Source organism: Triticum dicoccoides, chromosome 4A, assembly GCF_002162155.2.
Source record: "Triticum dicoccoides isolate Atlit2015 ecotype Zavitan chromosome 4A, WEW_v2.0, whole genome shotgun sequence".
NCBI lineage: Eukaryota > Viridiplantae > Streptophyta > Magnoliopsida > Poales > Poaceae > Triticum > Triticum dicoccoides.
In genome coordinates, this window is record NC_041386.1 from 96,622,954 (window position 1) to 96,695,042 (window position 72,089).

Genomic DNA, 72,089 nt, shown 5'->3' on the forward strand with positions numbered 1-72,089 from the left:
AATCATGACAGAAAATGGGCTTTTCGTCCTGGCGGGCCAGAGACGCAGCTGCATGACATTCTTTGGGCCGTCCATGACAGAAAAAACCATGGTAGAAGCGAGGGCGAGGAAAATATCGGGGTGTTCCCGGTTAGGGTGGGTGGTCGGGGCCGAGCGATGCATGGAGGTTTGCGCGTTTCTCTCGTACACGCACGCGCGTGGGTGCGAGGAGTTGGGCTCTAACTAAACCCGAGCGAGGCGTTCGCCTACTGAACCCGAGCGATTGCACTGCAAGCTACGCGTTACTGAACCCGAGCGATCGATCGATGGCTGTTAACTGAACCCGATCGAGCGATTCCTTCGCTACTGCTTCTAATTGAAGTCGATCGATGCTGCCTTGGATGAACAGTGAGCGTTGCTGGAGGGTTTGGATGAACAGTTCCTGGTGGGGGTGGATGAACATGACCCCGTGGTGTTGCCTCTGGATGAATAGGACCCCGGTCGATCGAGTCGGTTGGGGCTGGATGAACAGGACCCCGTGGAGGGCTGGATGAATAGGACAACCCCGTGGAGGGCTGGATGGATAGTAGACAGTGGAGGGCTGGATGAACAATAGCCCGTGGAGGGGTGGTTGAACAGGAGCCCGTGGAGAGGGTTGGTTGAACAGTAGCCGGTGGAGTAGCACGCGATGGAGGCTGGATGAATAGGAGCCCATGGATGAACAGTCGCAGGTGGAGGCTGGAGGAGGTCGACGGTGGATGAACAGTAGTCCGTGGAGGCTGGAGGGGATCGATAGTGGAGATGAACAGTATCCCGTGGAGTCCCGTTTTGTGGTATGCCACACCCCTCCCGATGAAGAAGACCCCCGTTTCGACCGTAGTGCTCCAACACAAGTCTGTTTCCTCCGTTTTGCGGTACGCCACACCCTTGTTGATGAACATGACCCCCGTTTTGATCGTAGGAGGTCCGTTTCCTCCGTTTTGCGGTACGCCAGACCCCTCCCGATGAACAGGATCCCGTTTCGAACGTGGCTGGTCGAACACAAGGCCGTTTCCTCCGTTGTGCGGTATGCCAGGCTTCGTTTCCATCGGCTGTTCCATCCAAGCCAGTTGGCTCCCACACATTCTGTTGCCTCTCGATGAACACGACGCATTCTGTTGCCTCCCCATGAACACGACGACAACGCAGTTTCTCCATTCCGAACCAGCCATGTACACGAGCCCTGGCCATATGTATGCGCGAGTAGGCGTTCGAGACCCCGCCCGTATGTATGTACGTGGCCGTATTTTCTTTCTTGCACACTGGCCGCTGTATGTACGTGTACATGCTACATGCACGCCTCTACTACGACACGTGCGCACTCTACATCGACCTGTATGTACGTACACGTTCGTGACCAGAATGACAACGCTACGTACGCTTCGACCAAGTGGGTCCCGACCGTCAGGCACTTCCTTGCGTGCGAAGATATAGCTGGTGGGTCCCAGCAGTTAGGGGGTGAATCATTTTTTGGCCCGGACCCACTTCTTTGCGTGCGAAGATGTAGCTGGTGGGTCCTGGCAGTCTGGGGGAACGTTTTTTCGTGAAATACGGTGGCCTGTCCGGTGCAGGAATAATTATTTTCCGCGTAATAAGGAGGCACTCAGCTGCAACCGTGGACCCAGCTGTCAGCCTCTCCACATACAGTACTCTTCCAATGGAAGCCGGTCATTGACCACATTGACCACGCCGCGCCGAGAGCACCAAGGCGGTGGACGACGGCGAGGCCTAGGAAGGGGACGATGCGGAGCCAGGGAAGACGCGATAGTGGATGCCCACGTGGAGAGGACTACGAGGGTTCACTGGTTCGGCTACGGTGTGAGGCTGCCGTTGCCGCATAATAGCAGGGGGTGTGGGTGAGTAGAGGATGGCCTGGCCAGCGGTGGGAGTAGTAGGGGGAGGTGAGGCCTCCACGGCATCACAGCCGGCCACAGGGAGGCAAGAGCACGCGGCACGACCGACGCTGGTTTGGGCGGCTGGAGCAAGAAGACCAGAGGTTGAAGGAGCACTACAGCCGTTGGATGGACATTGTACGGTCACTTGAGCTAGAATCATTCATATATTGACTAAGTTCACAAAGCCCTCCATCCCTGTTGAGGGAGTCCTGGACTAAGGGGTCCTCGAGCGTCCGGCCTGTTATCCATGGGCCGGACTGATGGGCTGTGAAGACATGAAGGCTGAAGACTGTACCTATGTCCAGATTGGACTCTCCTTGGCGTGGAAGGCAAGCTTGGCAACCGACTATGAAGATTCCTTCTTGTGTAACCGACTCTATGTAAACCCTAGATCCCCTCGATGTCTATATAAACCAGAGTGGTTAGTTCGAAAAGGAGATACTCATTACCATAGTCATATAGGTTAGACTTCTAGGGTTTAGCCATTACGATCTCATGGTAGATCAACTCTTGTAACACTCATATTCATCAATATAAATCAAGCAGGATGTAGGGTATTACCTCCATAGAGAGGGCCCGAACCTGGGTAAACATCGTGTCCCCTGTCTCTTGTTACCATCGATCCTAGACGCACAGTTCGGGACCCCCTACCCGAGATCCGCCGGTTTTGACACCGGCATTGGTGCTTTCATTGAGAGTTCCACTGTGCCGTCAACGAAAGGTTCGATGGCCCCTTCAATCGTCTATAGTGACACTGTCCAAGGAGAAACCTTCCTCCCCGGACAGATTTTCGTGTTCGGCGGCTTCGTACTGCGGGCCGACTCGCTTGGCCATCTGGAGCAGATCGATAGCTACGCCCCTGTCCACCAGGTCAGATTTGGAAGCTTGAACTATGTCGCAGATATCCGTGGAGACTTGATCTTAAATGGATTTGAGACCGCAGCGATCGCTCCCTCTCGCCCCGATGAACATGACTTAAATCTGTCATCGGGTCACATCCAGGAGATGGTCCCTCTTGCTGCAACAGCCTTCGAACCGGAGCAGATCATGCCATCCGAGGCCACATTGTCCGGGGTGTTGGAGCCGCACACGGACTCGGCACCCCGCAATATTTGCGTCAATGGAACTCCAGACTCGTCTCCGGCTATAAGTCCTGGACCGGGTATGCCTGTGGGCACCAAGCTAGATCGGTTATCGATTTTCGAATTCAGCACCGCAGACATCTTCCAACACTCACCTTTGGGTGATGTGCTGAACTCTTTAAAGAACTTTTCCTTAGAGAAGGACTCACGGCCGAACTATGTCTGGTTCGAGCTGGAGGCTGACAATGGAGAATTTCGTTTCCCACCCGCCATCCACATCATAGCCACTGTCGAGGACTTAACCGACATGCCCGCTTCTAGCTCCGAAGACATTGACGGCATAGACGACGATGCCGATAAGGAGCAAGGCCAAGACCTGCCAGTCATCAGGCGTGGGACGGCCACCTCTTCATATGACGTGTACATGATCGATACACTTAAAAAGCCCCGCGGCAAGGGCAAGGGAGATCCAGCTAAAACTCCTGAGACATAGTCTAAGTTCCGGCGCCCCAAGTCACGCCGCAGCAACAATGGAGCGGGAGAAAATAGTGTTGGAAATATGCCCTAGAGGCAATAATAAATTAGTTATTATTATTATATTTCATTGTTCATGATAATCGTTTATTATCCATGCTAGAATTGTATTGATAGGAAACTCAGATACATGTGTGGATACATAGACAACACCATGTCCCTAGTAAGCCTCTAGTTGACTAGTTGGTTGATCAATAGATGGTTACGGTTTCCTGACCATGGACATTGGATGTCATTGATAACGGGATCACATCATTAGGAGAATGATGTGATGGACAAGACCCAATCCTAAGCCTAGCACAAGATCGTGTAGTTCGTTTGCTAAAGCTTTTCTAATGTCAAGTATCATTTCCTTAGACCATGAGATTGTGCAACTCCTGGATACCGTAGGAGTGCTTTGGGTGTGCCAAACGTCAAAACGTAACTGGGTGGCTATAAAGGTACACTACAGGTATCTCTGGAAGTGTTTGTTGGGTTGGCACAAATGGAGACTGGGATTTGTCACTCCGTGTAAACGGAGAGGTATCTCTAGGCCCACTCGGTAGGACATCATCATAATGTGCACAATGTGATCAAGGAGTTGATCACGGGATGATGTGTTACGGAACGAGTAAAGAGACTTGCCGGTAACGAGATTGAACAAGGTATCGGGATACCGACGATCGAATCTCGGGCAAGTATCGTACCGCTAGACAAAGGGAATTGTATACGGGATTGATTAAGTCCTTGACATCGTGGTTCATCCGATCATATCATCGTGGAGCATGTGGGAGCCAACATGGGTATCCAGATCCCGCTGTTGGTTATTGACCGGAGAGTTGTCTCGGCCATGTCTGCATGACTCCCGAACCCGTAGGGTCTACACACTTAAGGTTCGATGATGCTAGGGTTATAGGGAAAGTATGTATGCGGTTACCGAATGTTTTTCGAAGTCCCGGATGAGATCCCGGACGTCACGAGGAGTTCCGGAATGGTCCGGAGGTAAAGATTGATATATAGGAAGTATGGTTTTGGCCACCGGAAGTGTTCCGGGCATCACCGGTAGTGTACCAGGACCACCGGAGGGGTCCGGGGGTCCACCGGGAGGGGCCACGGGCCCCGGAGGCATACATGGGCCAAGTGTGAGAAGGGACCAGCCCCTAGGTGGGCTGGGGATCCTCCCCACCAAGGCCCATGCGCCTAGAGAGAAGAGGGGGCAAACCCTAAGGGCAGATGGGCCCTAAGGCCCATGCCCGGTGCGCCTCCCTCTCCCCCCCCCCCACTTGGCTGCCACCCCAGATGGGGATTGGGGCTGCCGCCACCCCTAGGGTGGAAACCCTAGGTGGGGGCGCAGCCCTCCCTCTCCCCCTATATATAGTGGAGGCAAAGGGGCAGCCCAACACATGAAGTTCCTCCCCTGTTGGCGCAGCCCTACCCCTCTCCCTCCTCGTCTCTCGTAGTTCTTGGCGAAGCCCTGCTGGAGTCCCGCGCTCCTCCACTACCACCACGCCGTTGTGCTGCTGCTGGATGGAGTCTTCCCCAACCTCTCCTTCTCCCCTTGCTGGATCAAGGCGTAGGAGACGTCACCGGGTTGTATGTGTGTTGAACGCGGAGGTGCCGTCCGTTCGGCACTAGGATCGGTGATTTGGTTCACGACGAGTACGACTCCATCAACCCCGTTCACTTGAACGCTTCCGCTTAGCAATCTACAAGGGTATGTAGATGCTCTCTCCTTCCCCTCGTTGCTAGATTACTCCATAGATTGATCTTGGTGATGCGTAGAAAATTTTAAAATTCTGCTACGATCCCCAACAGTGGCATCATGAGCTAGGTCTATGCGTAGTTTCTATGCACGAGTAGAACACAAAGCAGTTGTGGGCGTCGATTTTGTCAATTTACTTGCCGTTACTAGTCTTATCTTGATTCGGCGGCATCGTGGGATGAAGCGGCCCGGACCGACCTTACACGTATTCTTACGTGAGACTGGTTCCACCGACTGACATGCACTAGTTGCATAAGGTGGCTAGCGGGTGTCTGTCTCTCCCACTCTAGTCGAATCAGATTCGATGAAAAGGGTCCTTATGAAGGGTAAATATAAATTGGCATATCACATTGTGGTTTTCGCGTAGGTAAGAAACGTTCTTGCTAGAAACCTATAGCAGCCACGTAAAAACTTGCAACAACAATTAGAGGACGTCTAACTTATTTTTGCAGCATATGCCTTGTGATGTGATATGGCCAAAAGGATGTGATGAATGATATATGTGATGTATGAGATTGATCATGTTCTTGTAATAGGAATCACGACTTGCATGTCGATGAGTATGACAACCGGCAGGAGCCATAGGAGTTGTCTTAATTTATTTATGACCTGCGTGTCAACATAAATGTCATGTAATTACTTTACTTTATTGCTAAAGCGTTAGCTATAGTAGTAGAAGTAACAGATGACGAGACAACTTCAAGAAGACATGATGATGGAGATCATGGTGTCATGCCGGTGACAACGATGATCATGGAGCCCCGAAGATGGAGATCAAAAGGAGCAAAATGATATTGGCCATATCATGTCACTATTTGATTGCATGTGATGTTTATCATGTTTTACATCTTATTTGCTTAGAACGACGGTAGCTTAAATAAGATGATCCCTCACTAAAATTTCAAGAAAAGTGTTCCCCCTAACTGTGCACCGTTGCGAAGGTTCGTCGTTTCGAAGCACCACGTGATGATCAGGTGTGATAGATTCTAACGTTCGAATACAACGGGTGTTGACGAGCCTAGCATGTACAGACATGGCCTCGGGACACATGCGAAACACTTAGGTTGACTTGACGAGCCTAGCATGTACAGACATGGCCTCGGAACACGGAAGACCGAAAGGTCGAACATGAGTCGTATAGAAGATACGATCAACATGAGATGTTCACCGTTGATGACTAGTCTGTCTCACGTGATGATCGGACACGGCCTAGTCGATTCAGATCATGTTTCACTTAGATGACTAGAGGGATGTCTATCTGAGTGGGAGTTCATTAAATAATTTGATTAGATGAACTCAATTATCATGAACATAGTCTAAATTGTCTTTGCAAATATGTTGTAGATAAATAGCTCACGTTGTAGCTCCCTGTTTCAATACGTTCCTAGAGGAAGATTAAGTTGAAAGATATTGTAAGCAATGATGCGGACTAGGTCCGTAGTCCGAGGAGTGTCCTCACTGCTACACAGAAGGCTTACATCTTTGATGCACCGCTCGATGTGCAAACCCCTACAACATCGTCTGTGGATGTTGTGAACACCTGATAGACACATCCTGATGACTACTTGATAGTTTAGTGCACCATACTTTACGGCTTAGAATCGGGATTCCAATGAAGTTTTGAACACCATAGAACATATGAGATGTTCCAAGAGCTGAAATTGGGATTTCAGGCTCATGCCCGTGTTGAGAGGTGTGAGACCTCTGACAAGTTCTTTTGCCAACAAGATGGAGGAGAATAGCTCAGCTAATGAGCATGTGCTCAGAATGTCTGGGTGCTACAATCACTTGAATCAAGTGGGAGTTAAACTTCTAGATAAGATAGTGATTGATAGAGTTCTCTAGTCACTATCACTAAGCCACTGGATCTTCGTGATGAACTACGACATGCAAGGGATGTAGTTGATCCCGGAGCTGTTCGCGGTACTTAAGACCGCAAAAGGTAGAAATCAAAGAAGGAGCATCAAGTGTTGATGGTTTAACAAGACCACTGGTTTCAAGAAGGGCAAGGGTTAGAAGGGAAACTTCATGGATGGCAAACCAGTTGCCGCTCCAGTGAAGGAACCCAAGGTTGAACCCAAACCCGAGACTAAGTGCTTCTATTGTAAAGGGAACGGTCACTGGTAGCGGAATTACCCCAAATGCATGGTAGATAAGAAGGCTGGCAACTTCAACAAAATTTATACGTGTTATTAATGTGTACCCCACTAGTACTCCTGGTAGCACCTGGGTATTGGATACCGGTTCAGTTACTATTATTGGTGACTTGAAGCAAAAGCTACGGAATAAACGGAGTCTGGCTGAGGGCGAGGTGACGATGTGTGTTGGAAGTGTTTCCAAAGTTGATGAGATCACCATCGCACGCTCCATCTGCCTTCGGGATTAGTATTGAACCTAGATAAATGTTATCAGGTGTCTACGTTGAGCATGAATATGATTAGATCATGTTCATTGCAATACGGTCATTCATTTAAGTTAGAGAATAATGGTTATTCTGTTTACATGAATGATACCTTTCATGGTCATGCACCCTATGTGAATGGTTCATTGAATCTCGGTCGTGGTAATACACATGTTCATGCCAAAAGATGTAGAGTTAATAATGATAGTACCACTTTCTCGTGGCACTACCGCTTAGGTCATATTGGCGTAAGATGCATGAAGAAACTCCATGTCGATGGATGTTTGGAGTCACTTGATTTTGAATCGCTTGACACATGCGAGCCATGCCTCATGGGCAGGATGACTAAGACCCCGCTTTCAGGTACAATGAAACGGGCAAGTGACTTGTTGGAAATCATACATCCTGATGCGTGTGATCCAATGAGAATTGAAGCGTGCGGTGGATATCGCTATTTTCTCATCTTCACTAACGATTTGAGTAGATATAGGTATATTTACTTAATAAAGCACAAGTCTGAAACGTTTGAAAAGTTCATGCGATTTCAGAGTGAAGTTAAGAATCATCATAACAATAAGATCATGTTCCTACGATCTGATCAAAAGGGGATTTCTTGAGTTATGAGTTTGGCAATCACTTAAGATATTGTGGAATTGTTTCACAGTTGAAGCCACCTGGAACACCACAAGGTAATGGTGTGTCCGGACGTCGTAATCAAACCCTATGAGATATGGTGCGATCTATGATGTCTCTTACCAATCTATCATTTTCATTTTGAGGTTATGCGTTAGAGACAGCTGCATTCACTTTAGATAGGACACCATCTAAGTCCGTTGAGACGACGTCGTATGAACATTGGTTTGGCAAGAAACCAAAGTTGTCGTTTCTTAATGTTTGGGGCTGCGATGCTTAAGGCTTCAGCCGAAGAAGCTCGAACCCAAAGCGGACAAACACATCTTCATAGGATACCCAAAGGTGACAGTAGGGTATACCTTCTATCTCAGATCCAAGGGCAAATTGTTTGTCGCTAAGAACGGGTCCTTTCTCGAGAAGGAGTTTCTCTCAAAAGAATTGAGTGGGAGGAAGATAGAACTTGATGAGGTTGTTGAACCTTTATTTCAACTAGAGAGTGATGCAACATAGAGAGATGTTTTCTGTGGAGCCTACATCTATCGAATAGGAAGTTAATGATAGTGATCATGAAGCTTCAGATCAAGTTGCTAACGAACCCCGTAGGTCGACAAGGATATGTACTACTCCTCACTGGTACGGTAATCCTGTCTTGGATATCATGTTGTTAGACAACAATGAACCTACGAGCTATGGAGAAACGATGGTGGGCCTGTATTCTGACAAATGGTTAGAAGCCATGAAATCCGAGATAGGATCCATGTATCAGAACAAAGTATGGACTTTGGTGGACTTGCCCGATGATCGGCAAGCCATTGAGATAAATGGATCTCTAAGAAGAAGACGGGCGTGGGCGGTAATGTTACCGTCTATGAAGCTAGACTTGTGGGAAAGAGTCTTTTCACAAGTTCAAGGAGTTGACTACGATGAGAATTTCTCACCCGTAGCGATGCTTAAGTCCGTCGGAATCATATTAGCGTTAGCTGTATTTTTCGATTATGAAATCTAATAGATGGATGTCAAAGCAAGTTTTCTTACCAGTTTTCGTAAGAAAAAAGTTGTATGGGATACAATAAAAGGTTTTGTCGATCCTAAGGATGCTAAAAGGTATGCTGGCTCCAGCGATCCTTCTATGGACTAGAGCAAGCATCTCGGAATCAGAATATATGCTTTGATGGAGTGATCAAAGCTTTTTGGTTTATACAATGTTTGCTAGAAATTTGTATTTACAAGAAAGTGAGTGGGAGCACTACAACATTTCTGATTAGTATATGTGGATGACATATTGTTGATCCGAAATAATGTAGAATTTCTGGAAAGCATAAATGGTTGTTTGAAGAGTATTTTTTCAAAGGAAGACCTGGATAAAGCTGCTTACATACTGGGCATCAAGATCTATAGAGATAGATCAAGACGCCTGATGATACTTTCAAAGAACGCACACCTTGACATGTTTTTGAAGGAGTTCAAAACAGATCAGTCAAAGAAGGGGTTCTTACCTGAGTTGTAAGGTGTGAAGTTGAGCAAGACTCAAAGCTTGACCACGGCAGAAGAAAGAGGAAGGACGAAGGTCGTCCCCTATGCTCTTGTCATAGGCTCTATACGGTATGCCACGCTGAGTACCGCACCTGATGTGTGCCTTGCCACATGTCTGGCAAGAGGGTACAAAGGTGATCTAGGACTGGATCACCAGATAGCGGTCAAAATTGTCCTTAGAGGAATAAGGAAATGTTTCTCGGTTATGGAGGTGATAAAGAGTTCGACGTAAAGAGTTATGTCGATGCAAGCTTAACACCTATCCGGATAGCTCTGAGTAGAGATACCGGATACGTATAATGGAGCAATAATTTGGAATAGCTCCAAGTGGAACGTGGTAGCAGCATCTACGATATGACATAAAGTTTTGCGAAATACATAGGGATCTGAATATGGCAAGACCCGTTGACTACAACCTCTCGCATAAGCATAACATCATCAAACCCGAAACTCTTTGAGTGTTTATCACATAGTGATGTGAACTAGATCATTGAGTCTAGTAGACTCTTGGATGTTGGTCACATGGCGATGTGACCTGTGAGTGTTAATCACATGGCGATGTGAACTAGATTGTTGACTCTAGTGCAAGTGGGAGACTGTTGGAAATATGCCCTAGAGGCAATAATAAATTAGTTATTATTATTATATTTCATTGTTCATGATAATCGTTTATTATCCATGCTAGAATTGTATTGATAGGAAACTCAGATACATGTGTGGATACATAGACAACACCATGTCCCTAGTAAGCCTCTAGTTGACTAGCTGGTTGATCAATAGATGGTTACGGTTTCCTGACCATGGACATTGGATGTCGTTGATAACAGGATCACATCATTAGGAGAATGATGTGATGGACAAGACCCAATCCTAAGCCTAGCACAAGATCGTGTAGTTCGTTTGCTAAAGCTTTTCTAATGTCAAGTATCATTTCCTTAGACCATGAGATTGTGCAACTCTCGGATACCGTGGGAGTGCTTTGGGTGTACCAAACGTCACAACATAACTGGGTGGCTATAAAGGTACACTACAGGTATCTCCGAAAGTGTCTGTTGGGTTGGCATGAAGCGAGACTGGGATTTGTCACTCTGTGTAAACGGAGAGGTATCTCTGGGCCCACTCTGTAGGACATCATCATAATGTGCACAATGTGATCAAGGAGTTGATCACGGGATGATGTGTTACGGAACGAGTAAAGAGACTTCCCAGTAACGAGATTGAACGAGGTATCGGGATACCGACGATCGAATCTGGGGCAAGTATAATACCGCTAGACAAAGGGAATTGTATATGGGATTGATTAAGTCCTTGACATCGTGGTTCATCCAATGAGATCATCGTGGAGCATGTGGGAGCCAACATGGGTATCCAGATCCCGCTGTTGGTTATTGACTGGAGAGTTGTCTCGGCCATGTCTGCATGACTCCCGAACCTGTAGGGTCTACACACTTAAGGTTCGATGATGCTAGGGTTATAGGGAAAGTATGTATGCGGTTACCGAATGTTGTTCGAAGTCCCGGATGAGATCCCGGACGTCACGAGGAGTTCCGGAATGGTCCGGAGGTAAAGATTGATATATAGACAGTATGGTTTTGGCCACCGGAAGTGTTCCGGGCATCACCGGTAGTGTACCGGGACCACCGGAGGGGTCCGAGGGTCCACCGGGAGGGGCCACGGGCCCCGGAGGCATACATGGGCCAAGTGTGAGAAGGGACCAGCCCCTAGGTGGGCTGGGGCGCCTCCCCACCAAGACCCATGCGCCTAGAGAGAAGAGGGGGCAAACCCTAAGGGCAGATGGGCCCTAAGGCCCATGCCTGGAGCGCCTCCCTCTCCCCCCCACTTGGCCGCCACCCCAGATGGGGATTGGGGCTGCCGCCACCCCTAGGGTGGAAACCCTAGGTGGGGCGCAGCCCTCCCTCTCCCCGTATATATAGTGGAGGCAAAGGGGCAGCCCAACACATGAAGTTCCTCCCCTGTTGGCGCAGCCCTACCCCTCTCCCTCCTCGTCTCTCGTAGTGCTTGGCGAAGCCCTGCTGGAGTCCCGCGCTCCTCCACTTCCACCACGCCGTCGTGCTGCTGCTGGATGGAGTCTTCCCCAACCTCTCCTTCTCCCCTTGCTGGATCAAGGCGTAGGAGATGTCACCGGGTTGTACGTGTGTTGAACGCGGAGGTGCCATCCGTTCGGCACTAGGATCATCGGTGATTTGGATCACGACGAGTACGACTCCATCAACCCCGTTCACTTGAACGCTTCCGCTTAGCGATCTACAAGGGTATGTAGATGCTCTCTCCTTCCCCTCATTGCTAGATTACTCCATAGATTGATCTTCGTGATGCGTAGAAAATTTTAAAATTCTGCTACGATCCCCAACAAATAGTACTCTGGACGGCGCCGAAAGCAATGAAGACCCTGTGGGAATAATATCCGAACAAGAGGAACAGGAAAATGGGCAAGCCAGCCCCAATGAACAGGCCCCGCCCAGCGACGGCTTGGAGGAAGACAACTACCTTCGGCTCTCCGAAGATGAGGTAAGCCTCGGCGACGAAGACTTCATGGTACCCGAAGAGCCCCTCGAGCAGGAGCGCTTTAAGCGCAGGCTGATAGCTACGGCAAGGAACCTAAAAAAGAAGCAGCAGCAGCTTCAAGCTGAACAAAACCTACTCAACGACAGATGGACCGAAGTCCTGGTTGCCGAAGAATACAGCCTTAGTGGCCTAGCCAAAAGCTACCCAAAGCACAGATTGCTATACAAGTCCGACGACGGGGCGTTGGAGCCCATACCATAATCACACAATGCGGCAGGTTTGTCGACAACTCTGTCTGGATAAAGAGGCAACTCAAGCCGAACACCAGACAACCCCACCTTGCCGTAAAGGCAAGAACAACGCAGGTCACGATTACCCAGACAACCAGCAGAGGGACTTGGACAATAGATTAGGACACGCAAGAACGATCTACGGATCGCGAAAGCATGCTTCGACACGCGACGACGGCTACCTATTCAGACGTGTCACACCTCGCCACGACCGAGCCGAAAACCGCAGGGGAACTCCTTCGTAGTTACGTCGTAGTGTGGCCCAACATAGAGGTACCGCACACCCGCTCTGCTTCACTAATGAAGTAATGTATCATGAATTCCCTGAAGGATTCAAACCCGTCAGTATTAAATCATACGACGGGACAACCGATCCCGTGGTATGGATAGAGGATTTCATCCTCCACATCCATATGGCCCGTGGGGACGATCTCCACGCCATAAAATACCTCCCAGTAAAACTAAAAGGACCAGCTCAGTACTGGTTAAACAACCTGCCTGAAAACTCCATAGGCAGTTGGGAGGACTTGGAAGAGGCCTTCCTCGATAACTTCCAAGGAGCACATGTCCGGCCACCGGATGCCGATGACCTAAGTCACATTGTCCAACAGCCCAGAGAATCAGCCAGGGAGCTCTGAACTCGATTCTTAGTAAAAAAGAACCAAATCATCGACTGTCCGGACGCGGAAGCCCTTGCGGCTTTTAGACACATCATCCGAGATGAATGGCTTGCACGCCACCTCGGCCAAGGACCTAAATCCATGACAGCCCTCACTGCTCTGATGACCCGCTTTTGCGCAGGAGAAGATAGCTGGCTCACTCGTAGAAGCAATAGCGCCAGCAACCAGGGGACCTCCGAAATCCAAGACGGCAACGGCAAGCCACGAGGAAGCAAAAACAACAGTCGCAATGACAATGAAAGATCAGGCGACCCAGCGGTCAACGCCGGATTCATCAACCCCAAGCCCGGTCAGCGGAAAAAGCCATTCAAGGTGAATCGAGACGAACCATCCAACTTGGACAGGATATTGGACCGACCCTGCCAGATTGATGGCCACCCCGATAAAACCAGCTAATCATACCAACAGAAACTGCTGGGTCTTCAAACAGGCCGGCAAGCTCCACGCCGAACACAGGGGGAAGAGGCCACCAAGCGACAGGGATGACAGAAGGGTTCACCAACGAAACACCAGGGGTCAGAAGCAGTCTCCACCCGAGGATCAACTACTCCTAGAACGGAAATAGCAACCCGGCTTCCGCCGCCCACTCCGTACACCTACAAAGTTTGTACCACGCATACATCATTACGCACTCAAGATACCATGGGCATTGGCGGAAGCACAATATGGACAAGCCTGCAAGCACTCCAGCAACTTTTTTATATAATTATTTATTTTCTTTTTATTTCTTCCTTCGATATCCTTTAAAAACAGGTGACAAACAGGATAAACATCGGAAACCGGCTCTATCGGATTCCGGATCCGTACACTCACCCAAGGGGTCATTTCCATCAAGGATTCCCCCACCGAGGACTAGCGGCGCAGACGTGCGACAGGAGGTCCAAAATAACTTTTTATAGACCGCACTCTCTATTTCTCGAGCGTGTACTATGCCTGTTCCTCTGCCTCCAACCTTGAGCATGTCAAATAGCCGGGAGGATGGCTTATATATATATACATCATAAGTAATCATTGGCATATCACTCGGTTCCCATTAAACAAATATCCAAACTAATCACCAGCATTGTTTCCCCAACAAATATGGCTCCCACGGTTGTTTCACAGAAACACCTTGGCATAACCTGCCAGGGGATTGGTGTGGGAACAAATGAGTTGTCAGTAAAAGTCTGAACAGCTCTATAGCATACTTCGGCATCGCAAGTTTGGCCTTATATGCATCAGCTCCGAATCATTGTCTTGGGTCAATAGTTGGGTTGCCAGGCTCCTGTGCTTGCTACCTTACGTTCCGCTCTATCGGCTAGGGTGGTAAAGGGAGAACTACTGCGATTGTTCCCTGGTCTAAACCGAATGAGCACCTCAGTAGAGAAAGCCGAAAACTGACTGTCATGATGCAGCGTGACCTGGTCAACCACTTGATGACTTCTTGGAATCTTTAGCGATTCTCCGTCTCACAGGAGGGATCTTTTTCAGATCAAATATGTAAGGCACCATATGCCGCATACATACCAGGGGCTATGTTGTAGCCCCACCATAAAACTCCTATGGCTAAGTGAAAGTGTTAACGCCTTATAGTCCGATTGCCTAGTTCGCCGCATTATCACCTCCTTCATGGACCAAGACGTTGGATAAAGAGTGATTAAATGCCTTTCCAAACACCCCCGTACTTCCTACGAGGGGGCCGAAGCCGACGACTGGAAAACTTTTAGATTATATCAAAACGGCCGCATAGGAAGAATTCAAGATTTCAAGCAAAACATATATAGATTAACTATAAAATTGTCTCTTACAATTTTCAGACACCTCACTCGGACACTATGTCTTTTGAGCACTGACCCTCTATAAAGCGGGCGGCCTCTAGGACGTCTTCAAAATAATGCTCCGGTTCCGGACGGTCCTTGCCTCTGGGTGGACCCTTCGTTGCATCATCGATGGCCTTCATCTTCCCCCAGAACGTCTTGACTCGGGCAAAAGCCATCCGTGCACCCTCAATGCACGTTGACCGCTTCACAGCGTCGATACGCGACACCGCGTCAACAAGCCTTTGCACCAAACCGAAATAGCTATTTGGAACAGGCTCGGTTGGCCACAACTGGATTACGACATCCTTCATGGCAGCGTCGGATATCCTATGAAGTTCGGCCCATTGGGACATCTGTTCATTGAGTAATAGAGGGCGCTTTGATGCGCCAAACTACGGCGAAAAAAGCTTCCCAGTTGCATATCCATCTCGCGCTTGGTAATACTGCGCTGCATCGGCAGAACTCTTCGGCAAGTCCAAGAACGCGTCCGGAGAACTCCATACTTGGTTAAGCTGGGCATAGTCCGGGTCACCGAACTTAGTTTGCAGCAGAAAGGGCTTTCCAGCCGCAATCTCCCTCGCCTGTCGAACCTCCTCACGGGCTACTCTGCATTCCGACCGCGCTTCTCTCGCCTCTTGTAAGGCCTTGTCCAGATCAGTCGTTAAGGATTTACTCTCTTTCTCCAGAAATTCACAGCGGCCGGTAGCATTCTCCAGTTCGAGCGTCATCGTGATATCTTCTCCTCATCTTGGCGCCGTGCAGCTTGTTCGGCTTTTAATTCAGCCGATGTCTTTTCGGCAACAGCATTGCTACGCCGGGCCTGCTCCTTGGCCCGGGCCAGCTCCGCTCGAAGAACTTCAACGGCGGCAGCACCATCTGCAGCCAAATATCAGCATCATGCTTATACCACAAAAATGTATGAGGATTGCCCCGAATACATACCTTGCGACTCGTCTAGACGCATATTGATTAAAGCAAGATCATCCCCTGCCACATCAAGCTTTCATTGCAAATCGGCAATCTCCATAGTCCGGGAAATGGCGAAGGGGGAAGCAGCCTGTGTTCAAAATTCATCAGGTTAGTCCTTAAACGATCCTTTTCGACCCTCCATTTGCTTCCCAGTGGAAGGCAACCCTAGTATCCGGGGCTACTACCTATACACAAGCGCATCTTTGCAAATGAAACATAGATGAAAACATTATGTCACAAACCTCGAAGCCCTTCAATAGGCTCATGAAGGCTTCATTTAATCCGCTCTTCGCGGACGAAATCTTCTCAATCACTCTACCCATCAAGGTACGTTGTTCCCCTGAGGCATATGCTTTCCGCAACATGTCCCGCAATATATCTGGAGTCTCCGGGTTTCCCGAAGCTGCTCCAGGAGCACAATCATCCTTTGAAGGAAGCTGTTCACCCGTCTCCAGAATCACTGTCGGCTGCGAACCAGTCAGTCGGGACCTTTGTTATCATCAGCCCCGGAATCCCGGATGGTCGGTGCTCCGCCTTCGGGTACTGCCTCTTCTGTCCCCTGCGTAACTTGTTGGTCAAAAGGGACCCTCTGTGATGACACTTCAGAGTCATCCGCCTTGTTGGGCGAGGAGGTTGGAGGAGGCGTTTCGCTCTCCATCACCTCTGGGAGGAGACTCCTCGAAGAAGAGGATTGCCTAGAAAAACTTTGTGCCGACCTGTAAAAATGCATGAATGTGTTACGTATATCTTCGGTAGTAGCAACGGAGCGGGACGCTATCAAAGTACTCCGGATTCTCTTACTGTTTGGCCGAGGGCTTGTCCCCTTGTTGGGGATGCTCAATGGCGTCACTTTCCAAACCCAAGCCGGTCGACGGCGGCATCTTGCCCTTCTTGAAAGACCGCCCCTCCCAATCTTCGGAGGCGGCCCTTTCCCTCCTATTTGGAGAAGGGATATTGGGTCCTTTTCCGCCTCCATCTTTGGGCAAGGAAAGGTCGATTTCTCCGGACTCAGTGTCCGACTTACCTCCAGAACCAAGGTCATCTTGGGTCTTTTCGCCCTCCCCTGCTGATGCCTGGTATGGCGCCGAGGCCAGCATCCTTGTTAACATAGGAGTAGCTGAGTCTTCGGGAAGGGGAGCCGGACACCTAATCAATTCCACCTTCTTTATCTAGCCCTGAAAAAGGATGATACTATCGGTATCTTGCAACTGGGTATCTGATTATGAGGTATTTGGTAATGGGTACTTACCGGGGTGTCCGGATGGTTACAGTCTAGGCCGACATCTTCGGTGGTGTCTGGCCATTGCCTTCGTTTCCCGAAGAATAATCTCCACATTTTTTCGTGCGTTGTGCCAAAGAAGTTCTGAAGAGTCTGAGACCCTTCTGGATTGAAGTCCCATAGGCAGAGAGGCCGTCGCTGGCATGGCAGGGTCCGACGAACTAGCATTACATGAACGATGCTGGCTATGTCGATGTCCCTCTCAATGAGGCTTCGGATGCGACTTTGCAGAGTTCGCACATCATTCGTTGATCCCCAATCTAGCCCCTTGTTAATCCACGATGCAAGCTAAGTTGGGGGGCTGGATCGGAATGCGAGCGCGGTTGCCCACTTGGAGCTGCGGGGCTCGGTGATATAGAACCACCCATGCTGCCATAGATCAGAAGATTTGGCGATGGATCCTTTCAGCCAAACGGCGCTAGCAAGCTTGCTCACTGTAGTGCCGCCGCACTCGGCCTGCTCCCCCTCTACCACTCGCGGCTTCGCATCGAAGGTCTTGAGCCACAAGCCGAAGTGCGGAGGAGTTTGGAGGAGGGCTTCGCATGTGATGATAAATGACGAGATAAGACGAATAGAGTCCGGGGCCAAATTGTGAAAGTCTAGCCAACAATAGAACATGAGCCCTCGGACGAAGGGGTTAAGTGCAAACCCCAACCCAAGGAGGAAGTGGGACACGAACATGACCCTCTCGCCGGATCTGGGGGTGGGAATAACCTGCCCCTCGGCAGGAAGCCGATGATGGATTTCAGTGGTCAGGTACCTCGCCGCCCGAAGCTTTGCAATGTCTTCCTCCGTAACAGAAGAGGCTACCCACCGGCCTTGACGGCTAGATCCGGACATGATTGGGGCTGGTGGCAACCGAAACCTGGGTGTTGGAACTCGGGGTGGCAGGAGTTGAGGAAGAGGCAAGTGTGGAAGAAAAAGACAGGTCTGTACCTCTATATAAAGGCTGCAAATATCAAATGTCTCCTCTCGGGCCTCAAAAACTTGCTTGTTTCAAAGGAGTTGTACCCAAGCGACGGTTGGGTTACCCACGTTCGGGTCGACAGGAATCCCTTAAAAAAGGGAGGCACGATGTCTGCTTGGATAAGACGTGCCAATAAGGCCATGTCCTGGGACGTGGGGCGACAGGCCGTCTAAAATGGTTCGTAAGTAGTGGTAGGGCAGGCGTGGTATCATATTACGAAAAAGTGGTCGGTGGGTTGAACCCATGAAATATTATGTCCTCTGCGGTTGTGCATACAAGTCCGGATACAATCATTACATCTTAAGATCAACTAGGAGTTCGGAGGGGGGGAACCTGCCTTGCAATGCCGAAGACACTCTGCGCGCCAGACTCCTCATCATTGAAGCCAGGTTCAGGGGCTACTGAGGGAGTCCTGGACTAAGGGGTCCCCGGGCGTCCGGCCTGTTATCCATGGGCCGGATTGATGGGCTATGAAGACATGAAGGCCGAAGACTGTACATGTGTCCTGATTTTAATAATTTGCTGCCCATTTGCTAATTCTTAAGTAATTTATTACAACCCATTTTCTGCCCAGGACCACGGTCAAAAAGTTCAACCTTATTTTACATATTTCGGTGGAGTCCGAACTTTTGTAATCCCGAAATGATAAACATTTTTTAAGAACTTATTGATTTTCCAAAAAAACGTTTTGTTTCTGTAAGCAAATAGGACGTGGGACAATTGAGTTTGTTTAAGGGAAAACCAATGGTACAAAAATCAGCTTGGGAGGGAAAACAACAACAAAAATAAGGATGTAAATATCAAAAGGGAATTTTATGTATTTTCAATATAATGATACGTGTATATGAACTAGTAAACTATAGGTAGAGATCAGAAAACAGATGTAGGACATGCATTTCAAGAGGAAAATATAACTGGGCTGTGTGTTTGATTCAGTAAAAAAATTGCCTGCGGATGTTGTAAGACAAAATATAACTAACTGGCGGGCCAGAGGCCAGTAGATACCTGCTAGATCTTTGTGCCCCGTTGCCATCATGGGATGGGCCTATTAAAAAAACCAAGCCTGGGCAGTCTACAGCCCAGTTGAAACTTGCTCGACCTGAAAAAACAAATTATGTGCTCAATAAACGAGAGAATTCTGCAAGTACAGACTAATAACTGGGATGCAACAGGGATATTGTTTTTTCATCATGATAATAAGTGCATGCACTTGTTTCGAAAAATTTGGAGAATTGGGAATTCGAACGGCAGGTGCTTATGCTACCTATCAAATAAAAATCAGGTGACTGAAAATTCGTTTCGAAACAAATGATTCAGCTTTATATAAACGTCGACCCTCGGCATGATGGTTGGAAGCAAATGCCAAGTTCATACCAAAAGATCATTAACAACAATACCAACTTGCGGACGACAAGGTAGTACAAGTACCAATACCAAACTAACTTATAATATCTTCACTCCTGGCCCTAGTGTTCGTCTGGTAGAAAATCTTGCAAAGGACCAGCTCCCGCTCCTTCTCTTGCTCCAGGTCCCCGAGGTGGTACTGGTGCATCACCTAGTTGGTCCTCTGCTGGTCGAAGTTCTTGCTGGTGTGCAGCACTAGAAACTTTTTGCTGCCCGTCTGTCGGCCATTGACCATCATCGGCAAGGTATTGCCGATGTTGTGCCACATCGCGTGCATGTCGCACTCCGACCGTATCTTGTGACGCGTCCATGTGCCCCTTTTGAACGCCCTGGAATTGCGCTGGAAGAAATGCTTGCTTAGGCCACTCAGTGTGATACCTCCAGTATTGTCGAATACATGTTTTAGTGTACGTAGTTGGCATTTTCATAACATCTTTGGCATGTTACAGTCACTTGTTTCACTTTTTATTAACTGTCAAATTGTAATTGCTTCACTAGGTCTGCGTCTAAAAAGAAAAATAGAGCTATAAACAAAGGAATATGTTTGTGCAAGTAGACGGCCGATCGGTGTCTTACCTGGAAGTTTATCAGGATGTGTGTAGCATATGCCGTGCTCGCTGTCGATGGTTGGTATGAACAAATCGATGAGAGGGTGAGATCTCGCGCTGTTAGCACTCACTTTGGCCTCAAGGTGCTCGATCAGCTCCTGATCAGTGGGATCGAACTTGACGCCAGCCGGCAGCACCGGCCAATCCTTCTTCGACTTGCATCGGTTAATTCCAGTTATATGGTACTCAATGTATGATCAATCAACTGTTTTAAGTGAATGATGAAAGATTTCGACAGATAGGTTGTACTCCAAATCAGAAGTCCAGAATACCCAAACATGCCACCGGGATTCTTGTGTCACCTCACGCGTAGCGTGGTGTCACGTCAATTCAATGTGTGGACACGATGAATAATTTGACCGATGTATACTAGTACTGCTACTGTACTACTTACTAATTGTATTTAGTGTCACATTTTAACCATAGGTTTAACTAACAAGTACGCACTTGAAGCCTGATTATATATATATACCGCACAACATCTCCATCATCATTATTAGTACATCCTGCATAGGTGAGTTAGGATGAACTTGATCCCAGAAAGGTATCTATCCTTCAAACCAGAGGAGTGCTTCAAACTAACAACAGTACATAATATCCAACAAAAGAGGGTCGTGCTACAGCAGCAGAATACATGGCTCAGTCTAGATATCAGTACGAATCAAGTTGTGCATATTTGCTGTTGGCATGAACCACATCGCCGCATGTCGGGTTTGCAAAAGCCATCCATCGCATGGAAGCTTGATGCCTTTCACACACTGAAGATTATCTGGCAACAAGTTGTGTCGACAAATCTCTGGACATGGTGATTCATGAAACCCATGGTATGATGTGTAAACACAGTCCCCCCTGGCGAATGGAAGTTTCATAGCACGGTAGTCATCACCGGTGATATGATCGATGATTGGTTGGATGATCGGATAATTGAGCCCGAGGAACATGGAGTGGTTGCCGAGGCTGTAAACCCGCCTCCAGTTGAATACGCCTGGCCCAACGGAGCTGGGATCTTTCTCGAACACGGAGCAGCCATAGCCATCAATGTCATGAACGCCCCAGGCATTGTACTGCATGTGGTTTGATGTAATGGTTTGGTCAATTTTCTACGTGCGAATGAACATCAAATGATCGCCGTCAGCTGAACGAGCGATGAACCACCACCCATCGGCTAGTATGATTCCAGGTCCTGGAATCATGAAGGCCAGCGCATTTGCGTCTGCTGCAACAATTCAAATTGGAGACCAAAAGGACAAAAATAAACAATCATGTTCAGAGTATGTGTGGAATTAAGATTATTATAACAGTGACACATATCATAGACAGAGAATTGCAATACCACGGTCGTAATCATACCCCAAGTTAAAAAAATAAGCCAATGGCTTTCATATTCACTACAAAAAAATACACTTCCGTGATGATACGTGTTTGCCACGGCAGGTCGCGTTTTTTTGTCATGCATGTACATCCATGACAAATTTGTGACAGGATCAAGATAGTCATACATGTGCTGTCGTAGAAGTGTTCCATGACATTACCCAAATTATCATCACGGAAGTGTCCACTTCTATGACGATAAATCGCGCGTCACAGAAGTGCTTTCGTCAAGGGTGACCGACACATGGCATCCACCATAATGGAACGCCATTAAGCTATCGGGTCGGGTTTTGGATCCGATAACCCGTTAACAGCCCCGACCAATGGGGATTTTCCACGTGTAAAATCATCATTGGCTAGAGGAAATATGTGCCGGCTGATCGTTGGGACAGATGTCATCCACTCACTGGACAGAAGGTGCCTATGATACATCGACATGTGGCACGGCCTAACAGTGGCCCATTCCTGTGAAAAGGCCGGCCCATTTGACTTGGTCAAAAGCTGGTGGGCCGGCCCATGGAAAGCTTGTTAACGGCCTATTCGCATATAGCCCATTTACAGCTGGCTAACCCAAGGTCTGTTACGCCCTATACGAATTAGGCCCAGTAGCGTCATCTGGGCCATCCAATATGATTCCAGCCTGTTTTCACTTTTGGCCCATGTATAGCCCATGACGTCTTTCGGCCCATATGAGGCCCTTTGTAACTCTTGGCCCATTAGCGGCCCGTGCTGAAACTGGCCCGTAATGAACAGTGTATTACTTTACACCCATTAACGGCCCGTGGTGAAACTGGCCCGTAATGAACAGTGTATCACTTTATACCCATTAATAGCCCGTTATTCCGTTGGGCCGTTTCCAGCCCAAGTTAACTTTCGGCCTTCTGAGGGCCCATTTATTCTTGGGCTCATTTGCAGCATTCGGTTACTTACGGCCCGTTACTGTCATTTTCTGCTTGTGGGCCAAATTTATCCCATTGTTACAGTCGGCCCGTTTGTGGACCATTAGTCTGTTGGGCCATTTTCATAGCATCACCAAATACGGCCTATTAACGGCTCGTTATGGTCAGCCCATAAAACGTATGATTTCCATTAAAGGCCCGTCTACGACCCATTAAAGGCCCATACAAGACCCATAAATGAGTCGGCGACCCATGGATCCTACGAGACGTAGAAGGCCCATGGATCCTACGAGACGTATAGGGCCCATGGATCCTACGAGACGTACAAGGCCCATGGATCCTACGAGACGTAGAAGGCCCATGGATCCTACAAGACGTAGAAGGCCCATGGATTCTACGAGACGTAGAAGGCCCATGGATCCGACGGGCCGTGAAGGGCCATGGTCGGGCGAGTTGGCCCCCGTTTGAACGATATAGAATATTCAAAGAATTATCCTACTCAATACTATCACCTCTAAAAAGCATACATTATACAACAAAGAGATCAAGGCATAGAAAGGTAGAATAATCCTACACTATACAATAAAGAAATTACAGCCGATTATACCCACTGGGCATTATCGTTCGGCACAGGTGATAATAAAGCATACACAAATAGAAAATTACATACACTGGGCAAATACAGCTCATACATCATGGACGCGCATCAACTTAACTCCATTTGAACTATAATCTCTTTAGAAAATAGGATTGGCCGGATTCAGATAGCAGAAATTTCAGTCTGCAAAATCTCCAATTCCTTCATGGTTACCTCAGTGTCTTGTTTCATTTTTTGACTCCTGCATCTAATACTTTCATGTCCAGTCTCAACTTGTTGATTATATGTTGACAATCATGTACACGTTGTCTTGCCACCTCTAGTTGATGCTCGAGAACATCAACACATTCCAATTCCAATCCATAATCATTCAGTAACGGCCATGTCGCACTGCTCCCAGATCTTTGTGTTGATGTCACTTCATCCTGAAATGTTTCTGTAAGTACACATGACTGAGGGCAAAAATATAGTTACAATAGTGAAGCGAACATGACACTATTTTGTACTACATGGCAAAACAGGACTAACAATAATGTTACACGTCACTTCCAAAAAATGTTACATGTCATGAAGCATAAGCAGGTGATATTTTAAAAATTATAAAAAAGATAGTCTGTGCAACCTGCATACAGAAATCCCTCTTAGCTCACCAGAGGAGCATGATGTTGCGGCCCAATTGAAAACACAGACAAGTTACAAATTTAGACAACATGTTGCGTATAAGTAAGCAAGCAGTTGGCCATTCTGTGCCTCAATTAAAGTCTTAGGGAGCATACTGAACATCAGAGGGTTTCATACAAACATACTACAACAGGCAAAACTATGCAATCATTAGCATTGTATAAACTAGATTGTGAGCCTCATGCAATAATAGTTGGTTAATAGACTTCAAAGCTTCAGGCACACTTTGGCAGAGTAATTAAATGGTAAGGCCTTTAATTATGTCAACTAATAGTGATACAAGTACCGAACATCAGGCATGATTATTTGGGCATCTCATTCACTGAGGACAAATAAAGCAATTGAAAAGAGAAAATTAACTATGCCTGAAACAAACAAGGAATTGAACTGTTGAGTTGCATACAGTGACTTACCTTAGCAGGTTGAAGAGGCTCAGCGCAGCTCCTACTTCTCTTGCAAGGCTCCTTCCTAACATCTTGTACTTGGAAATCCTCAATCTTATCTTCATGGCACCCCCTCTGCAAGGTGACACAAACTAGTTACTCGTCTCCTTGGAAGATAAATATGCATACTTTCCAGTCTGTGAACACAAAAGGATGAGATTATAACAAAACAACACCATAGAATGAAACATGTCGCATCTCTTGCACTTGCAAACAATGAAATGAGCATTTACTATGTCTGCACTATGTAAAAACTAGGCATACCTTCGAACTAGATCTCCAGGTACTCTTGGAGAGCCTACTGTAGTGTACAGCCAAACCTTTATGTCACCTATGAGTTAGACAAGGCCCCACTACAACAGCCCTTAGTGTTTAAATTGTTGACAAGCTCTGTTAGAGTGTTAGGTCAAGAACAACAAGTAATCAAAGCAAACCATCCTAGTATGGATGGCTAATGCAAACAAGCAATTGAACAGATGTGTGAGGAAATCATACATATCAAGAAAAGAAGCAGAGAAGGAGGCTTAAAGACCATCACTTGACTCACCAGATTTAAGGGGCATTTAAACATCATGTGCAACGTATGAACTAACATAAACATTGCATATTCCAGATTCTACAATGGAATGCACATGTATTAGGTTATGCCATGTATGATGATGCCTAAATGTACAGATAGCAGGCAGGAGTGATTCATCATTGCACACACAATTGAATTGCAGGTTAAGGGCCAGTTCGATTCCGCCTTTTCAGGGCATATTGTCAAAATAAGCCATAAAAGATGTAAAGAAGTCATTTTTGAGTTATGGGCTTGGGCTTAACTAATTTTGCTTTGGAGGGGGGTGTTTCGGGTAGAACCTCACTAAAAATTGAAGGGAAGGGGAATAGTGAAATGACTCTGTTGTCTGCCTATATTACACTCAAAATGAAACTGCTGACGCCCGTGTCACACCTGACCCTCAAGTAAAAACAAACATGCAAGCATTCATTGCCCTGCCCACTTGCATCTCCTCTCCCCTTTCACTCTACATCGATCCCCTGCCTGCAGCACTAGGGTTCCTCCAGCGAGCCGTCGCCACTGGTCCCATCTGGCCTAGTCCTCGATGATGCTATGTCTAGCTAGGCTACATGGCCGGCGGGTAGGGGCAAATCTCCCTGGCTGCTCCTCCCTCTGGCACCACCCCTCATTCTCATGGTCTCCAGCAACTGCTCCACTGTGGTTCATCCAACGCACTACTCCGGCGGGCACTGCACAACTACGACTGATACCACACTGTGGCAGAAGGCACCTTATTCCCCCTCCCCTCCTCCCAGGCCATGGCCTTGAGGTGTTGTTGAAGGATGAGCTCATCCAAAAAGGTGAGGATCTCCTCTGTTTTTTTGCCAAATTTTCATTCTGATCCACTATACGATGAATTGCTATGAGCTGCTTCTGCTGCTGCTATATGATGCATTGCTATGAGCTGCTCTTGCTGCTGCTATATGATGAATTGCTATGAGCTGCTGCTGCTGTATGATGAGTTGCTATGAGCTGCTACTGCTATATGATGAATTGCTATGAGCTGCTGCTGCTGCTGCTATATGATGAGTTGCTACAAGCTGCTCCTGCTGCTGCTATATGATGAATTTCTATGAGCTGCTCCTGCTGCTTCTATATGATGAATTGCTATGAGCTGCTCCTGGTGCTGCTATATGATGAATTGCTATGAGCTGCTCCTGCTGCTGCTATATGATGAATTGCTATGAGCTGCTGCTGGTATATGATGAATTGCAGACTGCTGTTGTTGTATGATGAGTTGCTATGAGCTGCTGCTGCTGCTATATGATGCTTTCAGGTGGTGCTGCTATACGATAATAACCAGCCACTTGGACCATCGAATTTCAATAAATAATTGTTCTTCATTTAAATGTGGGTCATGTGTTCTTTGTTTAAATTAGGCAATGGGATCTCTATGGAAACCATTGACCAAAGTAGATTGTGCCAAGTAGATGGTATCTTTGTATTTGCATTTTGAGCAAACAGTGATGGTATGTTTTCCTATCATATTAATTACTGCACTGGGTTCAATTTGTGATGTTTGCAAGTCAAATTAATTTCCATATGGGCAGCAAAATGAAAAAAATATAATGCAATCTAGACTTTCCACTGATCATACCAAAGATAAGCTGAAAACGCAATGAAAAGAACTTGTTGGCTTATTACATGGAGCTTATATTCACAGGTGCTTTTTTTCTTAGGATAACTCGTAATAACTGTCCCTAAGAAACTTGGCTAATAGAACTTGCATACAAATAACATGTCACGATGATTACAATGGAGGAGTGACGTACCATAGCACACTGTATAGGCTCACCACTGCCTCTCCTTTTTTGCGATGTTCCATGAAATTGCCGCATACATCTTGTACTTTTTCATTGTGTAACCCTATCTGCAAGTTCACACGGCTAATTTCAGACATCTCTACATGATACTACATTGCATATCCCTTGGGCATATTTAAACCACCAATTAACGATTGTGTGTGTACCATAAACTAGCCATGACTCTGTATGGTGGACTAGCAAGCACTCTAAGGGAGCCTAATGTAGTGCACTGGAATTCCTACATGCCACCTACGATTTTGTGTAATGTACTGCCCCTGTTTCTAAATATATGTCTTTGTAGAGATTCCAATATGGACCACATACAGATGTATATAGATGCATTTTCGAGTGTAGATTCACTCATTTTGCTCCGTATGTAGCCTATAGTGGAATCTCTAGAAAGACTTATATTTAGGAACGGAGGTACGAGGTAGTATCATGTATGACATCTACATATCTAATTTACTAGCCAGTAGTAGAAATCATTGTCTGCACAAAGGGATTACTGGTCGAAAATCCTAGCAAAGCACGCTGGCAGGCACAGAACAATACAAGAGAGAGACGCTCTTACAAGATCATAGCAATGCCTCAGTCCAGGATCTTGGTTGGCCAAGCTGTTAGATCCAGAAGAAACATTGTCCTTGTAGTTTTTGTCAGCCGCATACAGGTAACAGCGACCAGTTAGTATATTTGAAGTACATCGGGCAGGTGATGCTGGACGGGTTTAAAGGTGACAAGTACCTAGGTCGTGGCCGGTGCTTGGCATCTCTCCAGACGGTGGGAATCAGGTTAGAAACGTCGAGGGTGATGACGTTGCGCTGGCTATCGGGGTCCGGTAAGGAGATCTAGAACTGTCGAGTAGGGTGTTTGTGGAGCGGCTCCGGTAGGGTGGACTACGGTGTGGGCGAAGCGGATCTGTGGCCGTGGACGAGGGCATAGGTGAAGCTGCTCCGGTGGTTGGGTTAAGGATGGTGTCGACGATGTGGATCTGCGGCCGTGGATGGGGCGTCAGAAGCTGCTTCGGTGGTTGGGTTAAGGATGGTGTCGACGATGTGGATCTGCGGCCGTGGACGGGGCGTCAGAAGCTGCGCTGCTCTGGTGGTTGGGTTAAGGGTGGTGTCGATGATGCAGATCTGCGGCCGTGGACGGGTTGTCAGAAGCTGCTCCGGTAGGTTGGATGAGGGTGCGAGGAAGCGGATATGAGGCCGTGGACTTGTGAGTTGGCAAAGCGACCCTGGTAGGGTTGAGAATGGTATAGGCGAAGCTACTCCGGTAGGGTTGACGATGGTGTCGGTGAACTTGCTCCGGTAGGGTTGAGGAAGGTGTCGGCGAAGAGGATCAAAGCCCATCGACGGGGGCGTCGGTGGGGCGGCTCTGGGGGTGTGGACGAAGCGTCTCCGGTGGGGAGTACGAATGAGCCACTGCAGATGCGCGGTGGTTGACAGGAGTACTGGCGAAGCAGATCCGACGCCGTGGACAAGGCCGACACTGAATGGGCTGTGGTACAGTGGTGGATGAGCAGTCTACTTGTTTCTAGGGGAGGTGGGAGAGGTAGATGCGGTCGCAGAAGCAGATCCGGCGAGGTGGACGCCGGTGGCAGTGAATGGGTTATGGTACGCCGGTGGATGAGCAGTCTAGGGTTTCGAGAGGGAAGGGGAGAAAGGGCGATGAAGTACGGACGGTGTGATGTAAGATGCTCTGGTGCTGTGGAGTTAGTCGTTTTTGCGGGAGGGGGAGGAAATGGGGGTGCCGTGTAGTGGGGGAACCAGAAGTTACCAAAGCAGTCCCGACCTATCATGTAGATGAGGGTGGTATTGTAACTGTTGGTCTCCGTGCACCAAGGACAAAAGGGGGATTTCGCATGCTAAAGACTAAGGTGGCGGAAATTTTAGGAGGCGAGAGATTTTGCCGCCCGTGGGATCGTTCGTATCCAGTTTCAACTAATTTTGGACCGTGCTAGCGGGAAGGTCATGCTAGACTGTGTACACGGGGCATGCGTCAGCATTTAATAACTGGTGTGAAGTCCACCCCAGAAAAAAGGCAATAACTCGGGATGATGCGCCGATAACTTGGACGTTCACACGGGTGCGGCCAATCGTACGGGTGTAGTGGCGCGTTCACAAAAAAGGGATCAAATGCTCAGCCTATGTATTTCTGGTGTAAATAGATAATTTAGTGCCATTGGTTATTTACTTTAAACATAATGCATTGACGTGTTAGTGTAGAGGCGCACAAAAAGAAATGGATATTGTAGTCAACTACTTAAAAGTGTTACCTCATATGATTACATAGCCTCCATTTCATAAATTGCGTACCCGTTGAATTCATATATGAATATTACATATATTACTTCAAAATATAAACTTAAATCATCCAAGACTAATGAATTTGAATGCAAGAGTAACAGTGGTGCATGTACATGATAGCTACATTGGTTGTTTGAAGAAACATCACTGTAACTTTGGCATGCACAACTGAAAAGGTTTATTTAAATAGAAAAATGTGATATGTGAGTGTCCAATCTTTATAGCGTTGAATCGATATTGTATCTTTGGCCACGATATGAAGTAGATATTGACTTATGTTCAAGCGATGCACGTCCACGATCGCCAGATAGTGATACGTGAATGAATTGTGCAATCTCTCTCACACGCATACATATCTCATTTCCCTGTGGGCCGGAATCACACACGCGCACTTCGTGTATCTCTCTCCCTCCGCCAGGGTTAAATTCGTCTTTCTACCCCGTCCTACAAGTCTCTCACACAGAAACACACACGCTCTCTATGTCTAACACGCCAACCCCTTTAATTCCGCCCACCCACAGCCACTAATGTCTCAAAGTATAATAATGTCTCTCACACATATGCTATCTACCTATCCTTTAATATAGCAAGATATGTGTCACACAAACTCCTTCTCCATACTAGGAAGATGCCCATGCATTGCACAGAACATCAAGATGCATTTGTATGAGAAGTTTATCTTGTGGGAGAAAAGGATGAACGAGGGAATGCCTTATTAGCAAATGCAGAGAGGGGTGTGGGTATCTTTTTGCAAAATTGCCATAGTTTCCTTCCTGTTTGTCGGATATAAATCGGATGGCCTATATTGCAGGATGGCGGGAACACCATCATCACCAACTCTGTTTTTTATAAGAGTAGAGATATGTGAGTGTCACTACCCCCCCCCCACACACACACACCCACACTTCCCAACACAGAAGGAGTAGGGTGACACCTCGATCTTGATACTAATCTATCGACTGGCTTCTCTCTCAAACATACACACAAACTCTACCCGGCACCGAAGGAGTAGGGTGGCACATAGATCTTGATAATAATGTATCTACTCCTCTTTCAAACACACACACACACTCGCTAGTTGTGCCTCTGTGCCTACCGCACACACTCTCGATACGTCTTTCTCTCCCTCCCCCCCAACAATGACAGCAGAAGGGTGACAACTCGATCTAATCATAATCTGTCAATTGGTTTCTCTCTCAAACATTGTGTCTCGGTGCCTCGCTCCGTAGCCCCCTCGATATGTAGATTTCTCGCGCGCGCACAGCTGTAGTGACGATGATGCTGAACCCAGTGTGCCTTGTTTTCACCGGCCCCATGTGATAGTTTTCATCCTGTTTTCTGTTAATTAACAAGGCAACCTTTTCTTTGTTACTACTAGTGAATCTGAAATCATTCGGGGCAGACATAAAATATATCACTTCAACCCAATTATCGCAGCAACTATTTTAAAAGAAATTAGCTAGCTGCCCGTGCGTTGCACGGAACATCAAGATGCATTTGTATAAGTAGTTTATCTTGTGAGAGAAAAGGTTGAACGAGGGAAGGCCTTATTTGCGAATGTGGAGAGACGTGTGGGTATATTTTTGCAAAATTGCCATAGTTTCTTTCCTATCCATTAGATATAAATCCGACGGCCTATATTGCAGGATGGCATGCACACCATCATCACCAACTCTGTTTTCTACTCCCTCCGTCCGAAGATACTTGTCATCAAAATGGATAAAAAGAGATGTATCTAAAACTAAAATACATCTAGATACATTTCCTTTTATCCATTTTGATGACAACTATTTCCGGACGGAGGGAGTATGTCTTTTTAGAGATTTCAACTAGTGACTATGACTGGACCTTACCAACATACTCAAAAAAGTAGTCCATAATTTTGATGTTACCCTCTTTTCTTGGCGGTGCAATGCCATCTGGATACCTCATAAATAAATCAAGGACAAATCTGACCCCTTCCTGAAAAGACATACAGAGCAAAATGAGTGAATCTACACTCTAAAATATGTCTACATACACATCCGTATGTGGTAGTTCATTTGAAATCTGAAAAAGACAAATATTTAGGAACGAATGGAGTATATATAAGAGTAGACATGGAGATATATCTCCAGCATGGTCTACAACAAAAATGTGCTTTGATGGTTAGCGCCGGATGCTCGCAATGCGATGACATGAGTTCAAATTCTGTCTTTTAACTTTATATTTTTATATTATATATTACTCTACTTATTTAATATATACTTCTTTCGCTGTTGCACTGATAGTGGAACCCACAAAGTACTTAGAATACAAGATTAAGGATGGACTTTTTCTTTTTAACTTTCTATACGAAGCTGTAGCGACCCTGCAAGTCACATGTACACTGTACATGCAATTAACTTTTTATAGAGGGACAATCATATAGGCAATTAACTCAAATGGATTGGATGTCACTCTATTATTTCCAGCATAAAGAGCATCTCCAATGGCAGCCGGCAAATTTCCTCCTGCTTCCTTAAGCGGAGGACGACATCAAACGCTAGCGGCATACATTTTTACAACTCTAGACAACCAGATGAAATTCGTGCAAACATGGACTGATTTCATATAAGCATGAAGGATTTCGTATAAAAAAGCCGGATGTTCATATAAACATGATGGATTTCATTACATTTACATGAACTAAGAGGTGCCAATCCGGCTCTCTTGTATAATTGATACTCCCTCCGTCCGGAAATACTTGTCCTAGAAATGGATGTATCTAGACTTATTTTAGTTCTAAATGGCCGCCCGCGGACCCCTTTGTCTTCCTCATGTCCGTCAGACACTTGCGGGGTCGACGAAGGTCCTCGGAAGAGACGAAGCAGCAAAGAAACCACCTGAATCCGCGGTCGTTGCCTTGGCGGTGGCCTTCATGGGTCCCAAGTGGCGGCGGCCTCCCGTGTTCTACTTCTCCTCGATGATGGCGGCGGACACGGAGAAGTTGGCCACCGACTCTTCGCTCTCCACGCACCTGGCTTCTGTCTCTGCCTGCATGGCGCTGCCGCAGGCACGGGAGGCGCGCCCACAGACACGGGAGGCGCGGCCATTGCAGACACTGGTGGCGCGGTACGACGCGTCAGCGACGGCGCCCGTACCGGCGTGCTCGCCGCCGTGCCGGCGTGGAGCAACTCGCCACTTCTCATCGAGCTGAACTGGAGCGGCGAGTTGCTGAACCACGCGCCTGCTTGGGGCGGCAACTGGCTTCGTCAGGCCAAGCAAGGTTGGTGAAGCACCGAGCGGCCTCGCCCGTATCTGGAGGGCTCGGCGGGCCACCCAGCCGGGTAATATGCCGGAGAATGGCTCATCAGAAGCCATCAGAAGAGTGGAGAAAATGGTGAAGGAGGAGATGCGGGAGTGGCGGAGGGGTGCGATTCTTTCCCGCTGTCTGTCTGGCCTCGTGTAAATAGAGGGCGGACGGTAGGATCTTGGCCGACGTCTGGCCTCGTTTAAACTGAGGGTGGACGGGAGGAGCTCGACCGGTGTTGCGTTTAATTCCGGCCCACTCATGAACGGACGTGTGGCCGGAGTAGGATTCTCCGTTTGCATGCGGGTTTAATGGAGGGGTTTAATGGAGGCGCCGGGTGTGCAGCGGGCGGCGTAGTACTATTCGATTTGACAGCAGTAATGAGCCGTCAAATCACAAAGGCCCTCACCTCTCATGAAACCGACCGAGCTAGACTGCCCCGCCCTCTAGCCTTTTAAAAAATGTATATACTCCACTTTTGTACAGTAGTAGTATCGATGGATTACGCCATGGAGCAAAACTTGAAATTAAAAAAAGGTGGTACATATAGGGAGGGAGTATTCAATTTGACAGCGGGCGGCGCAGTTCCCAATAGGGCTTTAATGCAGACGAGGGAGGGAGTAGCGGTTCCCGATATGTTGAACGGCCAATGCATCCTCCTTCAATTAATGCATGAGGGAAGTAATGGGAGGAGGTCCAGGAAAAGAGGCTGCACAATGTGAATGCAACGCAGTTTGCCCTCATTGCCCTCATATAAAGGCGCCCCTCCATTCCAATGCATCTACCACATTGTACGCACCTAAGCATTTGTATAAGCACCTACACTAAGTGCAAAATAGCTCACTCTAGACCCATGGCGGCGATGCGCGTGAGTGGCCAGCGGCTGCGCCAGATGGTCCACGACGCCGGCCTGCGGCATGGCGCCGAGGATCGTCTCCACAAGGTGTTGGAGACCGGCTGGTGGATGGCCGCCGTCGACACCAACTACGACTCTCAGTTGGACTAGATGATCGTTGCCACCAGCAACAAGTTCACCGTCCTCAAGAAGCTTGCGGACGACATCGCCGTACTCCTCCAGCCCGTGTGCCCGGGCTCCTCATTGCCTGCCACCCTAATCGGCCTCCATGTACGGAACCTCTTTCAAGCACTGGTGGCCCTGCGACTGCCCGCCGACGCCATGAAGAATGTCCACCTGGAGGTCGCGCTCGCCGCGAGGCGCCTCGCCCTTCAGGAATTCGTCGACCTACACATCCACGTGTAGGAGCAAATCATGTACATAGGTATCTACAAGGCCAGTGAGGATGCTACGACTTTGGCCTTCCTCAACCGGTTGGAAGCGTTGGATGCCTTTGCTGAGAAGCACCTCGACCTCACCACAAAAGCCGCCGCTCCTTAGCCGCCGGTCGGTGGCCCAGCGCACTAAGTTGAGGAGGAGGAGGTCGTACGTTCGTGGATCCATCTTTCTTCTTGCCTTCTGTAACCACCACTGCGATCGCATCATCGTGGCCTTAATTCTTATTGTGCTATCGCATTCTCGTTCCAGTCAATAACGACATGTGCGATCCCTTTGCTTAATTATATGCATCACTGTAACTAGTACTCCATCCATCAATTTATAAGTTGTGCTTACCTTTTCCATCAACTTCGTGCAACGCGCGGGCATCTTGCTAGAAACACTAGAATATGTCTATATAATCCGTATGTGATAGTCCATTTGAAATCTCAAAAAAGACAAATATTTAGGTACGGAGGGAGTAATATATTAGGAGTATATCAAAACAATAGTGATTTCTTTCAAGTTTGTGAACAAACACTACTATTCTACTACTTTGGATCCGTCGCAACGCACGGGCACATTGTTGGTAAAAGGAAAAGGCCTGCCGCATTCGCGTCGCACCCCCACACGCCCGGGAATCGGGAGTACAACACGGCCCGTCCGGCACGACAAATAGCTTAGGGAAGGCGTGTTGCCTAGCATTTTCACTTTCATGTGGGACCGCCTTGAGCAAACCGACACCTCGCCCGCTGCCGGGTTGGAAAACAAAAACGAGGGGAAGATCTAGCTGTAGCATGGAAGCCAAGAATTTGGTGTCAGACGGGGCTCGTTGATAGAGTAGGAGCATTTCGTACTAGTACTACTCCTACTAGTACCAAGTTTGTACTCCTAGTACTATATTACTAGCACTACCACTATATAATTAGTAGGTACGTGCACGGCACAACATCGTAGGAACAAAAAACGGGAAGATCTTGTTTTGGGTGATTTATCTTTTTTTCAATCAACGTAGTATGAATAATATGATGTGGGGGCACCCATGAAGCTTATGTGGCTTGGTTGCATGGCTACGGAAGGTTAGAGAAAAATAAATAGATAATGTGTTTAGAGTGCACTCCACTAAATAGATATACTTTGGATCCATTGCAACGGACCGGCACATCTATATCTATGCCCCCTATATAGTGTGTGAAAAACTTTGAAAGTTGGTCGTTGGATGAAGCCAATCCGACGGTACAAAGATGGCAAATCCGAGCACTACTGGCTGTTGGATATCATCCACCAGATTCTGCCACATGTATAATCTAGAAGACTCCATGGTTCAACTTAATTCATGACTAACTTTGCAACAACTAAGCTTAGGCAAAGTTATTAGTTCTTCAAAATGAGAGCCACAAGTTGGCAAGCCTAAGGGAATCTTGCCACATTTTTTCTGTGTATGTCATGTGGGGCCTTAGTGTGGCTTGCCTAAGGTGTGTCTTGAACCAAACACTCACCTAAGTTAATCAAACTTGCCTAACCTTACATTCCACCAGATTTTGCCACCTAAGTTAATCCAGAAAGCTCCACATGTAGAAGCATAATGCACAAACCACCAGAATCTCATGCGTGCAATGCACGTGTACCTTACTAGTACTAGTTGGTAGTAGTAAGAAACAAATTCTAGTTTTGGCACGAGCTCATACTGTGGGAGCACCACAAGGCCTGCCCGGGAGTTACATTTCCCTCTCGGAGCCCACGGGACCGAACTTCAGTGGCTTCATGCCCGGCCTATGAGTCAATGACATGCGGACCTTAAATGCGGTTGGCCCACATGTCATTCTCATGGTGGTGGCGTGGTTCGCGACTCACTCGTTCGAGATGAACCGGCCGATGGTGGCGTGGCCGTGGTGAGGGTGCCACAGCTGGGCGTTGGGGCGTTACAAGGCGTAGATGGCCACACCGGCGGGTACTACCTATAGTACATAAGTACTCCAACTGAGGATTGATGCCCGGGACGAAATGTGTCACAGCCGCTGGATGAAAATTCAATGGTGTGGGAGTACGGATCGGAGCACAACAGCGGAGCAGGCAAACCGCATCCAATCGGGTGTGTCTGTGGTAGAAAGTTGATGGTCGCCGCAGTTCAGCTGGCCCGCATGTCATGCACACAAAGGCAGAGGAGCAGTGGGCCGAGAGGGATGAGGGGCACGTCGGGGGGATGAGGATCCCCTGACGCGAACAATCCTACCATTTTGTCACTGACATGTGGGACCCATAAGCGTGGGTCCCACCTGTCAGCGAAGGAAAGGCAGGGCAAGGTAGCGATAGCCACGTCAGAGGATCCATGTCCACGTCGGGGGACGTCGTGTCGTGGGTTGGATCGGCGTCGTGGGAATCGCGTGTAAGTGTGGCAGTGGTAGAAACAAGAAACGTGATGGTCGCCATGGTTCAACTTCCATGGACAAGCTATCATGTCTGCTGACACATGTATATCAAAACTAGAGTGCTTATATTTCAAGCACGTGAACAAGTATTATTCTACTACTTTGGATCCATTGCAACGCACGGGCTAGCACATTGGTAGTAGTAGTGTCCATCTCTATCTCTAGAGGCCTTCCCTCATTCATCCTTTTCTCTCACAAGATAAACTACTCATACAAATGCATCTTTATGTTCCATGGAACGCACGAGGATGTTTCCTTGGGGGTCTCTCCAGCGCGGCGTGGCCGTAGTTGCAAGTTGACGCCCCTTGAGATGCCCATGTTGAGGGGCACTCGGATTTCCTCCGATGAGCAGGTAAGATGAGTTTGATCACGTAGTAAATGCATTCTAAAGACTACTTCCGTGTCCATTTCCTAATTCTCCCACTGCCCACTGTTTCACAGGTTAGGCTCGGTGCGAGTGGAGATTGGCTTGCATATGTACGGGAGGGTACCAACATCAATTTGCACAACATTTACAATGGTGACACTGTTCCCGTAGAACCTTTGTCCAACATTGGGATCAGCCATGCAACGGGCCACCGCATGAATTGGTACGATGGAACCACGGTGAGATTGAATAAGATAGCACGAACCTTGCACATGGCGGTCAAAGGCGGACCATGCTGTCTGCGACCGATTTGTTGCCGTACGAGTAAGAAGACGCTGTGCTCCTTTCTAACCGCATCTTCGCGGTGACAAACCATGGGACTTATTTTGTATGGGACACATCCTATGATATACTCCCTCTCTCCCAGTTTATTTGTTTTGAATCTTTTCGTTTTATAAGTTTCAAATTCAAATTTAGAGCTCCCCATCACATGTTGAGATTACAATGTCCAATAAATCGTTGTGTGCATGTATAGTAAAGAAACAAATCTTGAGTTTGGCACGAGTTCGTGCTGCGGGAGCACCACAAGCCCTGGCGCAGGAGTTACATTACCCTCTCAGGGCCGTCGGGACTGAGCTTCAGTGCCTTACTACACCTACCTTTGAGTCAATAACATGTCGACCCGATAGGTGACTGGTCCACATGTAATGCTCCCGTAGGCAGAGGGGCAGTGGGGCCAAGAGGGGTGAGCCGCAGGTCGGGGGACATGTGGTTTCATGGGTTCGAGCGGCACCGTGGGAAACGCGCGTGGCTGTGGTAGAAACTTGATGCTTGCCGCATTTTAGGTGGCCCACATGTCATGCACACAAAGGCAGAGGGGCAGTGCGGCCGAGAGGGGTGAGGCGCACGTCGGGGGGCGTGGTGCCGTGGGTTGGAGAGGCGTCGTGGGAATCGCGAGATGAAATGTGATGGTCGCCGTAGTTGAACTTCCATGGACAATTTGTCATGTCTACAGACACATGCACTGCATACCGATCACTGGAAGGAGTAACAGAGAAAGCTATATATGCAGATAAATAGTTCCTTATAGTCAAGCGGACCCATGCTACTACTCTATTCCAAAGACATGCACACCATCGAAATAGTCCATCTATATCAATATACACCGAGAGGGAATAATTTTTTTACAAGAGAGGAAATAGTTCATCCATCCATAATGCCCTCCTGCTGGTGCAGCCTTTTCTTCTTCTTCTTCTTCTTCTTCTTCTTCTTCTTCTTCTTCTTCTTCTTCTTCTTCTTCTTCTCATTCTCTGTGGAAGACGGCTTCGCAACAAGCTCTTTGGACCTTGCAGCTATCTCGAAACTCACACGGGCATCGAGGGCAGCATATTTTATCTGCTCGTACATCAAGGGATAATTCTCCCATCCAGACGACCTTAATGCCACCGTCTCGTCACCCTTCTGAAGATTTGTACCGAGCACAAAATTTGCTACGTCGAATAGGGATGGTGTCTGTTTATCACAATCTTCTACAGGAATTTTCATTCTGGTTTGTAGGTCAGCGATGCTTTTCAAATCAAGGTTGTACGGCTCCAGCTTCTGTTTGTCCCCTTCGATGGTTGCCCCACAGAAGTATACATCCTCCCGAGACAAGAAATTGTGAAGCTCACCTGGTATGGAGGGCGAGTGTATGATGTGGTACACCAAAACATCATCTTCGTGGCACAGCTGAAGGACAGCGGCGCGCTGGATCTTCCCAGGGGCATGCTCCGTGTACTCTGCGTCGAGACTGATGACCCTCGTCTCTACCTTTTCGAGGGAGTTGGATACATTGTTGATCCACTACCGAACAACCCTTGGGTGGACGGTGACGGTGGCAACTATGCGCATCGAGCCTTCGATGAGGACATGTTGGATGCTAAAAACCTGCATCTCGACCTCTTCCGCCATTTGGAACCACTGGAACGGAGGGCTATGGTTTGGAGAATTAGGATTAGATGGCTAATCTAACTGAAGTAGTAGATGATTATTTAAAGAGGTTAAAACAATGTGAACGCAGTGGGGTTTGGATGCAAATGAAGACGAAGGGGAAGTGAAGAAGCCGAGGAGAATCGGTTCCTGATGGAGAAGTAAATGGGAGAAGTGGCGTGCAGGCAGTTGATTAGACGGCTAGGTAGACTAAACGAAAAGGCTATGCGGGTAGACTGATGAGTCGTACCTGTTCGTGTACGTGCCCATCCTTCCTGATAGATGGGACCTATGCAAACAGATAAAAAATGTGTCGTAGTTTTTTTTAGCGCGTGAGTGGGAGACACAACATTCTCTGGTTAAGGAATACTCCATCCATTTAGGTGAGTATAAGTCACCTTATGAAAATCAGGTTTTCCCAAAACCTTTAGGCGTGGAGCATTAACTTCCTGCTCGATCCCCTCCCAGCCTCGTTAGCCAGCGTTCTCTTCCTTTGCTGCTGTGTTCTACCTTTCCATTTTTCCTCTTCTCAAGTGTGGAACGATCTGCATGCCGTCCTTGATGCACCAGAACGACCACTGCATGCATCGCGACAGGGCGTTGATTGGGCATGCACGAGAATTTGGTTAGTCCTGCCTTCGGTCGCTGCGTGTTGTCGCTCAACAGTGGCATGGAGGCGCTTGACGACCAGTTTGCCGGCAAAGTGCTGATGGTAACCATCAACGGCGACCGGCCTCCCGTCTCGCCGGACGACCTTGTCAAAGCTCTTGGCATTGCGCATGGCATCCAAATAAGTGACTTGCTCGTCGAAGTCTGTCCGCCACCGGCTGATTTCTTCGTCAGGTTCTGGACAACTTTCGACTGCAACCGTGTATTCAAATCTTCCCGGCGTTTGTTCTGCGATGGAGCGCTAGTGAGCTTTGATCGGTGGCACCCAGGATGGGGCTTGGTGCCCTCTGAGCTTGAGTTTTTAACAAAGCTTAACTTCCATGGCATGCCTCGATGTGCTTGGAACAGCGAGTCCATGAACGGGCTTATCAACGACCTTGGAGGTGAGCTCGTAAGTATGTTTGTTCCTCCAGACAGTTGGGCTCTAACGATTATGGCATGGATGAAGAAGCCGTCCACCATACCGAAGGTGATTGGTGTTGAGATACCGGTGCAGGAACCGAGTTGTACTATTCATCGCCACCAAGGCCGTCGCGGACCACGTTAGGGATGTACCTGTATCGAGTGTTCGTGCATGTCGAAGAAGTGGTCAATCCATCAATCGAAGTCCTGTCGCCGCCGCTGGGGCCAGTGTCCGTCGACGACGTCCATTACAGGAGTCAATGTCAAACTTTCCCCGTGTTGCTCGGAATGATGGATGGCACAGGGCCTACTCCATCGCGCGGCGGAGGCCACTGCTTCTTTGGGAGAAGAGGCAGGGTTGGCTGCCTGGATGTGCTCTAATTTAATGTAACAACTGAATCTTGTCAGATACTAGTTAAATCCGAGCTATGGGTGTGAAGAACTGATATGCCAGTACATTTGATTGTGACATGTTCTAATTTTGTACCTGAACTTTTTTTAGAAAGGGATGTACGTCAACTTAATGTGCTAGCAGAACTTATTGTGTTGTCTATCTGTTTTTTTGCACAACATTCAAGATATTTCCCCGTCATTGATAAAGATGATGAACCGTTATGTACGACTTCGTTGGTTTCAACATAGCCCTTCCCGTAGTGATCCACTGCTTCCATCCTGATTGTGCCGCATGTATGAGTTTTTTGTATGCAAGTTCAGTGTGCTATGATGTTCTATATGATTGTGTCAACTATATAAGTTTTTACTGAGCATCAGCAATGCATATGGTTGAAAGATGTATTTACGAGCATCGACCGATGGGTCTCTCTCTCTATCTCTCTCTCTCTCACACACACACACACGCACACACACACACGCACACGCACACGCACAAGTGGGACCCGTTGAATTATTTATTTGCTCGTGAGAACTTTTAATTACGTTCCACTGTAATCTTACTTTTTTTCTTAAGTTATTAGTTGAGCTCAGTGACTTCAAAAAGTTGTACAGAAGCCTTGTTTGGGCCTTTCCGGCGTCGCTGAATGTGGGCTGAGTAACCATGTTAGGTTGTGTTGTACTACACAGGCCTTTTTTTTCAACATCAGCAATGCAACTGGTTGGACAGTTGTACACAATATTCGGGTCAACTTGTTATTCTCCGCCCCGCTGGGCAGCAAACTTTCCTAGGAGGTATGCATTAGGCTTAACAAGAAAATGGACTTTAAGAAATAATAAATGGGATGTAATTATAATAACTGGACAGTTACTATGCACCAAACACGTAATTAGTTTGGAAAATATATTATTTTTGGAATTTGAAAATTTTAATTTCATTACTTGTTGCACGCGCAATATTTCGTTGGATTTTAACGTAATACAACTTTATTTTGAAATTATATTTAACCTGACTAGAAATTTTGGATAAAAATATTTCGGATCCCATCAAAATGTGGGAATTTTTTTTTTGAATTCTGTTTTGAGCAGTTGTTTGAAATTATTAATCGTTGCCCTAGCTAGAAGTTGTGTTGTACTTTTAACAAACTGTAAATGGGCTGTAGTAAATTCCATTAGAATTAAAAAATGGGATGTACATTCTTACAAATCGCAAATGGGCTATATGTTCTCTGCCAAATCCGAGCTGTGGGCCTACTAAGTTGACGCGTACCAAGGGCTTTGTCAACTTAGTCAATATAAATGATTCTAGCTGCAGTGATCGTACGATGTCCATCCAACAGTCATAGTGCTTCTTCAACCTCTGGTCTTCTTGCTCCAGCCGCCCAAAGCATCGTCGGTCGTGTCGCGTGCTCCTCCCTCCCGTGGTCGGCTATGATGTCGCGGAGGCCTCACCGCCCCGTACTACTCCCACCGCTGGCTAGGCCATCCCTCTACTCACCCACACCCCATGTTATTCTGCGGCGACGACAACCTCACACCGCAGCCGAACCAGTGAACCCTCGTACCCCTCTCCGTGCGGGCTTCCACTGCTGCGTCTTCCCCGGCTCCGTGTCGTCTCCTTCCTAGGCATCGCTGTCGTTCAGACAACCGCCCTGGTGCTCTCGGCGCGGCGTGGTCAACGACCGACTTCCATCGGAAGAGTACTGTACGTGGAGAGGCTGACAGTTGGGTCCAGGCGGCCGCAAGGAAGTGCCTCCTTATTACGCGCAAAATAATTATTCCTCCACCTGACAGCAGGGACCCACCGGACAGGCCACCTTATTTCACAAAAAAAGTTTCACCCCTGACTGTTGGGACCCACCGGACAGGTCAGCGTATTTCGCGAAAAAAACGTTCCCCCCGTTGTCAGCTCGGACCCACCGGAAGTGCCTCCTTATTACGCACAAAAAAATGAATACTCCCCCTGCTAGTTGGGACCCACCATGGTGGGAGGCGGACTTGTGGGCCTACTAAGTTGACTGGGACGGGGGCCTTTGTCAACTTTAGTCAATATGAACGATTCTAGCTTCAGTGACCGTACGATGTCCATCCAACGCCCGTAGTGCTTCTTCAACCTCTGGTCTTCTTGCTCCAGCCGCCCAAAGCAGCGCCGGTCGTGCCGCATGCTCCTGCCTCCCGTGGGCGGCTGTGCTGCCGCGGAGGCCTCACCGGCCCCTACTATTCCCACCGCTGGCCAGGCCCTGCGGCGACGACAGCCTCACACCGCAGCCGAACCAGTGAACCCTCGTACTCCTCTCCGCGCGGGCTTCCACTACCACGCCTTCCCCGGCTCCCCATCATCCCCTTCCTAGGCCTCGCCATCGTCCACCGCCCTGGTGCTCTCGGCATGGCATGGTCAACGTGGTCAAGGAACGACTTCCATCGGACATGGACTGTACGTGGAGAGGCTGACAGCTGGGACCCACCGGACGGGTCATAGTATTTCGCGAAAAAAACGTTTCCCCCTGACTGCTGGGACCCACCAGCTACATCTTCGCACGCAAGGAAGTGTGTCCGGGCAAAAAAACGATTCGCCCCCTGACTGCTGGGACCCACCAGCTACATCTTCGCAGGCAAGGAAGTGCCTGACAGTCGGGACCCACCTGGTCGAAGCGTACGTAGCGTTGTCATTCTGGTCGCGAACGTGTACGTACATATATACTGGTGGATGTAGAGGCACGCACGTGTCGTAGTAGAGGTGCGTATGTGTCGTAGTAGAGGTGCGCACATAGCATGTACACGTACGTACAGCGGCCAGGGTGCAAGAAAGAAAATACAGCCATGTATGTGTACATACGAGCGGGGTCTCGAACGCCTACTCGCGCATACATACGGCCAGGGCTCATGTACATGGGTGGGTCGGAACGGAGAAACAACGTCGTCGTCGTGTTCATGGGGAGGCAACAGAATGCGTCGTGTTCATGGGGAGGCAACGGAATGCGTCGTGTTCATCGGGAGGCAACAGAACGCGTGGGAGCCAACCGACTGGGTTGGAACGGAATGCGTGGTCGTGTTCATCGGGAGGCAACAGAACGCGTGGGAGCCAACCGACTGGGTTGGAACGGAATGCGTGGTCGTGTTCACCGGGAGGGCTTGGATGGAACAGGCGATGGAAACGAGGCCTGGTGTACCGCAAAATGGAGGAAACGGCCTTGTGTTCAACCGGCCACGTTCGAAACGGGATCATGTTCATCTGGAGGGGTCTGGCGTACCGCAAAATGGAGGAAACGGACCTTCTACGGTCGAAACGGGGGTCCTGTTGATCGGGAGGGGTGTGGCGTACCGCAAAACGGAGGAAACAAACTTGTGTTGGAGCGCTACGGTCGAAACGGGGGTCCTGTTCAATGGGAGGGGTGTGGCGTACCGCAAAACGGGACTCCACGGGATATTGTTCATCTCCACCGTCGACCTCCTCCAGCCTCCACGGGCTACCGTCGACCTCCTCCAGCCTCCACAGGCTCCTATTCATCAAACCTCCACCGCGCGCTACTCCACCGGCTACTATTCAACAACCCCTCCATGAGCACCCCTCCATCGTCTACTATTCATCCAGCCCTCCACACCACGGGGTCATGTTCAACCACCCCTCCACAGGCACCCCTCCACCGTCTACTGTTCATCCAACCCTCCACCACACCACGGGGTCCTGTTCATCCAGAGGCAACGCCACCGCTCACTGTTCATCCAAACACCACCGCAACGCTCACTGTTCATCCCAGAGGCAGCGTCGATCGGCTTCAGTTAGCAGCTGCAGCAAAGGAATCGCTCGATCGGGTTCAGTTAACAACCATCGATCGATCGCTCGGGTTCAGTAACGAGTAGCCTGCAGTGCAATCGGTCGGGTTCAGTTAGAGCACAACGCCTCGCTCGGGTTCAGTTAGAGCCAACGCCTCACACACACGCGCGTACATGTACGAGAGAAACGCGCATCGCTCGGCCCCCAACCTACCACCGTAACCGGGAACTCCCCGAAATTTTCCTCCCCCTCGCTTCTACCACGATTTTTCCGTCATGGACGGCCCAAAGAATGTCATGCAGCTACGTCTCCGGCCCGCCCAGGACGAAAAGCCCATTTTCTGTCATGATTTTTTGTCATAGTAGTAGGAGCCCACCACATCTATGATGATACCGGGTTTTGTTACAATTATCGTCATAGAAGTGTCATATGTATGACAGAAAAAAAATTCGTTCGGCCCAAAATGTCACGGATGTGTCTTTTTTTGTAGTGATTCTAGCAATATGTCATGGTTCAAACATCATGTAACAATGAGAGGAAAACAGCTATGACAGAGCCTACTCATATTCTACCATAGCACTTGCTACTACTATTCTCATATCAACTCTAAGCAATAACATGTGTTGTTACAAAAATCTTGGAAATGAGAGTAACATATAGCAATCATGATGTTATGCTCATAATATCTATTCTAATAATCATTAGATGCCAATTATTCTCATATCAACTCTAACAATAACATGTGTGGTCATAAAAATCTAGGAAATGAGAGGAACATATAGCAATGATGTGGTTATAGACATACTATCTATTCTAAATTTGTAACAATGAACAGACAGTCGTATTCATAAGGTAAACATGAGATGAGATAAAACAATTACACGATGATAGATCCCACCAGTATAGGCAGCCAATCTGTGCGTCGACCGCGTAAATGATGCCATCATGCACTATAGCATCAGACAGAAATGTTGCCTCAACAGGATTGACGATGAGCCATAACCATGTATGGCGACCGGATTCCAGATAGACTAATCCCATGTTGAACAATGCAATCAGCTTGTAATCCATGTAGTCTTCTGATGGTGTGGGCACTTCACAGATTAATACTTTCAGCAAACAGAGGTTGAGCCAAAAGCTTGACGCCCAAAAGTAGCATAGTAGGCAGGAGTGTCCGGCGGGCCGCGAGGCTCGATGGCAGCGTTATCCAACGATTGAAGGGTGATCTCTCGTTGGGTGTAGATATCCACGAGATGCCACGGACTACCGGATTGGTGGATGATGACGATCCAGTTGGCCTTCATGCCCGCCCAGTAGTGGCCGCACATGAAGGACAAGTGGACGGGTAGTGGTAGCATGTCGAGGGGCACCACGGCAACCTTCGTAGGATCGTCAAGTTGGTGTCTGGGCCACCTGCGAGGATCGGGCATCAGCAAGCAGGGTGTCTTGAAAAGAGCCGGCCGGTTGCAGACGAGTAGACGGTACAAAGACATCGAGCATGCGGCCAGACGGACGGTGCTGAGTAGGTCCATACGATTATAGATCTGCTCCAAGAGAACATCATGGAGGGAATTCCAATCGCGGATCTGCGTGTCAGTCGGTTCTGCCATTGGGGTTTTCGGTGCCTGCGAGCCAGCAGGGAAGTGGATTTGGGCGTGCAAGCGAATAAGTTTCTCCTCGTGTGGCCCAGCAGTGAGCGGGGGGGTATGGTACGTGCAAGCTACCAAGGAATATAGCGCGGGCGGGTGAGCAGTGAGCAGGGGGAAATGGTGTGCGGCCGACGATGGGGAAGAGAGGAGGAAGAAGAAGAGAGGAGGAAGAAGAGTCTAAGACGGGGAAGAAAGTGCATTAAATCTCAATTCTACTACTACTACCAGGATATACCATCCTTCGGAGTGTAAATAGTTACACCAATGACATGTGGGTCTACCACAAGAGGGCCCATATGTCAGTTAACGGAGGACAGAAGCATGCTCTACGGGCAAACATGATGGCAGTACTGGGTAAGGCTAATTTAGTAACACCAACACGCTGGTTCAGCTTATTAATTAAGTGTCCCATATGTTGTAGCGTGTATTGCCACTTCACTGCGTAGACTAGTTGAATAGTTCTCTCTGACCGAGATGGGGAATAATGGATCACAATGACTTCCTTTCTAGTTATCCCTATGCCTCTACGCTCACTTCACTCATTTTGCTCCGTACGCAGTCACTTGTTGAAATCTGTAATAAGATAAATACTCCGTATTTGGGAATAGAGGGAGGATTTTACTCCGTATTTGGGAACAGAGGGAGTATCACCGTATGGAGGGAATAGAGGAAGCTTGAAATATGAACATGTCAGTGGGAGGGAGTAAGCCCCATGCATGCATGCAACATGCAGCACTCACACATACACATGGACGCACGCAACACTCATGCACCCATGCGGCACATAGCACACGACGCAACACACACGCTCATGCTCAAGTGCTCAACCTACTCCCTACGTCCGTGAAAGACTGTACATTTAGAGATTTACACATTGACCAGGGCATAATTAATGCCCAAAAGTAGCAGACTTATGTGTGCATGCGACCATTGAGAGAAGAAGATTAATTGAAGGTCGTTGCATGCTGTAATTAAGGATAGACATGTAGCGTATACCTAGAGCACAAGTTAGTGCATTAGTCAATCAGTATCGATTTAGATTAAAGGCTAAATGCATTGGAAGTGTAGATGTACTACACTCTTTGTTTTTAGCCGACGTACACTCTTTGTTGGAAGACCGAGGGAGTACACGTGCATGCACTCACATACACAGCCAGGGTGGTTCGCGCGCAAGGGTTGGACTCTTGTCGCGCCTGCATAAAGTTTTGTTTAACTGATTTCTTTGCTCTACCAACTGACAGGTGGGACCCAGAAACCAGGTGACAATTTAACCAGTCAACAAAGTGCCACGTCGACTATGTGGCCGGTCAGTAGGGTGCAATACGGTGCTCTACGATGAGCTAGTGATTGTATAATCACCGCAAAACTATATATAGTGACCATAAAGAGCGTATTGTTACATACTTTGACCGCCAGTGTATTTTTCTCATTTCAAATTAAGCCATATTAACCGGAAAGGACGCAGTATGGACTAGTACTAGTACTACTTTGATGTGTCCCGTCAACTCGCCGAACAAGGAGAAGCTTGCTTACTACGCCTCTCCATCGCCCACGCACGTGGTGGTTCATAGGACGAGGAGAGGGTTTTGACTACAGCGCCCTCTCCCTCTCCCTCGCCCTTGCCCTCGCGGTGGACGTGCATCAGTTCAATCGGTGTCAGATTGCCAGAAGCATAATGTAATGTAGTATCATCATTGTTGGACCTTCCGAAGAGGCTAAGAGCCAAGTGCAAGGTTCACACGAGTACGAACTGTTGAACCTCCTGAAGAGGCAAAGAGCCAAGCGCAAGGTTTTATAGGAGTTTTTGTCCTAGTAGGAGTGTACTACAACTATAGCGAACGATGCTACTGTATGATGCCGCCATGTCACGTATATCCAATGTTGTGCCACTTTTTTTTCTCAAAGAGCGTGTTGGAGCCCGTGCAACAACCACACAAGTTGCACGTACACATAACACATTTACTAGTAATAAATTCTAAAGGACAAATGCCAGTATGACACACAAGTTCATCTCCAATTCATGTGATAAATTTGTGCACGACCAGTCTACATATATTCATAGTGCTACCGTTCACAATTTACCGTACTCCACTTACACGTTATAGATGGGCTACATGTCCTCCTCCAGGTTCCAGTCCCAGGTGTTCTTCATGGATGGCACGATCCATAGCGGTGGGCAACGGGAATCATTGTAGCAGCTTTCTAGTCCGGTTCCACACGATGGAGACTCATCCAAGCTAAAGTGACATAACTCAGGGATAGCGTGTCCCAGCATGTCATTCATCCGGCGGTGCGCACTGAAGACACAACCATGCTTCATGAACGGCAGGCCTTCTGTGTCGTGCACGGAAGGTGGTATCCGCTTCACAATGGGGTAGCTATCCCTAATGAAAAGCGAGTACTCTCCAAGAGTGTTCCTCGGCACCCATGTAGCATCACGGGGGTCGAACTCGGTGCCGTTCATCTGGTACACGCGGCATCTCAGATCTGGACACATGGTGACGTACATAGTTAGGGTCCATGCATAATAATGTTGTGCTCAAATATGGCGGTCAGTAATACTGTGCAGCAAATAGTACTACTCCGGTATAGAGGAATTAAAATAACCGGCTTATTATATATAGCCACTCTTGGCTACATGGATGAGATATTAAGACATGGAAAAACAAAAATGGTGGCAGCTAGTGGGTTCAAGTCTTCAAGGGCCTAGCTAGCTATACACGTCCTCTAAGGTAAAAAGTACTCCTACTAGTACGTAAGTAGAGTACTAGTACAACAATGAAAGAGAAGGCGAGAGGGTTAAAAAATGGAATACCTGGGTAGATGGTGACGGTCCGATCATGGTAGATTGTGTGACCATGTTGCACATCAGTGGTACCATGGGTAACAACTACTAAGATAGTTGATCCCAATATGCCAAAGTTAGCTACAAGGTTCCAGGTTCGATCGAATCGCGGATGCAAATGCACATCCAGGATCGGCGATCTTATTTTGATCGCAAGATGACTGGTCCCTGCAAACTAATGGAGTACCGTTAGGGATGCAAATGATGGTTTGTGCCTTCCGTTTGTAATCTCCCGTACCGTAGGATGGCAACCAGATGAAACTAGTCCCCTGGCATGTCATCGCGAAGATGCGGCCTAGATGGCGCACGGCATATTCGAACGTGTAGGGGTACAAATTTGCCACCGCCAACATGCGCAGCCTGTGCCGTTACTGCCTCTTGCATTGTTGGCAACCCTTATGTCGAACACCGCGATGAGATAGTAATCGTTGTAGCCATGTCGCTTTGTCGGCGGGTCCGCAATTGCTATCTCCTTCAATCTCATGTAGGCACCATCATACGTATTCAAGCTCAGCCAGTCACAAAGGCCAATCCCAATGGTGGAGAAGGGGTCTACCCGAACGGCCGCACTGCTGTGGTTGTTGTGCAAAATGATGGTGGTATCCGACCGGAGGTATGCAAGCGAATATTCGTTGGCACCGACCCAGACCTATATATAAGACGATGGGCAGCGGAGAAATTACGGGATGGAAATGGAATAACTAAGTACTACATGATCAAACTCCATTACTGACCTGCTCATTGGACAAAATCCGACTACCTCTCAACGTCGGCAACTCTAGCGGAGTCAACGTGCAACCATGGCCAGGGAGCGGTGGACTGTTCGAAGGATTGTCCCATAGAAGAACGTTCTCCTCAAGGACACATGGAAGACCAACAAGCATGGCCTTTTCCCAAGCCTTTTTAAGCACCGTCTTGAAAAAGTTGGTGCAGGAAGCACCGAGTCTTGCGGCGGTGAGGATGTCGGAGCGGCGTGCAATTTCTCCCAAAGGATCATCGTCCAAGGTATCCCAGCCCCGACAAGGAGGAGAACCGCCTGGCGGATCCATGGGAGCAGCGACGAACTGCCTTCTCTTCGGGGGGAGGGGAACTGGCGGAGAGGAGATAAGAGCGTAGTAACTGCAGGGCCTCGTCTCTTCCAACTGTAGATCGTTCCTTAGCGAAGGGGTGAGGCTATTATTTACTACTAGTACTAGCATTATGAGACGTTATGGGATTGCATTATACTGTAAATAATAGCACTAGTATGAAATTTTTGGCACTAGCTAGTAGTTTTTGGCGTGGATTAAGAAATTTTGGGTATGTTTTTGCTATTTTTTGTACACGCCAACTAGTGTCAAAAAACATCTTACATTATGTGACGGAGGAGTACGTACTCATACTGTAGCAGTACTAGTACTACCTTCTCAACTAGTAGTGCGATGTACTGTACTTCTAGTATAGTGCACCAGTTTTGAACTCTTGAATCTCAGGGCCAAGGAGCTACAGTTTGAAGTGGAGGGTACTACATACTGTTCTCTAGAACCATCATTGTACTATCAATGCAGGGAAAGTACACCTACGTAGTGGCCTAGTGCGTACTCTCGGTGCTCTATTCAGCCGCTCCTCTCACGTAGCTGGCCTACTCAGCCGCTCCTCTCACGCACACACTAGCAGCCTGTTTATCAGCGACGGTTACTAGGGGGCGAAACATTTGAGTTATTTGATACAACGAGACTAGGCTTTTCACTTCCATTTGTGGAGGTGTAATGGATCTCATCGAACTTTGTTAGTAGTTCCTTCTTTATGAATGAGATGAAGCAAAGCTTTTGCCTCCGTTTCAAAAAAAACACCAAGAGGAATTTCTTTTATAGTAGAGCCAATAATGGAGTGAACTCCATGCATGCAACACCACAAGCTACAGAGTAGTAGTAGAGCACTTTACGTACAGAGCCATATTGCATAGTTCCTAATGCCCCGCCAGGCTTTTCCGACTCCTCGGGCCTAATTGGGAGGCGCTAGTTTAAATATGCTACTAGCTGATGAGGAAGCTGCAAGCAAGGTGTGGCTAGGGCGAGCACGCGAGCCAAGAGATGTTGGGGAGTGAAGGAAAATCTGTTCATGTGGCTAGGCTATCCAGTGCACCCAGATTGTGGTGTCGCACGTTCGTTTGACTTCAAAACTCAAACTACCAGTGTAAAATATTGGCTCGCAGCAAAGTAACTATTTAAAAAAAGGCCGCCATGCGTCCGGCCGGGATCGAACCCACAAAACGAGGTATACACTCCCGCGACCACTAGCAGTACTCGTTGGAGTACAACGCGACCTAGAATCGCCTTTTGTCGCTAGTAGTACATTGTTCCTTACAAGAAACCCCTAATAATGCAAGAAACCACTAATAATGCCAAGAAACTACTACCACTCGTATACGTGGCAGACTTAAGATAAGACTACCTTATCAACATTGTACATGCTCTTACCAACCAGCCCTACCAAGAAACGACTACTCTACAAAGTGCTTTTATAGGCACGTTTCAACCCATGGCCCTGTTTGGGTACATTTATTGTCAATCTAGCCTGCCATCCAAACACCACTTTGGTAAGAGTTAGTTCCGGGTTAGAATCTAACTCTAACCTCTGACTTAGAGTATCCAAACAGGGCCCATGTCGCCCATTAAGTCAACGCCTTCTATTTGACTGGGCGTTATGACTTGTGGGACCAACATGTCAGTCTGCACAAAAAATCCCCGAGTGACCTCCTACCTCCGGCCCGTCCACCTAGTCATCCTCGGCCATGGGACGCAGCTACCGCCGCCGGTAGAAGGCGAGGTCAAAACCGTCGGCGGTGCGGAGCCCATCTTGTGGCAGCCCGGATGCCAGCTCCGTCCGGCGCTCGCATCCGCTAGCTAGCCAAGATAGCTCCGTCCAGCTGCTTGTTTGCAAGGTTTGCTAGCTAGATTGGCACGGCAGCTTGCTCGTGCGTGCTGAGCTAAGGCCAGCCATCTGGCTCGAGCGAAGGCCAGCGCGGCGGCTTGCTCACTCATGGGTCATGCTCGGGCCAGCCTGCCAACCCATGCAGAGGCCAGCGCGGCGTCCGGTCCGATGGAGCGGCGGCCAACTCGCTCATCACCGCCGCCATCGACGAACACGCATTAGTACTGTTTGAAGTAATGTTTAGGAAAAATAATGATTTGAGGGGGGATAACAGGATAGAAGGTCAGATGTGGGTCCCTCGTGTCAACGGTCAAACAAAATGTGTTGGTTTAATCTGCCTCGTCAGCACGGACGTGTGGGCTAACCCTGTCATAAACGGGTTTAAACTAACCTAATTGGTACCCCCTTTGTCCCATAATATAATATGTTTTTGCAAGCTAAACTAGCTTGCAAAAACGTCTTACATTGTGGGAAGGAGGGAGTACTAGATAGTAGTTTTTGGCGTGGATTAAGAAATTTTGGGTATGTTTTTGCTATTTTTGTACAATAGATTCTTCCTAGGGCTGGTTGAAAGTGGTAGTTTTTTTGTTAAATACTCTACATATTGTAAGTAGGAGTGAAAGTTAAGCTTTGGAACCCAATAAGCAAGGCTAGTTACATAGTGCATATGTGTACATGATTGAAAGTAAACATCAACCATGAGTGACTAATATCTTGATGGAAAACTCGAAACTATGGAATAGTAGGAAAAAATTGCATGGTTGGAAATACTAGCAATGTTCATGTGCGTTGAAACGAATCATAATTAGAATAATACTTATTCACAAACTTGATACAAAACACTCTAATTTTGATATACATATGTCACTAGAGTTATATTATGTTTCAATTAGAATATATTCCTTGGGCTGTTTTTGTGAGGTCGGGGAGGGATGTGGTTGGTTTTAAGATACTAATTATGGGTTTTTTCCGCAAATTGGTAGACAAGTGGGATGTTGGTGAGGAAAGGCAACAACTTACCTCATAGTCGTTAGATGTAGATCTAATGGTCACAAACGACGGATGGCAGACACACCATCATCACCAACTTAGTCTTTTATAGGAGTACTAGCAAGATTCGTGCATTGCACGGAACATCAAGATGCCTTTTTATATAAAACACTTGTTGTGATTGACCCATGCTGGAGTAATCCCATGTGTAAAAACTAATGATATCTCGAGAAATAGGAGATAAGGTGAAGAGGATTGGGGCGTGGTGGTGATTGGTGGTCGGACTGGGCGGAGGACGCTGGCAGTGGCCACCATGCCAGTTTGTTCCAGAGGCTTCCTTTCTTAATTGCTCAACAATGAGGTTGTTGGAGATAAGGATGAATGAGGGAAGGCCTTGTCTGCAAATGTTGAGAGGGGTGCGGGTATCTATTAGTTTAATTTCCATCCGTCAGATATAGATCGGACGGTCTATATTGCAAGATGGCACGCGTACCATCATCACCAACTTGGTTTTTTATAAGAGAAGAAATATAAGTATGGAGATACAAACGTATTATCAATACTTGTTTCCGTAAACTAGCATCTACATTCTATTCAACGCCTCAGCATGTGAGGCCTTAGCACAATGACTTCTCGACTGTGTAAAACAAAGGTTTTCCCGTCGCCGATAAGGAGGGGGTGACGGCGGCGTGCTTTTTGGCCTGCTCTAGTCCTAGTAGTCATACTAGGTGGTCTAAGCACATGTAGATTTATTCTTTTTCATGTCTCGTGTTCGCCATACTGCCACGACTGTTGATGAATAGACAGTAAGTTATTCACGGGGAAACCCTTGTTGAGCGTGTTTGCGAGAGAGAGAGAGAGAGAGAGAGAGAGAGAGAGAGAGAGAGAGAGAGTGTGCGTGTGTGATATGTCTAGAGACTGAGGCAATGATAACAGATTCTTTGTGTCTATGTGTGTGGAGGATAGAGAGAGACATGTACATGGGGCTTTGTGTTGTGTAACGTGGAGACACATATACATAATTAGAGAGTGAGTGTGTGAGATACACATGCGGACATGGGGAGAGATGAGGATCCGGATTAATGGGTGTTTGTGCGTGTCTGTGTGTGTTTGTGCGTGCGTTTGTGTGTGAGAGGGAGCATGTATGTGGAGTAGAGAGACCACTAATGATGTAAACCTAGTATAAGGAAAGGGGGAATGGTGTGACATGTGTAGTAGTGGGATAGCATGGGTGCGGGCGGGGGGAGCAGACTATTTGGAAGAGACATCGAGTGTGTGTGGGAGAGGGGTGTGAGAGAGAGAGAGAGAGCTAGCGACGGAGAGAGAGGGAGGAAGAGAGGGGCGAGAGAGGGGGCGTTTGTGACCATAAATGGCGTATAGATAGGGAGACAATGTTGATGTTGTTTGAAATTGGCCTATGTACGGAGACGCAAGGAAACGAGTCATCGTGTGTGTGATAGGGACTTCATGATTGGTCTAGAATAGATGGTGTAGAGAACAATGTGCGAGATCAAGAACGATGATACATTAGGGAGATATGGAAAGAGTCACGACATATATGTATACAGGGAGGAGCTGGGGCGGGTCCGCATGTGGGAGAGATAGAAAGAGGAGAGTGGTGCACAAGGAGACAAAGTGTGCTTGTTTGCATTGGGGGTGGTGTGTGAGGTGAGTGTGCAAGAACCACATAATAGGGAGATAGACGTTTGGGGTCGATGTTTTGTGTGTATGGGAAAGATGCACTCTACATAGTGCGTGTGCTTGGGAAAGAGAGATGCCGGGATACCAAGATAAAGAGTGGGGGGAGAGATGTGTGCATGCCCAAGAGACAAAGTGATAGAGACCTATATTGGGGTCCAGACTTTAGAAGAGAGAGGGGTGTTAATGTGCTCGTGTGTTGGTATTTGGGGGAGAGAATGACTTCTCTGTGTGTGGGAGGGCGACGAGGGGGGGTGGCTTCAGATAAAGAGTGAGGTGTCTATATTTGAGGGACTTTAGCGTAATTGAGATATACATGGTCAATAGTGTGTGCACTCATGGTTGATCAATTTGTTTCACAGTTTGGACTATGAGATACCGATACTTTTGAACATGCGTGATATACCTTGATGTACCAGAATTACAAACCTAAGATTGAAATTTTGGAATTCAACTCCATCATTAGCTTTTGTAATTCATTTAAATGGGGGTACATTTTTAAGCCGGGATTTTGTGATTTCAGATTCATATATCAAACCTAGAGATATACACATACGGGTATGTTCAAACTTTATAATCATCCACTTTATTCATACACATACACATTTTTTCTTTTGTCATCATATTTAGGATAAACACATTTGGAATTTCATTTGAATTGGACCGTATGATGGTATTTGCTTGTAGCTCAATGATCCATATTTGAATTGACTAGACAATCTAATTTTCGATTTGGAGACATTGATTTTCAAAACTTGCACTTTTTTGCGTGCAAAACAAACAAATTCTCGGCCATGATATCATAGTCGGTCGTACAAGAGCAGAATATAATTTCAGGCGCCAAAAGCTTTCAAACTTCCCGCTCACATCGAAATATCTCGCGCCCGAAAGTTTAGCCCTGCGATATTCCTGTTTTAGCCCTGCCACATGAACGGAAAAGGGCTGCTTTCGTAACTCCATTGTTTTCCCCTCTTTGCCCCCAACATTCTTCCCCGGAGCCCCTCCCCTTCCCCTCCCCGACCCCCCCAACCACGGCAAGCCGCTGAATCTAGTCCTCCGCCGCAGCGGTGGACCTCAAACCCCGACGGATCTACCTTCCGCACCTTGGAACCCCCAACTGCCAACTCACCACTTCACCGGAGCCGCTTCAGCGACTGGCTTGTCCACCGCTCCAGATCTCCTTGACCGCCATCATGGTCCACCGCACCGGATCTGCTTAAACCGGCGGCCTTTTCCACCATAGTGTAGGCCCTTCACTGACTCCCTCGTCCATCCCTTCGCTGGCCCTTCATACAAGCCCTCATCTGCCGCAACAGATCCGCCTCACCGAAAGCACTATACAACGCGCCTGCCGAAGCCTTCGTCCACTTCACTTACTGCAGATGAACTTTCTTGTATGTTGACAGGCACCGCAACCGCAGCACCGGAGCCGCTTCAGCGATGGCGACAGCCGGCCCAAACTCAACCGCAACACGTGCACCATCGACGATCCTTAGCTATCAAGTATGCCAACGATACCCATATGCCGCTGAGAATCAGGTACTATTATCCAACGGCCGGCGCCTACGCTCACTTTCTTAGCATAAGCACTGCACCTTTGAATTTCTTCAGGGCATCATTCAGTTTTTCATGAGACGCGTTATTCTTCTTGCACCTGTAGGGCCATACTTCAGGCAGTGAATATGTTACATGTGCTAAATTACATACCAGTGCAGATATAGTTAATATGCTTTAGTTTTGTCCTAAGTATTACGGTACTTCCTAGATATCACTGCCTACTATTTTACTTCTTGCATGCTATATTTATGATAATGGTGTTGTTCTGATGCCACCTATTGGTTCCATCAGACTGCTTCATGTTCTCTATGCTTAATTACACATCATCAAACTAGCATGTGGTTCCACTGGTTTTTGTTCGTTTTGCCCTACATTTTCTGATGCTAGCTATTACATCACTGCTCCGAGCCTCTGTTCATTACTTTTTGTGTGTTCTTGATCTTCCCAAGTTGCATGACTAATTTGATGCTTCTATTAATTATGGAGCTGCCAACCCCATCAAGCAAAATATTTGTTCTTTTAGGGCTGGCACCTCGAACAAGCATAAAAATAGAGGGAAGCATATATATTGTCGTGTATGCACACACCCTTCTTTCATTAGTTTAGATGAACCATTGATGATCAATTCGAACCAGTGCATGTGATTAAAATTAATTTTACCTAAATAAAGGGTGCAAAATAAACTACAACAAGTAGATTTGCAACCACGGGATGCTGACGATATGTTCAAAGAACATTGCAACAGCAGTGAGGCTTCACAGCAACATATGGTAAGCCAGTGTGTTTTAGTACATGTGAAATGTAATGCGTGTGGGCTGCTTTCTTGGCTTGTGCCCTCAACCTGTAATCCTACAAAATAACAAATAGTTCAGTTCTGTGCTTTGCTGTATTGCTTGATTCGAGTGCTTGTTTGTTACTTGTTATGCTATACCTGAGTTGGCCAATATGTCAGCAGTGCCTGCTGTACTATCGTAAAGAAATGCATGCCTAGTTCATATGAGTCCTTAACTTTTCCTCTGAACTTCATCACAAGACTGTCTTCGTAGTTTATATGAGGCCACACTTTTAAGTGCTTTCTCAGATTATTTCAACTGCTTAGATGCCTTGGCAACTTAAATATAGCGGTGGTACACTCCCTTTCAACTAGGGATGTCAACTGGGTCCCGTTTAATCCCGATTAAAGTCCACTAGTGGTATGATAGTTCAAAAGAGTTTTTGTTTTTTGAGGAAAATGAACCGGGGAGCTAGCAAAAACTAACTAGATGGGACTGGCAGATGTCGTTTATTTGCCACTTACATCCCTAGTTCCATCTTACCATTTTAATTTATTTTCGGCTGATGTTGCTTCGAACCATTTAAATATAGCTTGCCATGCTCGGCAATAAATCGTACGTCATTTACCATGTAAGCTTACTGCCTGGATCATGCGATAACTATATCTTACTTATGTCCAGCGGAAACCTTTCAGGATGTCGTTCACACTAGGACACAATGTACAACCCCAGAATCTATTTCTAGAAGTAGTGCGCCATCCATGTTAGCAGATGGTAGTAGTTCAGAGGCAACACCATCGGAGAGCAATCTGAGCACATATATTATAGTTCTTGAGGCTCTACTAGAGGCAGAAAGAGATGGTGTGGCTGCCATGAATGAGGTAATCTCGATCTTGAAGCTGGAAATTATGCAATTAGTTGCACGCATTATGCAAGCAACCCAAGAATTGGAGGAATTAAGAATGTTGCATTTGAAGACGGAGGAGGTCCTGCTGCTTCTACTATCTGAAGCCCAGGGTAATCCTAGTTCTACTTTAGATAGCTGTTGAAATTGTCATTTGATTATTGTAATGTGTTGTAATGATCCGATTTTTTTGGCGAGGTAATCCTCAGTACTTGTATGATTGACATAAGGTGAACTGTTTTCCGTGTGAGCATATTGTATTGGATGAAATAACTATTTGACTCAAAGTGTATCCAACCTACTGAATTCGAAGATCACGACATTTCTAAATCATAATCATATATAAAGGTGGAATAAATCTTTGTTTTGGTTTTGAAGAAATCAATAATAAAATGTAGAATTATTTGTGGATATTCGTAATTGAATAAAAATTGAATTTGGATTTAGTTGCCAGGGCCCAGGGCAAACGTGAATGCTAATTCTCCCAAGTTTTGAACGAAGCGGCTAAACACCCACTATCATTTGTGGGCTGCTCAAAGCAAGTGTTGGCGAGATGGAAATTACTGTCTACCCCTGACACTTAACATCCTTATCGACCGGATTTACACTGCTGTCGATAGGGGTAGACTAGTAACTTCAATTAGACGTGACACGATGGCCTCTGAGCCCATTCAGACACGGTGGGCGCCAAACGTGGGCAGCAAAACACATTTGATTCAAGATCGTCCGAAAGACATGTGTCTCTCCCTCCATTTCCCCATTCATCCATGGTGGGCGGCAAGACAAACTCTCCTTGTCTGAAATCAATGTAGCCTAATATTTTAAATAGGGGCAGGTGTGTAACTTCCCTCAGACGTGATAAAACCGCCCTACCTATCAGCCCTGTTCATACACCGTGGGTGCCAACCGTGAGCGGCAAAACAGCTTCTCCTCGCCCGAAATCATTACCGACAAATATCTGGGAGATGCGAGATTACCGTCCTATCCCCAAGCAACGTGACGTCCAAAATTTTAAACGGGGGATAAGTTCGTAACTTCCCCACATTTCAGACAAGCGCGCCCCAAAGTTTGAGATTCCCCTCCCCCTCCATTTCCCCATTCATACACCGTCGGTGCCACGACAACCTCCCCACTGCGGCCAGCCTCCTCCGTCCGCCAGCCCATCCTCCACCTTATCGGAGCCTCTACCCCTACCCCGTCGTCCACTGCAAGAGATGGACGTCTCTCATCCATGGTGCTGGACCAGGATCCTTGCGTTGCGTCGTATCGCTTCATCGGTGCCGTCGTCCACCTTGTCGTTGCCGCTCTTATGACCACCTCGTCCACGGCAATAGGATTTATCCCCCGACCCGGCCGTCTGCCACCTAAAGTCTTCTTCCCTGCTGCCGACAGCCATTGCACCTGCAGCACCCTCAACGTATCAGCAGGGGCCTACATGGCGTCGCAAGAGAGGTGGTACTCTTCCATATGTGCTTAAGTTATTGATCTCACCCGGAAAATAGATCTTAAATTGTTTACTGTACTTTTCTTTTCCGTACCAAATCATAGTGGCTAGTTGAATGCAAACATTGGTTGCGAAGTAGCTTTGTCCGGTTTCGACCTTCAGATCCGCCATGTCACAGTCACTATACTCGTAAAGCTCATGGTTTCCCCCCTTTATATTCACTACCATCATCGTAGGTGCTTCACTGCTTCGTGTTGTGCTAGCACTGCTCCTCAAGACCTAAACCCATCAAGCGAAACAACATGCCACTCATAATTCCAAAGCTTACGTGTTGAAATATGAATCTGATATGATGCTCATATTACTAAAACAGAGAATGTTTAATTGGTCACCTAATGTTCCTATATTCGTTTCGAAAAGCATGTGTGCCACCCATTGGTCCAGCTAGTTCCACTTTCCTGATTTTACTCTTGATGCTTTGGGTTTTCCCCTTTTATCTACTCTACTATGATGTGTGTAGGTGCTTTCTTTCATACTAGCATTACTCCACCCTTCAAGCTAAACAACACAACACTCAAAATTCCAAAGCTTAGTTGTTCAAATATGATTGTGATATGATATTGATATTAGTTAATAGACACATTTAATTGGTTAGCTAAAGGTCCCACTTGAGTTTCCAAATACATGTCGCGACATATAGAGATACAACAGAATTGCATTTTCTTTGTCACTTGTTGACTGTACTTTCTTATCCATATAAAATCTTAGTTATTATTTCAAAGCAAACATCGGTTGCTAACTACCCTTTGCACGGTTTGCAGCTTCAGATCTGCCATCCCACTGCCACGGTCAACACTATACTCATCATGCTTACGGATTCCCTATTTTATGATGACCACGATCAGCCTACGTGGTTCGTGTCGTAATAGCACTGCTCCACCCATCGAGCTAAACAAGCTTAGTTGTACAAATTCAAATCTGATATTATGCTGATATTAGTAAAACTGAGAGATGTTTAATTGGTCAGCTAAATGTTCCTACTTTAGTTTCGAAATGCATGTGAGCCACATATGGAGAGACCGGAAGGAATAGTATTTCTCTATGTGCTCTGGTTCACCATGGGTGGCCAAGCGACATTGTGTAGAAAGACTTGTAATATCTTCAATCCACTTGCTCTTTTGCTCTTCTTTAAGATGATCCTCTTCTCTTGCGGTTGACTGGTCAGGTCAAGTTATTCTCCCTTAGTATATTTTGAATCTATCAGGTCAGGTCGACTTGTTCTTCTTTACTATATGTTGAAGTTGTCATCTGCGAAGTATCATCACTTCTGGAGCTCTCATATTTTGAGTAGTAGGCTGAGGGAATCCTGGATTAGGGGGTCTCCGGACAGCCGGACTATATCCTTTGGCCGGACTGTTGGACTATGAAGATACAAGATTGAAGACTTTGTCCCGTGTCCGGATGGGACTCTCCTTAGCGTGGAAGGCAAGCTTGGCAATACGGATATGTAGATCTCCTTCCTTGTAACCGACTCTGTGTAACCCTAGCCCCCTCCAGTGTCTATATAAACCGGAGGGTTTAGTCCGTAGGACAACAACAATCATACCATAGGCTAGCTTCTAGGGTTTAGCCTCTACGATCTCGTGGTAGATCAACTCTTGTAATACTCATATCATCAAGATCATTCAAGCACGAAGTAGGGTATTACCTCCATCGAGAGGGCCCGAACCTAGGTAAACATCGTGTCCCCCGCCTCCTGTTACCATTCGCCTTAGACGCACAGTCCGGGACCCCCTACTCGGGATCCACCGGTTTTGACACCGACATCGGTGCTTTCATTGAGAGTTCCACTGTGTCGCCATCATAAGGAGGGATGGCTCGTCTCGTTGTCAAGAACAACATCACCTCTGGGGGAGCCCTGGCTGTAGGCCAAACTCTCCGACTAGGCGGCTTCGTCATGACCGCCCGCTCGGCCATTGCACCGACAATGACTTCTCGGGTCATCGAAAATAGCCTCCACATCGGCTCGAAATTCACCGAGCAGATGGATCCAATGGAGCTCTCCTCATTGAACAAGCTCTTGGATGGCATCGCCGCTCTGGGAGTCACTACGGACTATGATCGGATTGGGCTTAAACCCGACCAAAGGGAGATTAACTCCCCGTCAGTCACCCTTCAGATAGCGGTGGTGGAGGAGCAATGCGGCGATTCTTCCTCTATCATGAGGACGAACTATGTCTGGATTCCCGAGCTCTCCGAGCCGGATACCCGTCCACGGGAGGACATCGCCCTAACCCTGAACCTAGAATCAGCCAGCATGCCGAACCTGTGGGGCAACATCCCGGAGCCCAAACTTCTAAGATCGGAAACTCCCCCGCCCCTGGGTCTCAGATTGGGTCAAGGTCTGGACTTAAATCCACCCACCCACCCAGATATAAACGATCTTTCCCACATTAGGCAAGAGCCCCAAGAGACAGTACATCACTATTGGGCCAGATTCCTCCTTGTAATGAACAAGGTCAAGGACTGTCGCGACACTGTTCTTTTGAAACAATTGCACAGACATGGAAATCCTCAACGGCATAAGTCATCGTGACATAGCACACTTCGCTAACTTGGCGGCCATAGTACGGAAGTACTGTGCGATGGAAAGCGCCTGGAAAACCCAAACAAAATGTTGGGATAATCCGGCTCTGACAAAACCCCCAGTCCGAACTAAAAGGGTGCACTCTCATAAGTCGCCCGACTCAATTACAAAGAAGCAAAAGCCCACTATAGGGCGTGGAACCGTATTGGAGGGATGGCTTAACGGGCCCTGCAAAATTCATAGTACAGCGGATACCATACCAACACACAGCCTTAGAGCATGTTCGGTACTCCGGCAGGTGTCCAAGAGCGGTGAGGATCTCCTCATTCAAAACACCGCAGAGCACCATCCCGGGGATAACAATACAGTATTGACAGTCTTCGAGACCTTCGCCTCAAATAATAGGCGTAAGCGAGCACTCCGCGGCCTTGCCGAAGTCTGCCATGTGGCAGCAATAAATCCATGGAGCGACACGGCTATCACCTTCAATGCCAGTGACGAACCTAAATTCCGAACAGCCCGAGCGCCAGCTGCCTTGGTCCTCAGTCCAATTGTGGACGGCTTTCGGCTTACTAAAGTGCTCATGGACGGAGTCAGCGGACTAAACCTCGTTTATGAGGATACTCTTCAAAAAATGGAAATAGACAGAAACTGTATTGAGCAAAGCAGCATGACCTTCCAAGGAATCATCCCCAGTCGGGAGGCACATTGCGCTGGGAAAATCACACTTGATGTGGTATTCGGCACTCCGGAGAATTACAAGTCTGAAGAAATTACATTCCAAGTGGCCCCGTTCAGTAGCGGATACCACGCCCTTCTAGGGCGGGAGGCATTCATGATCTTCCAAGTCATACCCCATTACGGGTACATGAAGCTCAAAATGCCCGGGCCCAATGGAATCATCACTCTAGCTAGTGATCCGGACATAGCACTCCGCGCCGAAAACAAAACAGCCGCACTGGCCCTCGAGGAATTATCCGAAGCCCTTGCGGCGGAGAATTAACTGCGCTGCGCTCCACAGTGGACAGGGACGACGTGATACTCGACAAAAGATCCAAGTCCACCTCTTTTAAACCAGCGGATGAAATAGTCAAATTCCAAGTCCATGGAACAGACCCCACAAAAACAACATCCATCGGGGCACAGTTAAACCCCGCTGTAGACACCGCACTACGGGAGTTCCTACGCGAGAATTGGGACATATTCTCCTGGCATCCTTCAGACATGCCAGGAATCCCACGCAGGCTGGCCAAGCATAGCCTTAACCTTCTAAATGGATTCAAGCCGGTCAAGCAGACTCTTCGGTGTTTCTCTGAACCTAAGCGACAAGCCATGGGAGAGGAGCTAGCCAAGTTACTGGAGGCCAGATTCATTAGAGAAATAAAACATCCGGACTGGCTAGCAAACCTGGTGATGGTACCAAAGAAGGAAAAATCCTGGCGCCTATGTGTCGACTTCAAGGACCTTAATAAGGCTTGCCCAAAGGATCCCTTCCCCCTCCCTCGCATCGATCAAATTATCGACGCCACCGCAGGACACGACTCATTGTGCTTCCTCGACGCATACTCCGGTTACCACCAAATTAAGATTGCGGAGTCTGATCAAGCCGCAACGGCATTTATCACTCCATACGGCCCCTTCTGTTTTAACACAATGCCCTTCGGGCTCAAAAACGCTGGCGCAACGTATCAAAGCATGATTCATACGTGTCTGGAAAAGCAGATCGGCAAAATAGTGGAGGCATACGTAGACGATGTGGTCGTTAAAACCAGACACGTCGACTCCTTAATAGATGACTTGAGGCTCATGTTCGACAATCTCCGAACATACGACATTAAGCTCAATCCGGAAAAATGCGTTTTCGGCGTGCCCGCCGAAAAGCTCCTGGGCTTCATCGTCTCCAGTAGAGGAATTGAAGCAAATCCGGCTAAAATCGAGCTCTGTCGCAGTTGGCTATCCCAACTGACCTCAAGCAAATCCAGAAGTTAACTGGATGTGTGGCGGCCTTAAGCCGCTTTATCTCCCGATTAGGAGAAAAGGCACTCCCCCTTTATTGCCTTCTTCGACGCACCGAACACTTCGAGTGGACGGACGCAGCCACGGCCAGATTGGAAAAAATAAAAGCCATCCTGGCCACCAACCCAATCTTGGACGCGCCAAATGTCGGTGAACCAATGTTGTTATATACAGCGGCAACTCACCGAGTTGTAAGCGCAGTGCTCGTCGTTGAACGAGAGACGGACGGACATAAATTCCCACTTCAAAAGCCGGTATATTATGTATCCACTGTCCTCACTCCATGCAAATCATGGTACCCACATTATCAAAATATAGCATACGCGGTATTCAAGAGTGTTCAATTACGGTGGCCTCAGAAGTACCACTCAACGACATAATAAACAACCGCGATGCCACGGGCCGAATTGCCAAATGGGATATCGATCTCCTCCCGTTCGACATAACATATAGACCACGGCGAGCCATTAAGTCGCAAGTACTGGCCGATTTCATCGCCGAGTGGACAGAAGCCAAGCTCCCTAAAGAGTACGGCACGCCAATTGGATCACGCACTTTGACGGCTCTAAAATGTTGGCTGGTCTGGGGGCTGGCGTCGTCTTGACGTCCCCCACCAGAGATACAGTCCAATACGTACTCCAAATACTATACACAGACTCTAACAACGCAGCTGAATACGAGGCCCTATTACATGGTCTTCGGATGGCAGTTTCCACGGGCATTCAATGCCTGGAGGTGCGTGGGGACTGGAACCTCGCAATATCTCAAATAAATGGAGACTTCAATGCCAAGGATCCAAAAATGGCGGCATATCGCAACGCCGTCCTCAAAATGTCAGCTCGGTTCGAGGGGCTTGAATTCCACCATGTGGCTCGGGAAAACAATCAGGCGGCGGATATCCTCGCCCGTATCGGTGCTAAGCGCGACCCTATCCCACCTAACATCTTCTTAGAAAGGCTGTTTAAGCCATCCATGGTATGGGAAGGGGACACCGGTAACAATAGTCCGGACCCAGCCACAACACCAGATACCGAACACTCTGACACAATCGGAGGCTCTGCCATCGAAACAACACCTTCAGCCCACGTGATAATGGTCATCATCGCCCCGTGGACAGAACCATTCCTGGCCTACCTAACCAGGCAGGAACTACCCGAGGACCAAAATGAGGCACGCTACATAGTGCGGCGATCTAAAGCCTACAAGGTCCACGAGGGAGAGCTTTATAAGAAAAGCACTACCGGAGTCCTTTAAAGGTGCATCTCCGAAGAGGAAGGGTGGAAGCTTTTGGCAGAAATCCATGCTGGAATCGGCAGCCGCCACGCTGTAGCCCAGGGCCTTGTAAGCAAGGCCTTCTGTACAGGTTTCTATTGGCCGACGGCCCGAGCGGATGCACAGGGTCTGGTCCAACGTTGCATTGGTTGACAGCTTTTTGCAAACCAAAGCCATATGCCGCCTACCGCTCTTCAAACAATCCCCATTACTTGGCCCTTTGCGGTCTGGGGGCTTGATATGGTCGGACCCCTCAAAGGGGGAACCCATAAGAAAAAATACTTACTGGTCATGGTGGATAAATTCACCAAATGGATAGAAGCCAAACCCGTTAAAACGGCTGAATCCGGACCGGTGATAGACTTCATATCTGGGGTTGTACACCATTATGGCATCCCCCACAGCATCATCACTGACAACAGCACGAACTTTGCAGCCGACGAGGTAAAACTTTGGTGCAGCAACATGGGCATCAAGCTCGATTATGCTTCTGTCTATCACCCACAAACTAACGGTCAAGTCGAGCGAGCAAATGGTCTTATCACGAGCAGCATCAAACCCAGATTAGTGCGGTCCTTAAAGGAATCAAACACGCACTGGGTAGAGGAGCTCGACTCCGTGCTATGGGGGCTGCGGACCACGCCGAATCGCACTACCGGATACACACCGTTTTTTATGGTGTACAGCGCAGAGGCGGCTCTGCCTTGCGACATAATTCATGACTCACCTCGAGTGCGCATGTACGAAGAAAAAGAGGCCGAGCTTGATCGGTAGGACAGTTTGGACGCCCTATTCTATCAGCAACAGGCTCGAAGGTATCAAAGCAGAGAAGTACGAGCCAAAACCTATAACGTTGGCGAACTAGTTCTACGACTGCCGGAGAAGAAAAATAACAAGCTCAAGCCCAAATGGGAAGGTCCCTTCATTATTGACCAGGTTCTGACCGGTGGAACGTACCGTCTGCGGGATGCATCGGATAATCGACTCGAGCCAAACCCATGGAACGCAGCCAAACTCCGATGATTCTACGCCTAGTGCCAGACTCTATGTTCATCTCCTTAACCCCATCAATTTTTTGGATATCTGTTATCTATCTTTTCTCTCTTTCTCTCTTCTTTTTTCTTCTCCTCAAAGCCTTAAAAGGCTAACTTGTGTCTTGACTACACAATCTTGATGTGCTAACCGCGCTCATTATACCCGGGGGCTTCTTATACAGAATCTTAATATAACTATTTTTCTGGGCTTTACACCCCACACATGTGTTATTCTTCCACATGTACCTTTTTTCCCCATTATATGCATCGATATGACTTAAGTTTTGGCCAAGCTGGGTTCGCTGGCTCTTGTATTTATGCCCTATGTTCCCATTAATTCGGCTAGGGCATAAGGGGAGCACCTCTACGATTGTTACTGCCGGGTCAGCCGGATGTGTACCTCAGACTGGGTGAAGCCGAAAGCTAGCGTTCTTAAGGGAATATTCGGTCGGTGAACAAAAGTTGACTTTTATTTATTTTGATACATGCCCCCCAGATGTTTATAGCCTGCGTCTCTTTTCGCAGTTCGGACATGCACATTAGGGCATGCGTACCCAGGGAAAGGAACCCTTAACGGAACTATTCTCCCTGGAAGATGTTTCTTACTATCCATGTAATATAACGTAGCTAGTTGGGTACTTGTCTGTTCAAGCACTTATGAACCCTACGCCTGGTTTCCATGCATACCCCGGTTTTTACATAACCGAGCAGGTATTTGGATACACTCCGGACTATCGGAATTCGTCTAGGGACATTATATATGTCACTTAAAGTACACAGTCACTAAGACTGACTAAATTCTTCTTCTATACCATCCAACAGGCTGTCTAGCCTACAATCCTGTTGGGAATACTTTGCGGCTAATTCTACTTGGTCATACACCAAACTGACGGGGATCTCTTTCCCATCGGGCCCCACAGGTCCGACCTCGGCCATGTGGTTTGGGTCAGCTTTGGTATATCGCGTCTTCACCATGGCCCAGGCTTCCCTTGCACCTTGTCGGCAGGCTGATATCTTCCATAATCGGAAGCGCCGCCACGCTCCCTTGAGCTTTTCTATAAGCTCCCCCATGCCTCCTGGCGGGGAGGCGGATGGCCACAAGGCTTGGGCAATACCCTGCATCACCTGCTGAACTTGTTCGTGCAGTTGTGAGAGCTCTGGTAGAAGATCACCCGTAGACCCGGGCATCTCCTCCGCGGGATGACCCGTCAGCATACCTGCAGACATAACTCTGTTAGCCGGCTTCTTCGCCGAACTTTTTCAAAAGTTCGTTCAAGCACTTACTGAAAATGCTGCGTCGAAGCCGCTTATTCTCCTTCACGGAGTCCGCAAGCTGGGCTGGGACATCTTTTTGTTCCACGCCCAGCTGGATATTAGCGTCCTGGAGATCATTTCTCTCCTGCTTGACCCGCATAAGCACGCGCTCGCCAGCATTTAGCTGTCGATTAGCATGTTGCGCATTCCCCGGCACGGCCTCCGGATTCACTCCGGAGTCATCTGCAACATCTATTGTTAGATTTGCATGCATGCCGCATACTATCTGGTACCTGTCATTCTTTGCAATGGAAACAAGTGTTACCAGAGGGGGCCTTCTCGGACTCCTTTAACGCGGCAACCGCGGCCCGTAGCTGGGCTTTGCACTCTTCCAGCTCTTGAGACAATTGGGTATTCTTCTCCGTAAGAACCTGCACAAATAATGATCCTTAAACCAGTTGTGTCAACTGTTTCAAGTCTCAGGGGCTACTGATATATATAATCATCAGACTTTCTTACCCGTATATCCTTTACATACTGGTCCGTGGCTCTGGCAAGACCATTTTGAGCAGCACGGATGTACGCGTCTCCTAAGTTGAAGGCATCGAACGCCTCTTGGGAGAAACAAGCGTCACGGAGTACGGCCCGGCGACGCCTGTGATTCATGGCGCTCTCCACTTCGGAATTTGTAGCGGATAGTCTATCCACATCCTCTGTAGGAGGAGCATCCGGCGTTCGCCCCGTGTTAGCTTCCGCCTCTATGTCCGGCCCTGGAGCCCGACTGGTGGAGGCATGATCGGCAACCTCTCCGGATATAGTCCGGCGAGCGTTTTTCCTACTAGGAAACATGGACGTCATTATATTTTAAGAAAGACAACAACCACGGAGGGAGGTTTGGTACCTCTACGCCGCGTCTCAGTCCTGACCGCCTTCCTTTTTAGCCTACCCGGCTTTGGTGTCCCTTGTTGGCGAGTCACTGCGGGTTCGGCATGGCGTCCTGAGGGCCTTCCCTGTAAGACACCATATGTGTACGGTAGGTGAAGTGCGTAAAAGGGGATCCTTCTCGGAAGTTGGGACTCCGGTTTTTCTTACATGCGATGCAGGGAGTAGCCTAGCATAGTCGGCTATGATGGCCACCATGGCATCATCGTAGCTCAATTGATAGAATGTCCTGTCGATCAGCTCCACGAATATGTCCGGATCCTCTTCGAGTCCGGGGTCGAGGGTGTAACACCCCGGATGTAACTTTCCCAATTTGTACTCCAACTCTTGCAGTTTCCGGCGTTAAGTTATTTTATTTCCTCGGGTTCGGGTCTTTGTCTCCGTGTGTTGTTATCGTTGTCATGCATCTCATATCATGTCATCATGTGCATTGCATTTGCATACGTATTCGTCTCATGCATTCGAGCATTTTCTCCGTCGTCCGTTTTGCATTCCGGCGCTTCGTTCTCCTCCGGTGGTCATTTCTAGCTTTCTTTCGTGTGTGGGGATTAAACATTTCCGGATTGGACCGAGACTTGCCAAGCGGCCTTGGTTTACTACCGGTAGACCGCCTGTCAAGTTTCGTATCATTTGGACTTCGTTTGATACTCCAACGGTTAACCGAGGGACCGAAAAGGCCTCGTGTGTGTTGTAGCCCAACACCCCTATAATTTGGCCCAAAACCCACCTAACTCTGCTCCATGTTCTAGAGTGTTCGATCATGATCGTGTGGCCGAAAACCGCACCTCATTTGGACTCTCCTAGCTCCCTCTATGCCTATAAATAGGTCCTCCTCGAAAATCTCGGATCCCCCTCCCCGAAACCCTAAAAATCATCTCTCTCCGTGCCGGACGTGTCCGTCCGCCGCCGGACATGCCGCGCCGCCACCCGCGGCCACTTGCAGAGGACCACATGGCGCGCCGCCACCTCCTCCCGCCGAAGCCCGCTTGGCCCGGGGCCAGCCCCCGCGGCCCGTAGCCGCCCGCCGCCTCGCGCCGCGCCCCACGCCGCCGCCTCGCCCAGCTGCCGCCACCGCCTCGCGCCGCGCCCCATGCCGCGCCGCCACCGACTTTGTGTTGATTACCGTCTAGTGAACAAGAAGACCATCAAGAACAAATACCCACTTCCCAACATCAATGAGCTGTTCGAACAACTCAAAGGTGCCCAAGTATTCTCCAAGCTTGATCTCCGTATGGGTTATCATCAGATTCGAATCTGTGAGCAAGATATTCCCAAGACGGCTTTTAGGACAAGCTTTGGTTCATATGAATACACTGTCATGTCTTTTGGTCTCGTCAACGCTCCTCCGACATTCTCTCGCATGATGAACTTCATCTTCAACGCCTATACCAATGACTTCATTTTGGTCTATCTCGACGACATTCTGGTTTTCTCGAAGAACAAGGAAGATCATGCCAAGCACTTGCGTTTGGTTCTTGATAAGCTCAGAGAACACAAGTTCTACGCCAAGTTCTCCAAATGTGAATTTTGGCTCGATGAGGTTCTTTATCTTGGTCATATCATCTCTGCCAAGGGCATTGCCGTGAATCCTGAGAAGGTGTTCCAGAAGCTCACCCGCTTTGCCAAGCAGGACGGCCCTGATGAGAAGAGCATGATATACCCGTTCAGGAGTGGTCTCAGAGAAGAAATTCAGCTAGCTCTTGTCCTCTTTGAGCCCTTGAGATACGATGAGTTCTACATCATGGCACTGAAGCAAGAGGCTGCTCAGTTGAGGTGTGATGCTTCCAAGAAGCATGCCAGAGATGTTACTCCTTCTTACTCTACTCAAGTGGCCAAGCAGCAGAAGTATTGGCTTCCTCCTCCTCCGTTTCGTTAGCCGTATCAGAAGAAGAGTAAAGGTGGCAGTGGTTCTTCCCACCCACCCAACCCTGGCTTTCAGAACAAGACTTCGTCTCAAGCTCCAAGATCGAGTGCTCCGTATCACCGTCCGCTTTCAGAGGTCACGTGCAACAAGTGCCAACAGAAGGGTCACTATGCCAACAAGTGTTTCAACCAGAGGCGTCTTCCTCCTCCTCCTCCTGTGAGATCGGCAAGTACAGCTGTGGTCAAGCATAACCCCAAGCACGCCAAGGTTAACTTGATGAATGCAGCTCAGGCAGAGGACTCGTCAGATGTGATCATGGGTAACCTTCCTGTTAACGATGTTCCTGCAAAAGTTCTTTTTGACACTGGTGCATCGCATTCCTTTTTGTCATGTCCTTTTGCATCGAAGCACAATGTTGATACCGAGATCATGCCCAAAGTCATGCAAGTTGTTTCTCCCGGCAAGCTTTTGACTTCTAGTTTGGTTGCTCCCGATATCTCTATCACGTTGGGTGACTACAAGTTTCTCTCTTCTCCGGTGGTTCTTGGTAACTCGGATATTGATCTTATTCTCGGAATGGTTTGGCTTTCTAAGCACAAGGCTCAGCTTGATTGTGCATCCAGGCAGATTCAATTGACTCATTCGTCTGAGGATGTAATTGTCTTTGCCGCTCGGGATAATACCATCCGTCTGTTTTCTCTCAACGAGAAGGGTGAATTGGATGCCATCTCACAAATTCCAGTCATTTGCGAATATCAAGACGTCTTTCCAGAAGAGCTTCCAGGAATGCCTCCGCACTGGCCAGTCGAATTCGTTATTGATCTTGAGCCTGGCACGGAACCTGTGTGCAAACGTCCTTACAAGCTCAGACCTGAAGAGTTGAAGGAGCTGAAGAAGCAACTCGATATTCAAGAGAAAATGGGTCTCATCCGGCCTAGTTCTTCTCCGTGGGGTTGTGGTGTTCTTTTTGTGAAGAAGAAGGATGGAACGGACCAACTTTGTGTTGATTACCGTCCAGTGAACAAGAAGACCATCAAGAACAAATACCCACTTCCCAACATCAATGAGCTGTTCGAACAACTCAAAGGTGCCCAAGTATTCTCCAAGCTTGATCTCCGTATGGGTTATCATCAGATTCGAATCCGTGAGCAAGATATTCCCAAGACGGCTTTCAGGACAAGCTTTGGTTCATATGAATACACTGTCATGTCTTTTGGTCTCGTCAACGCTCCTCCGACGTTCTCTCGCATGATGAACTTCATCTTCAACACCTATACCAATGACTTCGTTTTGGTCTATCTCGACGACATTCTGGTTTTCTCGAAGAACAAGGAAGATCATGCCAAGCACTTGCGTTTGGTTCTTGGTAAGCTCAGAGAACACAAGTTCTACGCCAAGTTCTCCAAATGTGAATTTTGGCTCGATGAGGTTCTTTATCTTGGTCATATCATCTCTGCCAAGGGCATTGCCGTGAATCCTGAGAAGGTGTCTGCAATTGTGAATTGGGAACCTCCTCAGAACGTGAAGCAACTCCGTAGCTTCCTCGGTCTCGCAAGCTATTGCCGAAGATTCGTTGAAAACTTTTCTAAGATCGCGAAGCCTCTCTCTAATCTTCTTCAGAAGCACGTCAAGTACGTTTGGTCTCCGGAGTGTGATATTGCTTTCAACACTTTGAAAGAGAAATTGATCACTGCTCCAGTTCTGACTCCGCCTGATGAATCCAAACCATACGAGGTCTTTTGTGATGCCTCTCTCCAAGGTCTTGGCGCAGTATTGATGCAAGAGAAGAAAGTTGTTGCTTATACATCTCGCCAGTTGAAGCCTAATGAGAAGAACTACCCCACTCATGATCTCGAGTTGGCGGCAGTTGTGCATGCTCTTTTGACTTGGAGACATCTTCTATTGGGAAGAAAAGTGGACATTTTCACTGATCACAAGAGTCTCAAGTACATCTTCACTCAGCCTAATCTCAACCTCAGGCAAACTCGATGGGTCGAAATGATTCAAGAGTATAATCCGAGTATCGAGTATACTCCAGGCAAGGCCAATGTGATTGCTGACGCTTTGAGCAGAAAGGCCTACTGCAACAGTCTGATTCTCAAGCCTTATCAACCCGACCTTTGTGAAGCTTTCCGCAAACTTAACCTGCAAGTTGTTCCTCAAGGTTTCCTTGCCAACCTTCTAGTCTCTCCTACCTTAGAAGACCAGATTCGCCAAGCCCAGCTTCTTGATGCTATGGTGAAAAAGGTGAAGATTGGGATTGCCAAGAGTCAGTCCAAGTACAAGTGCTACCGCCTTGATGACAAGGACACTCTCTTCTTCGAGGATCGTATTGTTGTACCCAAAGGTGACCTTCGTAAAGTGATCATGAACGAGGCTCACAATTCTCTCCTCTCCATCCACCCTGGGAGCACGAAGATGTATCAGGACCTTAAGCAAGCTTATTGGTGGACTCGAATGAAGCGCGAGATCGCTCAATTTGTGAATGAATGTGATGTATGTAGAAGAGTGAAGGCAGAACACCAAAGGCCAGCAGGTCTCCTCCAACCTCTTGCCATTCCAGAATGGAAGTTTGACCACATTGAAATGGATTTCGTGACTGGGTTTCCAAAGTCCAAGCATGGCAATGATGCTATATTCGTTGTCATCGATAAACTCACCAAAGTGGCTCACTTTCTGCCTATCAAAGAGTCGATCGCTGCAGCTCAATTGGCGAAACTCTATACCTCTCGAATTGTCTCTCTACACGGTATTCCACAAGTGATCTCTTCAGACCGTGGCA